Below are 70,023 nucleotides of genomic sequence, written 5' to 3' on the forward strand. Positions count from 1 at the left end.
TAAAGGGAATCATGCGAGTCCATCACTAGAATTATATTGAGGAGGTCAACAGGCATGTGGACAAGGGGACAAGTGGATATTAGAGTACTTAGATTTCGAGAGCCTTTGACAGGCCTCAGCAAGACTCTTGAAGCAAGTACTGTCACTGGGATAAGAGGGAAGGCTCTCAATGGAACAGTAACTAGTTAAAGATAGAAAGAAAGGGTAGGAATAAATGTCAGATGGAGAGAAGTATAGTGGTCACATCCCAGGGATTCTCTGAGGCCAGTTCATTCACATATTCATAAATGGAAGCTCTGATGAAAAAGGGGAACAGTCACGTGGCAAAATGAATTAATAACAAAACTACAAAATGAAATTGAGTCCAAAACGCTGTGAAGAGTTACAAAGGGGATCTCACAAAACTGGGACTGGGGAACAATATAAGCAGAATGAAATTAATGTGATAAAGGCAAAGTAATGGACATTGGAAAACAGAATCCCAACTATACATGTACAACGATGGGATCTAAATTAGCTTTTACCACTCAAGAAAGAGATCTTGGAGTCATTGTAGATAGTTCTCTGAAAACATCCACTCAATATGCAGTGGCAGTCAAAAACTAATAGAATGTTGGGAATCATTAAGAAAGAGAGAGATAATAATGAGAAAGAAAATATTATATTGCCTCTATATAAGTCGATAGTATGACCACATCTTGAATACTGTGTGCAGATGTGGTCGCCCCATCTCTAAAAGGATATATTGGACTTGGAAAAGGTACAGAAAAGGACAACAAAAATGATTAGGGATATGGAACAGCTTCCATATGAGAAGAAATTAATAAGACTAGGCCTTTTCAGCTTGGAAAAGAGACAACTAAGGAGGGATATGATAGAGGTCTATAACAGTGGGTCTCACACTATTTTTACTGGAGACCCCTTTCACATAACAAGCATCTGAGTGCGACCCCCCCTAATAAATTAAACACCCTTTTTAATATATTTAACACCATTATAAATGCTGGAGGCAAGCATGGTTTGGGGTGGAGGTTGACAGCTCCCGACCTCCCATGTAATGACCTTGCGACTCCCTGAGGGGTCCCGACCTCCAGTTTGAGAACCCCTGGTCCATAAAATCATGACTGATGTGGAGAAAATAAAAAACAAAGTATTATTTACTCCTTCTCATAACATTAGAACTAAAGGTCTCCAAATGAAATGAATAGGCAGCAGGTTGAAAACAAACAAAAGGAAGTATTTCTTCACACAACGCACAGTCAACCTGTGGAACTCCTTGCCACAGGACGTGGTGAAAGCCAAGACTATAATAGGGTTCAAAAAAGAACTAGATAATTTCATGGAGGATAGGTCCATCAGTGGCTGTTAGCCAGGATGGACAGGGATGGTGTCCCTAGCATCTCTTTGCCAGAAGCTGGGAATGGGCGACAGGGAAAGGATCACTTGACGACTGCCTGTTCTGGTCATTCCCTCTGGGGCACCTGGCATTGGCCACTGTCAGAAGACAGGATATTGGGCTAGATGGACCTTTGCTCTGACCAGTATGGCTGCTTTTATGTTCTTATGTAATAAATAACATACATTGCCCTGCACCATGGGGCCCTGGGTGCTGCCAGAATGCCCCTAATTACTAACGTACAGCACCTACCACCATGGGGCACTGGGTGCTACCATAATACACCTACGTGACTCTCTGTGCCTCGGGGGAATATCCTGCACCCCGCATGTTCATCCTTATAGAATGATTGTGCGGTATCCAGTGCGGTTTGTCATGTCACGTGTTTTTGGAAGGCTCATGATGCACTGAGGATTGTTATTATAGCAATGTTATAGGTTGTAATTTCATGTATATAGTTTTGAGGCTGAAAATGTGTTCTCATGGCTTAAAACAAGCCCAGGCAAAACCTCTCCAGGAGCAGAGGGGCAGTTCACACCTCATCAGGGCATGTATGGGACAAACCCAGCCCAGCCTCACAGGGACAAAGGACACTGGCCTAGGCAGCGACAAAGGATCTGTTGGACTCTCCAGTGAGTCACCCTCCTTCCTTTGGTCAGTTAGGGACTGTGATGAGGTAATGCTCATCTGACTCTGAAAGGAGGGGGCAAGACCAAGAGGGAAGGAATAACATGATAAACGGGAGTGATGTTTGCCTGCTCTTCCTCTCTCTTCCAGCTCCATCTACACACATCACCACCAAGCGACTGATCAAAGGGGAGAGCCTGGCTGAAAGGGCAACCAGCCAGACTGTGGTGAGACGCATCTAAGTTTGTAAGGGCACTGGAAGTGCTAAGATCAGCTTAGAATGCGTTTTGCTTTTATTTCATTTGACCAAATCTGACTTGTTCTGCTTTGACTTATAATCACTTAAAATCTATGTTTATACTTAATAAATGTGTTTGTTTATTCTACCTGAAGCAGTGTGTTTGGTTTGAAGTGTAGCAGAGGCTCCCCTTGGGATAACAAGCCTGGTACATAACGATTTCTTTGTTAACTTGATGAGCTCATATAAGCTTGCAGTGTCCAGCAGCCATAACTGGACACTGCAAGACAGAGGTTCCTAGGGTTGTGCCTGGGACCGGAGATACTGGCTAGTGTCATTTGGTTGCACGGTCCAAGGAGCAGCTCATATGCCAGAGGCTGTGCGTGAGCAGCCCAGGAGTGGAGGTTCTCACAGCAGAGCAGGGTAAGGCTGGCTGCCAGAGTCAAGGATTGGAGTGATCTAGCAGATCACTGGTCCAGATAACACCAGAGGAACATCACAACCTAATAACTAATATACAGCACCTAGCACAACGGGGCCCTGGGCACTACTGTAATACAGCTAATAAATAACATGCAAGGCCTAGCACTATGGGGTTTTGGGCCAGGGTTGAGGTTCCTAGACACTGTTTGTGGAAAAATGCCTCTGTGGGCATTGAAACTCAGCCTTCTGAGATCCCATTACTGAGGCAACCACAGAGCGCCCTCTAGTGCCACACTTGGGCATTGGCATCTGGGTTAACTAGACAAAACCTCACCCCCCATTAAGTCATCTGTTTTGCCCCTCCCCTCTCCCCCAGCACCCCGCCTGTTCTTGGGAGATTGTAGATCTTTAGACCCAGCCTTGTGGGATCTGATGAGCTCTCAGTCCAAGGTAGGGTGGCCACGGGCCTTTTACCAGTTCGCTTTCCCCTCACCCCCACCCCAATCCTGCTGAGAATATCCCAGTGCCCACACCTCAGGCCTGGCTTCTAATGAGCTGCGCTTGTTTTTGTAAAACAGGTGTTTACACAAACCAGGGTCTCCCCTCCACTGGAGCGTGGTGGCTACGGCTGGTGGGTTTCTATTCTGGTCCCTGTGAGTATGTTTGCCACCTGCCGGGGCTCTCAGAGGGAGGAACCTTTAAAGCTCAAAGCCAGTGAGGATGTGGTAATATCTGAAGCCTATAAACTTTGTAATATAGTTTGGGGGAAATAATTTTACCCAGAGGACTGGAAGAAAGGTGTGAGCTGGAAATTACCAAAGAAAGGCAACTACTTGGTGTTGATAAGTGGCCAGAAATAACATTATTTTCAGTACCTGGAAAAGTGTTTTATAGTCTACTGTTGGACGGAATAAAATTGGTCATATACGAAAAACAGTAATGAACGTGCAGGTTTTAGACTGAAAAAATAGTGTGTGGAGCCCAAAGATTTGCCCTGAGACGAGCGAGAAAGGGCTTGCCTGGCAGAGAAAATTAGTCTTGCGTTTCATAGAGTGCATCAACATTTTTGATTGCATTCAGACAGAGTTGCAATGGAAGATCTTGCAACAATATGGCTTCCTAGAAAGATAATATCAGTAGTTACAATGCTGTACAAAGGGTAAAATGCTAGGTAAGGACAGAAAGTGGGGAGATCGATTGAGCTGATTATCTTTGCTGGAGCGCAGCACAGTTGCATCTCTTCACCCCTTCTTTTTGGCACGATGCTAGATTACGCGATGCAAAAGCGAAACGCAGCATCAAAGGGAGATACAGGAGTTATGTCAAGCAGAGGAAAACTTCAAGATCTTGATTTTGTTCCATGGGACACAAGTGTTGACACCATAGAATAGATCTTCCCCAAAGTCAAACATGAGGCCACCAAAGCAGGATTAAGAATTAGCCAAAAGAAAACAAAAGTTGTGCTAGTTGAAAGAGGAACAAGCAATGATGGGGCATCTGTGATTGACAGTGAAGAATATGACATGGCTAACAAGTTTGTATATCTTGGAAGCACAATTCATGTTGATGGGCAAGGAGGCAGAAGTAACATCTAGAAAGGGTAGCGGAACTGTTCTGAGACTGGCAAATATATAGGAAAACAAGGAGCTTGACCCAAGACCCAAGATGAAGATGCACCATACGGCTGTGATATCCACAGTGGGATATGCCTCTGGCATTTGGGAAAGATGAGCTGCCCCTAGTAGGAAACAACATATTCCATCAGAGACGCTTGCAGAGAATAGTTGGGGTCCACAAGCGGGAAATCACAACAAACGTTGCTGTGTCACAAAGGCCTGGCCAACAGCCATAAAGCCAATGATTTGAGAAAGAAGGCTGACGTGGTTTGGGCCTATTGCATGGATGCCAAGGAAATGTATTCTTAGACGAGCCCTTGACCGCATCCCACTTGGTAGAAGATGAAAAAGACAACAGCTGCCATATAAGAAATCCCGGCAGCCCAAGCATCACAGAGCAGGACTCACCTTCAGTCACTCTGTTTTCTGGCACCTAAAGGGCAAGGCTGTGGGCTGGGTTCCTCTTCTGCTCACAGAGCCCACAGCTGGGAGGCGGGCGTGGTACATATGGTAATGTGGGCAGTGACCCACGGCGGGGCTGGGGGAGGAAGGAAGTCACAGGCATATGAAAATCACAGAGCTTCTGACAGAGCCAGGCTGTTGCTGGTCCCCACAGACGTCCTTCAAGTCCATCCACGGGGGATCAGCATGGCTCACCTGAGTGACTACGGGAACTGGATGGGTCATTTGCAGTCAAGAGGCAAGAAGCCAGTGGAGCGCAGAGGTAAATGGCCAGTGATCTGAGTGGGGGCCTGGCTACTGGGCCTTCTGGGGGCTGTCGGCTTGGCAGATCTTACGTATTAGCTACTCGGATGGGATAGGAGGCCTCAGAGGAAAACCCAGGCTGCTGCCGGGATCATGGTAGGGAAATAAGTAGGAGCTCTCTCCCCTGCTAGTCTGTGCTACCCTGATGTCCCGGCATGGTGCTAGGAGATGCTGTGTTGCAGGGTGGGCGCTTGCCCACCTTGTCAGGGTTGGCCCCAATGCCCCAGCATGGTGCTAGAGGGTGCAGGGCTGCCTTTCCCACAAGTTGTATACCCAAAGTCTTGACCACATGTGGTTGTTAAAGATCCTCTGGCCTCTTCCGTAAGAGTCAGGGTGTTACCCATTATGTCCTGGCCAAATTCCAGCCTAGGCAATTCCCACTGTCCCCCCAAAGCCCCATTGTGGTTCAACTGAGAACTGGATTTGTCCTTCCCACCCTGCCTAGCTGTTAAATAGCCCCCAGTGCCCCCACCCCAGAGATGGCTGCATCTTAGTGCTGGGTGAAGAATCTGTGTGTAAACAGCCCCTGAGTCCCACCCCAGAGGTGGCTGCATCTCAGTGATGGATGAAGGATCCCTGTGTAAACAGCCTCTATGCCACTTCGTAGAGGCAGTATCATCTCAGTGCTGGGTGAGAGAGCCTTGTATAGACAGCCCTGTGTCCCACTCCAGAGGTGGCTGCATCTCAGGGTACGTCTACACTACCTGCTGGATCAGCTACTATTCTCGTAGCTGAAGTTGCGTATCTTAGATCGATTTCCCCACACACACATCCCAGTGTAGACTAGGCCTTAGTGCTGGATGATGGATCTCCATGTGTAAATAGCCCTACACCCCACCCCAGAGGTGGCTGCAGGATCCCTGTATAAACAGCCTCTATGCCACACCCCAGAGGCAGCATCATCTCAGCACTCCGTGAGAGAGCCTTATATAAACAGCCCTGTGTCCTACCCCAGAGGTGGCAGCATCTCAGGCATAAGTGAGGTGATAGATCAATAGAAATACACCCAGAGCCCATGAAGTGCCTTGGGATGAAATGGAGAGGCAAGAGACTGTATCAGTGTGTGTAAGCACACTCCCGCCCTGGGTGAAGTAGCCCCCTCCTCCAGCTCGTCTACTGCCCAAAAAGAGCCCCCACCCTCCCTCTTCCTTCCCACCCAAGGGAGGGTTTTGGCCAGCCAGCCTCTCTTCCCATGGCTAGCTCCCTCCTGTGGAGATCTCCCATTGCCCCCATGCTGGTCCAGCCTGTCCCAATGAGACTGAGTGGCTCTGTAATCTCCAGGCATGGCTGCTGAGTCCGACAATGAGGACGACTACGAGAACGTGTCCCTGGAGAACTCTCCCAAGCCCCCGCCCCTGCCGCGGGGGAAGAAGGTGAAGGTGGCCGCACCAAACCGGAAGGACAAAGGAGCAGCAGGTACCAGGGAGCCCCAGCTGCCCCGCCCTGCGCAGATTGCTCTTGCCCCACTGCTCAGGGGCTGGGGAGGCGGTGTCAGCGCAGAACTTGGCATCCAGCCCCGAGCCACCTTTGGGTCCGTGGGAGCCGGTGAATCTGGGCAAGCCCACAGTGGGTGGTGGTAGCACAGAACAAGCAGGCTGGTTACATGGAGGGGAAGGCCAGGCCTGGGGCTCACTTGTGGGCAGGTGGATTCAGTTCCTGACCCCTGGGTACTGCCTGGGTCCCTGCCCCAGATGCACAGACTCAGGTGCCCACCTCTGTTAGGCGCCACCAGCCAGACTCACCCTTCTCTCTCCTCTCCAGGTCTGGCAGCGACACCAGGCAGACCCCCCAAAACCGGTGAGAAACATTCCAGCTTTTTGCTGGGGAGCAAGTGAGGCCTGGGTACAGAGCAGCGCCCCCGTCCAGCTGCTGTTCCACGCAGCTGAGAGCGTGTCATGTACGGGCAGCATCGGGGGACAGAACTCGTGACCTTCTGTTCCCACGCTGCTGGCCTAACGCAGCTATGACATGTCCTGGCCAGCAGGGGGCAGCGCCACATTCCTGAGCTGCTTTGACACGTCCCAGCTGTGCAGCCCCTCCCTGCCCCCCATTTTCAGGACACCACAGGCTTTACCTTCCCGGCCCCCCGTTTCTCACTACGGCACTGGAAGGAACATCCCCCGCCCCAGAGTTCAGGGCTGCCCCTCCCCCACACAAACCCCCATCCCTGCGCTGGGAGCTCGCACGGTATAATCCCTCCTGTTTCCTTTCAGACCTGGCCATTTCAGTGATCTCGGGGGACCCGGTCCTTAGGCCTTCCAAGCTCGGTGAGGACTCGGAGCTTTGCTCGGCTTGCGGCCGAATGCCCCCTGCTCCCCCCACCCTGGCCCAGGGGCAGGCAGGAGCTGTCCCCGCAGTCTGTTCCCTGGGGCTATCAATCCCTACTAGTCAATCCCTTGGGGCCCGGTTGCTTCCTGGGTGGCGGGGGTCGCTGAGCTCTGGGGAGATGGGGGGTCCCAGAAGGAGCACCCCAGTAGGGGCACAGACTGGCCCAGAGCAGCAAGCCAGAGTGGGTGGGGAGGGTGAAGCCCAGCAAGGTCGGGGCTGTGTGTGCCCTCTGCAGCCCAGGATGGAGAGTAGGATTTTGTGGCCTTTGCAGCAGAGCTGGCAGATTTAATGCTCTTTGTCCTCCACGCCCAGGGCTGGACCTGTCGTCTGCAGCTGTGGCAGCTGCCTTTCAGTCCCCGGGAGGAGGTGAGTAGAGTCTGCCAGGGCAGGGGGGCACCCTCATGCACCCCTGGCTCGGGGCACAGGGTGTGTGTGACAGGAGCCTGAAGCTGAACAGAGCCAGGCCGGGTGTGGACTTGCAGGGGAGAGTGAAGGAAAATTCAGGCTGGTCCTGGACTGGGGGCTCAGTTAGGGGCTCTCTTCTCTTCTGGTCAGAGCTGACCTCAATGCAGCACTAGGGGGCGCTATGCTGCAGGGAGTGGGACGGGGGCTCAGTAGGGGGCGCTCTCCCCTCACTGTCAATACTGACCCCCAATACTACAGTGCAGTGCTAGGGGGCTGTCTCCCCGCAGTCAGTGCTGGCTCCAGTGCCATAGGGGCACTGTGCTCTCTTTTAGGCAAGGCATACAATCAGCCAATTAGCAAAGCCCCTGGGGCAGTTACAGGTAGAGTCGGGATGCTACCCCCGTGTCCTGCCCAGGGCTGGCACTTGCATTTAGGTGGCTTAGGCAATCGCCTAGGGCGCCAGCATTATTAGGGGGCGGCATTTTGCCAGAGGGGGCGGCAGGCGGCTCCGGTGGAGCTGCCGCAGTGGTGCCTGCGGAGGGTCCGGTGTCCGTGGCTCTGGTGGAGCTGCTGCAGTCCTGCCTGCGGACGGTTGGCTGCTCGCACGGCTGCGGTGGACCTCCCGCAGGCACCACTGCGGCAGCTCCACCGGAGCCGCGGGAGCAGCCGACCGTCCGCAGGCAGGACTGTGGAGCCAGGGACGAGCGCGCAGGGCGGCGAAATGGCTGTGCGCCTAGGGCGCTCAAACCCCTAGCGCCGGTCCTGGTCCTGTCCATTGCAGGGGAATTCCATTCCCTCTCCCTGGATTCCCCCTGCCCTGTCAACCACTCCGGGAACTGTCCTTCCAGCCGGGCCCTATGTTACACAACTCTCCAATGGCCGCAGCACTCCACCCCAGAGGTGGCTGCGTTGAAGTGCTGGGAGAAGCGATCCCTGCATGGATACAACTGGGCAGAGGGAACTGGGGGTCCGGCTTCTTGCTCTCGCCAAATGGAGGTGCTCTCTGTGGAGTTACCCAGCTATCTGGTGGGATGCCCCGTAAACCTCTCCTCCTTTTCATAAACCCATTTGTACAAGCAGGTACCTCCTGCCAACATTTCAGAGTCACCCATTGGAGGGAGAGTCCTTTGCTATATCCTGCCCTACCCAGCCCTTCCTGCTTAGCTTCCCCAGTCCTGATCCCCTCTCCCTGCAGAGAGCTAACTGCTGCTATTCCCCATAGATCTTCCCCTCCCTAAACCTGCCTCACGGAGAGGTTTCCCTGAAAGGTCTCTGCTGATCACCTACATCCTGCTGGGGGTTTGCTTTCTCATGTGCAGCGTGTTCCTCGTCCTGGCCCTCATGAACCGTGAGTATGGTGCGGTCCCGGGTGTGTCAGGACAGCTGCAAGTGGGGTCATGCAGGCTGGGCTCTCCGGGCCAGGAATGATTCCTCATGGGGGCGGGGCTGCTCAGGAATTTCCCATTGAGACTCTGGGCCACAAAATTGAGGTTTTGATTCCACTAAATTTCACAAAAATGGGTCGGTTTCCACAGCCATTTTTTGCCTCTTTCAGAGAAAAACCCAACACTGGAAAGAAGAAATATTGTGATTCAGAATTGCTGCCGTGGTGCCTCAAAGGAGCTGAGTTCAGTTAGCACGTGTCCCCATTCTCCTCTCTGGGCTGAGCTCCTTAGCTGAACTACACCTCCCAGGATGCACCCCTGCCTGGGATTCCCATGATGCCTCCACTTTCCAAGAGGGGAGACTGCAGTGCATCATGGGAGAGAGATACCTCATGATCCTAGTCACTGCTCTAGGGAAGGCTCCCTGATTGGACCATTAAAATCTCATGTGCGACAGTCTCCCCTCTTGGAGAGGACAGCTAGTGCATCATGGGGTCTGGTGGTGGTGCATCATGGGAGATGAAGTCTGGGTGGGGAGATGAGTCCCTACTGGGGAAGAGGGCATGAGGCATCCAAACAACAACTCTCATAAGATGCCAGGGCAGAATTTCCAAATCAAAGTTGTTCAGTATTTGGATTTCCACCATAGGAAGAAAAAAACTTAAAAATCAATTTTCCATTAATTTTAGTAAAAAATTAAGGGATTTTTTTGTGTGTATGTCTGTAAAAAAGTCTGTGGGACAAGTCTGGCATTTTCCAGCAAGCTCTGTCCACAGACAAGGCTATCAGGACTTGGGCATCACCAGATTTGAAGGGGGTGGGGAACGAATTTCCAGCAACTCTGCATCTCAGGAGCGGAGGCTTTGCCCCAGAGCGAGAATTTGTATCCCAAAAGTGTTAGGCTGCGATTCTGCTCTCTCTGGCCCTGACGAAAATCAGATGTCACTCCACTGAAATCAGTGGAATAGCTGTACCAGGAGTGTGATTGGAATCCGGCCCAGAGGGCAGGATGGGTCCTTGCTCCAAAGTAAAGAGCCGAAACCTGCAAGGGAAGCACTCAGCAGAGCCAGACCCTAATGGATCAGCCCCCGGGGTAAGCAGCAGTGGAGCAAAGTGCAGCAGAAGGAGCTGTAACAGCAAGGGAGTAACTCTGGATTTATTCCACTCAGCACTTGATCTATAAATGTGAGGAATCATCACCTAAGAGTAAAGGGATGGTGTTAATAGTGCTGCCAACCCTCACTATATTTGGTGTTTTTCCTTAAAGCCCCAGCTCCCAGAGTCCTGGGATGATGGGACACTCTTAGCTCATTTCAAAACAAACCAATAAATGCTTAGCCCTCATGGCTGGGAAGGGAATAGCTGGAAAACACAATCACTAAGGGGTCTTGTGCATTAGACCCTTTCCCCCTACTCTGCATCTCTCTTGGCTATGTAGATTGTAAGCTCTTCAGAGCAGGGACTGTCTACTCTGTGTTTGTGCAGTGCCCAGTCCAACAGGGCGGCGATCGTGGCTGGTCCCTGTGCACTGCCTTTGTACACACGATTACTAATAGCTCAAGAGACCAGAGGGCAAACAAGAAGAATCCCCAAAATTATTTTTTAAAAGATTAATGGGGTTTGTTTTTTTTTTGGGAGGGGGGACATGATTCATAACTTTTTGAACACCTGGCATTGGAAAAATCTGTCACTGACAGTACTAAGCGACTGCTCTTCCTCCCCATCAAACCGATTCCCCTAGCATGGGAAGAAACCAAGCCATTGGGGGCTGGAGCAGTTTCTAGTGTAAAGGATGCCCCGGCTGATCACAGCTCTGCTGTTTGCTCTTTGTTCATTTCTCAGGCCCAGAGCTGCAGCAGGAGTCAGAGGAGCTGAATTTCCACCTTCCCCAGGGGGCAGCTAATGGTAAGTAAATGCTCCCAAGCTAGCCCAGCATGCTTGTCTCTGGCTCAGCATAGATGCTGGCTGGGTGGGGTCGCCATAGCTGATCATTTTATTACAGTGAATTGTTTAGCAGCCTGCAACACCAGGCCAGATTCTGATATGTTACAGCCGTGTAAATCTGGAATAACCATTGGCTGGCATGATGGGGATCAGAATCCAATGCAGGGTCAGGAGGCCCCAGTCTAAAGGCTATAGCTGTAATTAACACTGGGTGAGGTTTGGGCTTTGTCATAGGTTTCACCTCCACTCTGGACTTTAGAGTACAGATATGAGGACCTGCATGTGAACCCCTAAGCTGAATTACCAGCTTAGATCTGGTTTTGCTGCCACCACTCTCAAGTACTAATTCCCTTCCCTGGGTAATCTTGAGAGACTTCTTCACCAAGACCCTGGTGAACATCAATCCAACCCCTTGGATCTTAACACAAGGAGAATTTAACCATCCCCCCTCCTTTTCCCCACCAATTCCTGGTGAGTCCAGATCCAATCCCCTTGGATCTTAACACAAGGAAAAAATCAATCAGGTTCTTAAAAATTAGACTTTTAATTAAAGAAAAGAAAGGTAAAAGAAAAAACCTCTGGGAGAGATTAGTATACCAGCTACTCTCACAGACAACAGATTCAAAACACAGAGGATGTTCCCCTGGGCAAAAACTTAGTACACAAAAGAATTCCTAATTTGATTATTCCTCTAATTGCACAAAGACAAAGTCACAAAAGAAAACAAACCTATTTATTCGTTTCTAAAACTTACGACTCTGATAAGAGGTCAGTTCCTTGATCTTTTCCACTCCGGCCGAAACTGAAACCGACCAAGAGAAAGGGAACTTCCCTCCTTCCTTTTGAAACATCCTGTCCCCCCACTGGTTCCTCTAGTCAGGTGTCAGCTAGGCTAGGTGAACTTCTTAACCCTTTACAGGTGAAAGAGGCATTAACCCTTAACTATCTGTTTATGACAGGCTTTTAATGCAAGTTACAAAAAATGTAAAGTTTGAGTTTTGAAATTCTCACTGGGTTTCAAAAAGACACAAACTGGTGGGGTTTTTGTTTCCACGTTAGTAGTTTTCCCATCAAGGTGTTTGTCTCTCAGAGGTTTCTTAGAAACGAAAAACACCCTCACTTTCAAAAGCCAAAAAGTTTGATTTTCAAGAAATGCTACTGAGGAGCTAACGTGGCCAGTCTGGTGAGGGTGGGTGAGTAAGAGACACCAGAGGGTGGAGGGGGGCACATGGGCATGTTCACACCAGACCTCAAGTAGCCAAACACTGAAAACATATTTTCAGTTAAGAAATTAGAAAACTTCATGAACATTTCAGTATTTCCCCAAGTTTTCTACTTTTTAAGGCTAATTTTCATTAACAGAATCAAATGAAAACCTGTAACTAGCTCTAACTGCTATTAGTGTCATCAGCTGTAGTAAATAGTTCTGTATTCCAGTTCTCACCGTCATAGACCCAAATGGGTGACTATCTTACGCACCACCCATAAGCCAGCAATAAGCTTCCCTCCAAAGGCACCATTTGATCACAAACTTCTCCGTAACTCCTGCTACTTTGAGAGGTCAGGCTCAGTTTGTATCCCTGTGACCGGGGGCCTAGTGGGGAGCCAGCTGTGGTCACTCAATTAGGGCGAACTGCAAAGAATGGGGCAGCCAAACCCCAAAAAGCTGGTGGATATTCCAATACTTAGATTGACCAGGTCAGCAAAAAACAGCTTCTTTATTACCTCACTCGTTACTCCGAAGTCCAAACAACACAGTTCCCCTAAAGTGATCCAGCCTCAGGTCTCCATTCAGGTACCCACGTCCAATATGATGATTTCTGAAAATCGTATTTCATTACATAAAATAAAAGGTTTTACCAATCCCAGAGGATTGGACACATCACCTCCCAGGTTCATGAATGTTTCAGATCTTACCCCAAGTACATGCTACAGCCAATTTTTATTAACTAAACTAAAATGTATAAAAAACAAGAGAGAGAGAGAGTATGGTTAGAAGATCAATATACGTACAAACATGAGTTCAATCCATTGAGGTGCAGATTCACAGCAGAGATGGTGAGCTTTGTAGTGGCAAAGAGTTCTTTCAGAAATAGTTCATAGGTTATAGTCCAATGTCCAAATCTCATATTCAGGGCATACCAGAATAACTGGGACTTCAGTCTTATGACTCAAACTTCCCCTGATGAAGCCTAAGCAGATCTGAGATGACAGAATCAGGACCCAAGGCTCTTTTATACAATTTCATGTCTTTTGACAAGCTGGAATTCCTCTGGGAACAAAAGGTAATTAGGAGGACTTTGAAGGAGTTCCATCACCTGTACTTAGCTATAGAGATTAACGTAAGGCCATTTGCTTGTTCCTCCACCATTCACAGTCCATTTCAAAGAGAGATGACTACTGAGATAGCCTGTATTTACAATTCATTTACGTGATTGGATCTTCTTTTGACCTCTGAATTATCAGAATACAGCATAGACAGAGACTGTTAATTACATTGTCCACCCTACTCATACATCTGTAAATGCACAAAAACACAAACATTATCTCCCCACATGCCTTTTGAGGGTTATTTATTTTGCAGCATGTTTAACCATTTCTAGCCTCGTGTCAGACCTGCAACATGAGACTGGTGAGGAAGGCAGGAGGGATAACTCAGTGGTTTGAGCATTGGCCTGCTAAACCCAGGGTTGTGAAGTCAATCCTTGAGGGGGCCACTTAGGAATCTAGGGCAAAATCAGTACTTGGTCCTAGTATTGAAGGCAGGAGGTTGGACCCAATGACATCTCAGTTCTATGAGATATGGGTCTCTCCATATATTTTTATTTTAAAAGGTTAAAATTAGAGCTCCTGGATATACCTTAAGGATCTCCCCACATGATACGAGCTGTGTTTACCCTGAATTCTTTGTAAGGCCAAATTAACATAGCCATTAGTGTTCTTCAGAGAGCACTTACTTTGGCATTCAGCCATGAAGGCTGTTAGCTGTTGTACTTCAGTTTCCCTTTGTGCAGTTCAAGCTTGTAGCGGTTTTTCTGCTGTGGAAAGTTTTAGAAACATGGCTATGCATTAGCTGTGAAGCCTCAACGTTATTAGGCTTTTTAACACAAAGTGTGTTCTTGTTGAGCCAAACAGCATAATCAGAAGGGTTTCTCTTACGTACCGCTCTTAACACGTTCCAGGGCTTTTCCAAAAGACCCTGCACATTGTACATTTTTACAGTTCTTGGTATCAGCAACAAGTTAGTTACAATCATTAGCAATAACATTGTCAGGGTTCCTTCCCCACTGTGAACTCTAGTGTACAGACGTGGGGACCCGCATGAAAGCCCCCAAAGCTTATTTACCAGCTTAGGTTTACAGTAAGCTGCCACCACCAAGTGTGTTCCAAATCTTAGGGAAGAGCCACTTGGAACTCTGCCTTTCCCCAAATATTTCCCAGGTCTCTAACCCTTCCTTTCCTGGGCAGATCTGAGACTAATTCCCCCCCTCCCGAAATCCTTACACCCCTTTTCCTGGGTGAAAAGGAAAGACTTGAGAGTATACCCTCACCAGTTAGTCCTGGTGAACACAGATCCAAAACCCTTGGATCTTAAAACAATGACAAAATCAATCAGGTTCTTAAAAGAAGAATTTTAATTAAAGAAAAGGTAAAAATCATCTCTGTAAAATCAGGATGGAAAATAACTTTACAGGGTAATCAGATTCATAAAGCCCAGAGGAACCCCCTCTAGCCTTAGGTTCAAAGTTACAGCAAATAGAGGTAAACCCTCTAGCAAAAGGAACATTTACAAGTTGAGGAAACAAAGATAAAACTAACACGCCTTGCCTGGCTGTTACTTACAAGTTTCAAATATGAGAGACTGGTTGAGAAAGATTTGGAGAGCCTGAATTGATGTCCGGTCCCTCTTCGTCCCAAGAGAGAGGACAAAACCCAAAACAAAGAGCACACAAACAAAAGCCTCCCCCCACCAAGATTTGAAAGTATCTCGTCCCCATATTAGTCCTTTGGGTCAGGTGCCAGCCAGGTTACCTGAGCTTCTTAACCCTTTACAGGTAAAATGATTTTGGTGTCTCTGGCCAGGAGGGATTTTATAGTATTGTACACAGGAGGGTTGTTATCCTTCCCTTTATAGTTATGACAAACATTAACATCAGTTCTGTCACAAAGGTACGTTTACAAACATTTTTGTCGTGCTGAGTCTTTGGTTTAGACAAATCATTCTTTAGGTCAGCTTGTTCAATATCCCTTTTAATCTTTGCAGCTTTTTCTTGACCTTCCTTAACATAGGCTTTCAGTTTAGCCACTTCCTTGGGGTTTGGTATTTTAGGGTTAACCTGTGGCTTTATTTGCATGATAAACTTGTCCCCTTTCTCCTTGTTCCAGAGGGTCAAAATCTGAGCTCTTTTGCTTCTGAAGTCTTTTTCCATAGCTCACCACTAGATGTCAGGGGAGAGCTCATTCAGACTCTGCTTACATCTGTAAATGCATAAAACCACAAACATTATCTCCCCACATGTCTTTGGAGGGTTATTTATTTTGCAGGATGTTTAACCCTTTCTTGCCGTGCATCACAATCCCCACGGCACTTTACCCAGCATGCCTTGTCAGCCTCTAACTCCCATGAATCTCTCTAGACTAGAACTCCCAGAATCCCTCTACTCTGGGCAGCAAGCAGGAATGGGTCAGTGCTGGACCTGAAGCCTCTCTTAAAAGGCGACCCACCATACCATGAGCTGCTCCCATTTGCAGTAGATTTGCTGGTCATTTGTAGCTGGGAGCTGCGAATCAATCCTTATGCTGAATCCCATGGCATCTAGGGTTACCACTTGTCTGGTTTTTACCTGGCCAGTCTGGTTTTTGGCTTCTGTGCCGGGCCTATTAAAGGTTGTCAGGTGACTGCTTTTCAGGACCTGGCAACCCTAAATGGCACCCAAACCAAAAGCTTGGTTGTCACAGGGGGAGGGACAGCTCAGTGGTTTGAGCTTTGGCCTGCCAAACCCAGGGTTGTGAGTTCAATCTTTGAAGAGGCCGATTGGGGGGAGTTGGGAATTGGTCTTGCTTTGAGCAGAAGGTTGGACTAGACAACCTTCCAACACTAAGATTCTACAATTAACCTGCCCCAGCTCCTCCTCAGCTGGGGCAGCCTCCTATTTGCAGGTGGGAGGATCCAGCAAGTGACAGGGAGGGAGAGGAGCAAGTGATAGGGATGGGGCCTTGGGGGTTCAGTTACCAGCACTTAAAAAGGTGGCAACCCTAATAGCATCCCTCAGGCTTTTGACTGACTGATGTGGGGTCCCAGCATGAAAATGGCTACACTGGGAACTCACACACCAGCTGGCAGTCAGCAACAAACCCCTCCATTACCAAATTATTCCTCTCTGTGAGGACAGACAGTTGCTGCCATCCCCTAGCGTTACAGGCGGGCTCCGCACATGGCCACTCAGGACACCCAGCCTGGTTGTGGCGACCTTTCCCCTCTCCTGATCCCAAGAGCATTTCTTTTTGCAGTGTCCCAGAACCAAGCAGATTTGGAGAAGATCAGAGCAGAGGTTGCAGCACTGCAGGAAACAATAGGTGAGAGAATTACAGAAACGCTTCTGCCTCTCATCAGTAGTGAGAGTGAGGGGCTGCGAGGTCGGGGTTGTGGGCTCTGTATCTACCTGGGGCTCTGGACTTGGGTGAGTTCTTTATTTGGTGTATTATGGTAGCTCCTTGGAGCCCAGTCATGGCCCAGGACCCCCGTATAGTAGGCGCTGTACATCATTAGGTGTTTTACGGTAGCTCTGAGAAGCCCCAGCTTGTACAAACACAGACCAAAATGCTTTCAGCCTAAGCAAGTCACCTCTCAGGACCCAGGTGTCCATGGCAGGGAGAGTCTGTAGCCACTGAGGGCTCTGTGGCTGTCCCCGGCCTGCCCAGCTGGGGCTCTCAGAACACTGCAAGGACGATGCAGAAAAGGTCTGCAGGGAGCCAGCCCAGATGCTCAGAACGGTCCCTTCTGGCCTTAACATCTGTGGGTGAAATCCTGGCCCCCCAGAAGCCAGGAGGCATTTTCCCCATGCTCTGCCCCTCTGTGAATCTCCTTTCTGCTCTGAAAGCCCAGTCCCTACCACTCCAGCTGAGCCTGGGCTACACACAAAGGTTGTGCTACTCGAGTTATATTGGTCCATTTAAAACAGTACAACCCTCCTAGTGGAGATCCAGTTATCCTGGTATAAATGTCCTTACACCAACACAGCCATTCCTATACAGGGAGGGAAAACACTCAGCACCTTCAACTCAGTATAACTGGATCTGCTCTAGGAGTCGTACTGGTAAACCTGGACTAGTTTAAAAAAGAATTATATCCCTGTGGCAAAGTACCTGCCTCTCCTCTGCTAGCTCAGTCCTTCTTAGCCTTGGAGACACAGGCTTGGGCAAAGCAAAAGCCCTTCCCAGTCACACAGGGTCTGGCTGATCCCTTCTCAGTCAGCCCCTTGCTCTGTTTTCCTCTCCTCTTGGGGAGAGTGCAATCTGCCTCGCAAGCAGTTTCAGAGTTCAGCTGCCCCTACTTGCTGGCAGCTACTCTACTTCTCTCCTCCCCCCACCTTTCCTGCCAGGGAGGGTTTAAAAAGGTCTCCAGCAATTGGGGCCAGCTGAAACTAATTAGTTCCCTGGTAACCCCTGTTCCAGTTGAACCTTCTTCCTCCATGGCTATTCCCCCTCAATGGATAGGGAGAGGCCTTTTAAGCCTTCTGGGACTAATTACTACCCCTCTCCTGGTAGCTAATTGTCCTGAGTTTGCCACATATTTCCCCCCCTCCCCCCCCCGCTCAACACTATGGGGTTGGGCTACTTGGGTCGGAAAGCAGTGCACCCTCGCCAGGCCATCCGCATTGCCATGTTGGGTTCCCGACCTGTGTCGTACTGTGAAGTGGAAGGGTTGAAGTGATAGGAACCATCTCGTGACTCTCGCATTTTTGTCCTTGTTTTGGTGCATCCACTGCAACGGGACATGGTCCGTGACCAGGGTAAACTTCCGTCCCAGCAGATAGTAGCGGAGGCTTTCCACGTCCCATTTTACGGCCAGGCATTCCTTTGCCACGATGGCGTACTTCCGTTCCCTAGGCAGGAGCTTTCTACTGAGGAAGAGGACGGGGTGTTCGTCATCTCCAACCATTTGTGAAAGCACCGCCCCCAGCCCTGCTTCAGAGGCATCTGTTTGTAGGATAAACTCCTCCCCCCAGTCCGGGGCTACCAGTACAGGGTCCGTGCAGAGGGCCGTTCGCAGATCTGCAAAAGCAGCTTCGGCCTCAGCAGACCATTTTACTATGTCTGGGCCCCGAGCCCTGGTCAGGTCCATTAATGGGCATGCCCTGGTGGCGAAGTGGGGAATGAACCGTCTATAGTACCCCACGAGGGGCCCAGGTTCCAACCATCACAGAGGAACCTTCGAGCAGGGCCCGTGGCATCTGTAAGTGGCCCAGTGTGGAGGCTGTGCAAGAAGCTCTGAGATGACAGTGCTGCACTTTGGCTGCTAACCTCTTTTCCTCCACCAATCCAGATGCTGTCCACCTTTCGGTATCTGTGGAGCTGGCCGCTGTGAAGGAGCTTCACAGTAAAATGCAACAGGAGATCATGGCATTAGAGAAAAGAGTAGGTGAGGAGCACAGTGCCAGCTGCCGTGCCCATGTGAGGGCTGCAATCAGAGGGAGGTGGCAGCAGACATGGGCTCGCAGGGCCAGATGCTCAAGGGAACTCTCGGCACACAGCAGCTCCCCTTGCGTGATTCTCTGTTGTTCTCAGTGGGAGCAGGGCCAGTGCAAGGATGTTTCGAGCCCTAGGCAAAACTTCCACCTTGGGCCCTCCCCTGTCCCTGAGCCCTGCGGCAGCTCCCTGCCCCCCCCAGGTGCCCCTCCCACAGAAGCTGCTCCCCTCTGCCCTGAGGAGCCCCCCTGCAGCAGCTCCCCACCCCCCCTCCACCCTGAGGCACTCCCCTGCGGCAGCTTCCCCCCCAGGGAGCCATGCAGCAGCTCCTCACCCCAGCTCACCTCTGCTCCACTCGCCCCCCAACTCTGCAGCAGCTCCCCACCCCCCCCGCCCTGAGGCGCCCTCCCCCTGCCATGGCAAGCCCCCCCCCCAGCCCAGCGAGCTATGCCGCAGCTCCCCGCCCCAGCTCACCCCTGCTTTGCCTCCTCCCTGAGCACGCCATTGCTGCTTCACTTCTCCCACCTCCCAGGCTTGCGGTGCCTAACCTGATTGGTGGAGTAGCACAGGCAGCCCTCCCCGCACCTCCCTGCCCCAGCTCCCTCCGCCTAAAGGGAGGGAGCAGGGCGGACGAAGATCCGGCTGCTGCAGTCGCTGCCGAAGAAAATGCCACCCCTGAAATCCTAGTGCCCTAGGCGACTGCCTAGGTTGCCTAATAGGTTGCACTGGCCCTGAGTGGGAGCTGCGGGGTGGGGGATTCTTTGAGCTAATCCCAGGCCCACCGAGGCTGCTGGCTACAGCCATCCCTTGTGGCTCGCTCTCCGTGTGTCTACAGTGGACCGGGGCGGGAGCCTCACACCTGGGTCGGCAGAGTGGTGCTAGCAGGGCTCGCTCTGGCATGCTAAAAAGAGCCGTGTGGCTATTGCTTTGGCGCTGGGGCTGCACTCGGGCCCCTGGGCCCTGGAAAAGAAGGGCTTAGAACAGGGGGCTGGGAGTCAGGACTCCTGGGTCCTTTTCTTGGCTCTGCCAGATTCCCTGCTTGGCCCTGAATTGGATTATTCTGGGTTTTGCTTTCTAGATTCTGTCTGCGGCCATTGCTCGTGGGGCTGGGCCTGGTTCCAGAGAACCTGTTACCACTTTTCAGAGTCTACCAAAACCTGGCATGAGGCCAAGCAGTTCTGTTCGGATTACGGGGCACACCTGGTGATCATTAACACCAAGGAGGAGCAGGTAAAGCCGCCTGCCACCCTCCTGGTGTACCCCAACCAGGCCAGGGAATTGCACAGCTACCCAGCAATAACAGCAGGTTTACCCCGGGAATTCCTAGTGGGTGGGACCCAGGTGATCAGGGAGCAGGTGAGACCGACTGGGCCTGGCTCTTAAAACACGACTCTTTTAAGGGTCACCAGGTTTTTCAAAAACCACCAGCAGGCCTGGGGCTCAAAGGGAGCCCGGCACTCTGCAAATGTTCTGTGTGTTAACCAACCCACCGTGAGCTCTGAGGCCACCCTGGGCTAATATTCCCAGCACAGGAATAGTGACACCTGAGCACACCAGAAAACAAAAAAAAGCCTAGTGTGGCAAAAACCTGTGAGAACCGGAAAATATAAGCAGGGGGCAGGATTTGAAAGAACAGGCTGGACAAACACTCAGCAGGGACAGGCTCGGTTTCCTTGGTACTGGGGGAGGGGCTCAGTGACCTCCCAGGGTCCCTTCCAGCCCCACAGTTTTAAGAATCTTCCTGGAGTTTTTGCCAGTTCTGTGGGGAAGGGAATTGGAGGGATGTTTTCAAGCAATCACCCAGACAAACCTGAATTGGCTCCACCCTGAACCTTCCCCCCCCCACCAAGTTATGTTTCTTCCATGCAGCCATCCCCCCCACAAGCTCAGGCTGAGACCACACCCACCAGCCAGGAACAGCCCTCAGTTCCTGCTGGATTTGAGGTGCTGACATATCTATGGCATTTAATCCCCCCCAGCATATCACACTCTTCAATCTTACTATCCCACTAGCACCCTCAGGGGCAGGGCTATTGTTCAGTTGGGGGAAACTGAGGCATAGAGAGATGCAGGGACTTGACCAGGGCCACACAGGGAGTCAGTAGCAGAGCTGGGACTTGAACCTGGGTTTCCTGAGTCCCAGGCCAGCACCCTGCTCACCAGGCCATCCTTCCTGGCACTGGCAGAGTGTGTGGCCTGTCCCCCACCCATTCACCCCCTTAGTCTGTTCTTGTCTATTGTAGGCATTCTTGGTGAAGAACCGCACAAAGTCCCGGGTGTACTGGCTGGGGCTGAGTGACAAGAAAGTGGAAAATCAATGGCTCTGGGTGGATGGCTCCCCTTTGAACCTTAGGTACGTGGAGTGAAAGGTTCCATGCCCCCCTGCCCCACCCCTTGCTCCCCGCTGTGGTCTCCATGGGGCTTTACTCTTCTTCACAGCTTCTGGAGCACCGGGGAGCCCAATGACTCCAGCGACGAGGACTGTGGCACCATGGCGATTGACGGGCGCTGGAACGACATAAACTGCTACTGGACCGACTACTGGATCTGCGAAAAGCCCTGGCTCTGCTAGAGCCTGGCTTGGTCGCCAGCCCACGTCCTTCCTGAGCCACGGGCTGACCGATGGGAACAGTCTCTGTCTCCTCCAGATTGATAGTCTCCCCAAGCTGTGTTCTCTTGGTGATGTGCCCCATTGCATAACTCTTGCTGGGAGCTAGGGGTTCTTCTGAATCCCTAGGGGGATGGTATTTCTGCAGTGTGTGTCCTAGTGGACAGGGCAGCAGGCTGGAACACAGCACACATGGTTTCTCTTCCCTGCTTCATCCTGGGACCTTGGACAACTCCCTTCCCCATGCCTCAGTTTCCCCTTGTAAGGGCTCAGGCTGTATCACTTCTGAATTTTGGATGATTGTATGACACTGTATCGTGAAATGACTGGGTCATAGAATGCCTATGTGTGTGTGGGTGCCCCAGGAGGTAGCAGGGTTGGCATGTCTCTGCCAGGCCAGACACAGTGGGGACGGACCAGCATGCAACATTATGTTAAACACCGTGGACAATGAGTTTTGTCTGCCTGGGAGACGCTGCTTTCTGCTCTTGTCCAAGGTGAGGGAGGCTTGGAAGTAATGGAAAGTTACCCCAAGGCAGAACAAAAGAAGCAGCAGTTTAGAAAGGGACACCCGGGGGGAGCTTTCTCGGGGACAGAGCCACCTTGCGCCAGATTAAGGGCTGTGCTACACTAGAAAATCAGACTGACCCACCTACGTGGATGAATAATCCACCGCCCTGGGCAATGTAGTTAAGCTGACCTAACACTCAGTGTGGGGGGCTCAGTCGGTGGAATAATTCTTCCACTGATTTAGCGCTACCCGTCTCGAGGAGGTGGATTTCCTCTAGTGATGGGATAACCCCACCCGGTGCTGTATCATATGCTGCCCAGAAACTGGTAATACTGTTCAACCTTTCTTCCTGTAGTATATGATTACTGAAAAAGAAAAGGAGTCCTTGTGGCCCCTTAGAGACTAACAAATGTATCTGAGCATAAGCTTTCGTGGGCTACAGCCCACTTCATGGGAGGCACAGAATGGAACTTCTAGTGAGGAGATAGATACACAGAGAGCATGAAGAGGTGGGAGTTGTCTTACCAACTCTCAGAGGTCAATTGACTCCCACCTTTTCATGCTGTCTGTATGTGTGTATATATCTCCTCACCAGATGTTCCATTCTATGCATCCCATGAAGTGAGCTGTAGCCCACGAAAGCTTATGCTCAAATAAACGTGTTAATCTCTAAGGTGCCACAAGGACTCCTGTTCTTTTTGCAGATACAGACTAACACGGCTGCTACTCTGAAACCCGTCTATATGATTACTGGCTTTTAGCAATAAACTTGACTGGTAATGATTGTTTGGTCGCTTGAATATATTTCATAACGAGCCAAAGTGCAGGCAAGCAATTGACTATACTATTTAGCATCTGCTTTTAGGCTGTTTTATATGTGGATTGTTCGTTTTCGCCAATGAACTCACACAAATGATCAAAGGCAAAACCACCGTATCACCCGTGTGGGAATGCTCTTCTCACAGCGATCGCTGCAGAGCTGACCTTTCCATACTTGTCCTCATAGGCAAACGGCACAACGCTTTCAAAAGGCGAGTCTGCTAGACACCAAAAGCCATGCACTTACCAGGGACACTGGTTTTATGGTTCATTACAACAGTTTGTATCACACTGTGCTGCCCACCTTAAACCCTTTATGCATAACACTGTATCCCCCAATTGCCCACTTCATTTCCAGTGACCACCCCCACCGCATATGACCCCTTCTGCTTAACGATCTGTGCCAGCTTGTATTTTGCTCGCTCTGCTTCCTTCCCCAGAGCTGAAGAAGGGCTCAGAGTTGCACGAAAGCTTGTACCAGAAGTTGGTCCAGTCAAAGATATTAACCTCGCCCCTCCCCTGTTTCTCGTTGCTTTGTGTGAGTTGTGCTCTCCTGGGCTTTACGTGATTAAATATAATGAACATAAAGCTGATAGACTGAAGAAGGAGCATGTGTGTGTGTATCTGAGAGCATGTGTGTGCGTGTGTAACTGCTTCTCAACAGAGGCGTGTCCCTGAGAGGGTTAAACTGTAGGTCAGAAGCATGGCACCTTTTGGGCGGAGTTCTGGGGGAGGCTGGATTTAAGTACAGGGGATTCTGAAGGGTCAGCGCTGTGGCCAGAGGGGGGCAGACAGCTGGACAGCAGGGTCCAACGCTCGGAAGCGGGAGCTACAGGGAACATCTGTGCCCTGAGAGTGAGCGTAGGCACCCCAGGCTTGGGGCAGTGGCTGGTGTCTGTTCAGATTTTCAGAGCTTGAAACCCTTCGGAAATCCAAGTGTAGAGACTTGGATTCCCCTCAGAGCAGTCCCAGTGGATGGCCCTTTCCTCGAGCGGCAGCGCTCACCATCTGCACGTGGGTGACTTCCTCTCGCCCAGCCCTTGGGCAAGGGTGGACCCGGTTCCAAATGGATTCACCCACGTAAAGACTTTGCTTCCTTCCACCCCTGCACTGTACACCTGGCAACCATCGTTCAAGGTGTGCTCCAGGGGTGTAGGGTGAATGGGGTAGGATGGAGGAGGGGGAGACGCACTCCAGGGCTGTGGGGTGAATGGGGCAGGATGGGGGAGGGGGAGCTGCACTCCATGGGTAGGGAGTGAGTGGGGGAGAGGGAGCCATGCTCTGGGGGCTGGGGTGTGTGTGAATGAGGCAGTACAGGGGAGGGGCAACCATGCTCCAGAGGTGGGGGGTGAGTGGGGCAGTACAGGGGAGGGGGACCTGCACTCTGGGAGTGGGCGGTACGTGGGGGGGGAGCCATGCTCTGGGGTTGGGGGGAGTGTGAGGGGCAGGGATGAGGGAGGGGAATGAATGCTCCAGGGTGTCCGAGGGTTGTAGTGGGGCAAGGACATGGAGAGAAGCCATTCGCTCCAGGGCCGCGGAGTGGTGGGTGTCAGTGGGCAGGGGCATGGGGAACAAGAGAGCGCTGCTCAAGGGTTGGGGGTGATTGGGACAGATGGCGGGAGAAGCCACGCTCCAGGGGTCAAGAGGTAGAGGGCAGATGGGAGGGGGGAGTTTTGGCCCTTGGCTGGGAGTGAGAGGGAGACGGAGGCGGAAGTGGCTGGCTCTGGGGGTTTGGGGGGTGCAGTGGAAGGACAGGAGCAGGGATCCATGCTTTGGAGAATTGGGGGTGAGTGGCGGCAGATGGGGTGGGCCATGCTCTGGTAGGTCAGGGGCTGAGTTGGGGTAGGGCTGGGAGAGAGTTGCACTTTGGAGTTGGGGTGAGTGGGTTGGGCAGATGAGGGAGGGGAGCCAGCACTCTGGGGATTGCGGGGCTGAGTGGGGGAAGGGAACTGCACTCTGGGGTTAGGGGGTCGAGTGGGGCAGATGTGGGGAAAGACGAGGGAGGGGAACCTGCGCTCCAATGGTCGGTGTGATGTGGGCGCTGGGGGAAGGGGAGCCACGCTCTGGGGCGGCCTCAATGGGTAAGGCGGGGGAGGGGGAGCTGCATTCTGGGGTTGGGGGTGAGTGGGGCAGAATGGGGGCAGGGAAGTTGCGGTCAGGGAGTGAATGGGGCAGGACAGGGGAGCTGCCAGTACCCCGCTCCCCAGTTCCCATGTGCTCCTTCAGGTTCCAGCAGCTTCTGCTCGTCCTGCCCCCGGTGGCGGAGGCTGCTTATTGCGATTAACTGGAGTGAGTCAGCACAGCTGGCCGGACACTGCCAGGTTCCCTTTTCGACTGGACTTCCTGGTTGAAAACCAGACACTTGGCAACCTTTACTCAGAAAAACACAGTGTGATTGAACTGTGCCCTTCTGCCAGCTGGAGTCGACAGCCACCAGGGCCGGGTTTAATATCCACAGCCTCCGCCCAGTAATCTGGGAAAACCAAACTCTACAGGGCACCTGTAAGAGGCAACACTTCCCCTTTCACAAGCACTGAGTCTGTGCATGGCAGAGAACATCTAATAAAAAGGGGGAAGGAACCTGGCATTAATTGGGGGAAACACCACAACCATGATTCAAACACATCTGACCATGAGCAAAACTCCCACCCCAGAGGACACTGGGCCATGTCCTTTGCCTCTGTTTTTCACCATGGTGTGAAAATCCAACAAACGAATGTCCCTTTAACAAGCACTCCCCCCTCCCTCTGCCACACCCCACTGACAGCTGCTGTCCTTGGTCTGTGGAGACCCAGAGCGCAGCGATGCCTGCACGTGAGTTCACACAGGGGCAGGGGGGAATTGAGCAACGCCTTCACTGCCTGCTGCTGCTGTGTCGTTCACTCTGCTGCTGTTGTTCGTGTCACCGTTCACCACACTGTGCCATCCTCTGCTCCGTCGCCGCTGGCCCTGCGCAGTTCCCTCTGCTGCCTCCTGCCTCTCTCCTGTGACCTCAGCGGGGGAACCTCACCTCTAGTGCAGGCCAAGCCACCTATTCTGCAGAAATGCTGTCCCACAACAGATCTAAGCAGCCCTTGGACCTGATGGAGACTAGGTATCTCTATCTTTGAACTGGCCTGGCCCAGCCCTGACCCTTCTCCCTCACCACTGGGCTCTGAGCTCCGTTTGGTGGAGGGGGACCCCGTCCGTCAGGGCCGACTAAGCACAGTTCTGCTGCCCGTTCCTCCAGCAATCAGGATGAAAACATTTCAGTCCCCTGCTTTCTAAAGTGCTTTGTAACCCAGCACCAGCCAAAACAGATCATGTGGGCAAAGCAGCTCTGTCTGCTGGATACCCAGGCCGAGCAGGTGTGTCTATGTAAAGACCATCTGGCCCTGAAACCTCCTCCCCACCCACTGCAGCTCATCACTAGCTGCTTCAGACCTTGCTTCCATACTTATTAACCAATCTAAGTTATTAACTTACCAGGATGCTTTTGCTATGTAATTAACTAATTGCAGTTGATAAAATAGTGATACTTGGTCAGTCATTGTGCGCTGAGAATACATATATGTATAAAACTGACATACTGTTTAAATATGATTATAGAGTCCTATAGCAAATGAAACAATGAATTCACCCTCCTGTGGCTCTCTTGGGTAACGCTGAGTGCTAATTTGGCTCCTGAACCCCTGAGGTCTGAGTATCGCTGCTACAGGTCCAGGGTTTGATCCCAACAACCCACCCGGTTATGTTATCTTTAAAACTAGCCTGGGGAGAACAGTCCTGCTCTGGTACAATGGACCAGATGGGACCTAGCTAGGCTCTTCCCTCTTTGAGGGCGTGACTCACTCAGGGTCACCACCGCCCCGCGCAGGAGGCAGGGTGATGGGCGGTGCTCTGACATTGTCCCTGCAGGCCGCACCACGGGAGTACTTGAGTCATGCATGTATAAGACACTCCCTTATGGGGCAGGGAGGCCAGTGGGAGATAACAGCAGAGCACACAGGGCACCCACCCAGCCCACTACCCTTGGCCCCAGAGGGGAAGACACCTGCACGACTGAGAGATCCGGGAGGACCCAGAGCAGATGCTGAACCCTTCTGGAGAACCTCAGCAGGACCAGGAGGACCCAGGAACATGGGCTGAGATCTGTCCCCTCCCCGCGGTGAGACGAGCAAGCTCCTTTGCTGGCTGGCTGATCAAGGTCCCTTCCAGTTCTAGGAGATTAGGAACCTGCTGCTCTGTGTGTTGCTCGTTTCCTGGGGGTGACAGTTGGGTTCCTTCCCTTTTTGCTCCTTTGTGGTGCTGGAAGAAAATTCAAAAAGCAGTTTGGTTTTTTTTCCTCTTTTCAAAACCAGATCAGAAATGGGGGTCTCACCTACCCTGACATCCCTGGAAGCCCTGAGGGTTACTGGGGAGCTGGCAGGACTGACAGGTTCACACCTGGGGAAACTTCACTGCCTGGCAAGTGACGTGATTATTTTCCTCCAAAGCTTTGGAAACTATTTAACCCAACGTCTGCTCCCATTTACACTAGTGTAAATCCTGAGTCACACTGTTGCTTCAGGCTAGATTTACACTGGTGTAATTGAGAGCAGAGTTTGTCCCTTTGGCTTCATCCTTTTCATTTTTGTGGGTGCACATTTAACTTAAGTGCCTGAGACACAGTGAGAAGAAAAGCTCTTTTAGCTAAATATGCTACACACCAATCCCTGCCCCTTTAATTATTGTCAGGCTTGATTAAAAGTGTGTCCCATTCAGTGCTGTGGTGGCGTAAAATCTAGGGTGTGGCCAGGACAGGATTATCAGAGCCATTTCCCTGCTTTCCCGATCCCCCCTCTCACGAATCGGCAGCTGGTGATCCCTACCCTGATCATCATGGCCATCAAACTGCTCCTGATGACCCTGGTTCTCCTCTACCTCCTCTACCGTGAGTAGCCACCATGACCTGAGCCCCCTATTCCCACCACAGCTGGTCTGGTGAGAGCTAGGCACCTTCTGAGAAAGCATAGACTAGTAGAGACAGAACAGAACTAAGCCCTAGAAAACCAGAATTCTATTCCAGCTGTGTGACTTTAGGCAAGTCACATAAATTCCCTGTGCCTCAGTTTCCCCATCTATAAAATGGTGCTCAAGAACCTGACCCCCTTCACAAAGTGCTTTGTATGCTCTACTGATGAGAAGGGGGAGGCATTATTATTAGGGTTTGAGATTCTCCCCTCCCCAAATCCTGCTCATCCCTGCCCCAAGGAGGTGAGAGCCCCAGTGGGCTGGGGGAGCCCCTTGCTGGGATTCCCGCCCCACCCAACTACAGAGTTGACAGACTGGACTGAGAAGCTGCCAACCCACCTACTGGTGTCCCTGAGGCTCACACTGGGGTTCTGCTCAGTTTCTTAGATGGTCCCATCTTCAGACATGGCTGGGGACCCCAGGCCCACAACCAAGAGGGGCCTGGCAGGTAAGATCAGGGCTGGAGGATGGTGTAAACAGGAGGTGTTCTTAGTTTTCCTTTCCTTAATGTCCCAGCCTGTGCACTGAGAACAGGGATGGCACCACATGGGGTGTAGGGAGGGGGATGAGCACCCAGCAGGGACAGGGGTTGGAGGTGCTGCAGTGTCTCCTTCCAATTTAGGAAAGTAGGGATCAGGGGTGGTTCAGCCTGACGATGAGGTCGGGGAGAAAGATGCTGGAAAGTCTTCATCTGGTTTAGGGGTGCAGGGAGGTGGGGGATCAGGCACTAGGCAGAGTTGGGGTGCTGCAGCTTCACTCTCTGGGGTGCAGGGAGGTGGGGTGATCAGCACCCCACGGGGATGGGGGGGGGTTGGGTCCTATCAGTGGCCCTGAGACAATCACAGGCCATGCTCAGTTGCACAGGCCGTCCCTTCTCCCACCAAGTCAGGATACCCTGCCCCACAACCCGGGGAGCAGAGCAGGTGAGAGCAGAGTGGGGAGAATCCAAATGCAGTGTCACGTTCTAGTTTGGGTGGAGGGCTCCCCTTGGATGGGGTGTGGGGCTGAAGAATCTCCCATTAGTGCCAGGGGTTGGGACTGGGACCTGGGAATGGGACCCTGCCACTCGCCCTGTGAGAGCAGAATCCAAAAGGATGGATGGAGGGGCTATCTGTGCCCCATGTCTCCACCTGTAGCTTCTGCTTTCACTTGCGGCTTAGGTGTCCTGTGGAGTACCCACACCTGCTGTGGTTTGGCCTGTGCTCTGTGTCTGCAGGGGGAAGGATTGGCCCCTCAGCAGTGCGTGTGGGGGGAGGGATTGGTTGCTGGTCGGCACGTACAGAAGGTGGGATCGGGCCCTCGTCGGCACATGGTGGGGGGTTAGTCCCTCATTGGCACATTGGGTGGGGGGGATTGGCCCGTCATCGCCATGTGGTGGGGAGGGATGAGCCCCTCGTCGGCACCTGGTGTGGGAGGAATTGGCCCCCGCATCGGCATGTGAGGGGGAGGGATCTGCTCTTCATCAGTACATGGGGTTGGGGGATTGGCCCCTTGTTGGCACGTGAGATGAGGTGGATAGGGTCCTGATCGGCACGTGTAAGAGAGGGGATTGGCCCCTCATTGGCGAGTAACCGGAGAGGGGCTCACAGCTATGTTGTCTGTGGCAGGTGTTCCCTGGTGCCCGGCAGGCTGGGACCAGGACCAAGGGAGGTGCTACCTTTTCTCCCAGGCGAAGTAGTTCTGGGAGGCAGCGAGAAACTCCTGCTTAGCCCAGAATGCTGATCTGGTGGTGATCAACGACCAAACGGAGCAGGTACGAGCCCTCGGCCCCACCCCTCCCTGGGGTGTAATGACCCCTGGGCAGAGGGCCGGCATGAGGTTTCGGCGCTGTTTGGGCCTGACGGGAAGGGTGGGAGTTCCTGGTGCAGGGCTGGAGCAGGACTCCAGGTCTCCAGCAGTGACAAGGGCTAGCCCTGCCCCACCCCCGGGGAGAATTTTGCCTCGGCGGGGGCAGGAGGGGCTTGGGGCAGCAGCACAGAGAAGAGATGATGTGGAGCAAATGGTGGGGAGGTTTGAGGAGGGCTCGGAAAGCAGAGCTGCTCAGCAGATCAGAGAGGTGGTTACCCAGCAGGGTAGTCAGACTCCCTGGGGGCCTGGGAACACAAAACTATCTTGCCAAAGGTAGATTCCCACCAGACTGCAGAGCCCAGGGGTGTCTGCTGGGAGAGAAGAGCCAGGACTCGACTGTAGTGCCACAGGTGATGATTTTAATTTTTCCAGGTGGTTGCCCCACCCCACCTCAGCCCTGCCTCAACTCCACCCCTTCCCCCAAGGCCCTGCCTTTCCCCCTGCCTATTTTCTCCCCTGCCCCACCCCTTTCCCCAAGACCCTGCCCTTGTCTCACCTCATCCCACCCCTGCTCCCTTCCCTCCCCTAACCACCTCCCACCGGCTGCCAAACAGCTGATCAGCAGCAGTGGCCAAACAACTGATGGATGGGTGGCTGGTGGGTGCTTAGCACCCACTGATTTTTCCCTATGGATGCTCCAGCCCCAGAGCACCCACAGAGTCGGCACCTGTAGTAGTGAATGTATTTCTTTGGTCAGTGATTTCTAGTGCCAGGAATGGGCCAGCACCTTGGCTGGTGCACAGCAGCTGTCATCCATGTGATCCCGGTTGACATCAGCTGGGGATCCAGCCCAAAGATCCTGCAACAGGACCTTGGGTGACAATTGTGCTGAGGCCTGAACCAGACCAGGCCCTGGCTGGCTCTGCTGGGTGTATGGGAGGGAAAAGCAGGAACAGCTTAGGTTAGTCCCTGCAGCCAGCAGCCCTGGCTCTGATCCCCAAAGGATGAGGGAGCCCATCTGGGGGCAGATTTTTTACAATCACTTTCAAAGTGGAAGAGCCCTTTGGAAAGAGGAACTCGGACGGTGCATTCGTAACACTCACCCTTATCTCCTGCTGCATCCGGTCGTAATAACTGGCCTGACAAATTTACCCTCACTGTGAACACAGCTGTAAAAGTTTGAGCGTTCCTGAGATGGTACAATGACCGAGAATAACCAGGACTGACGGGAGACAGATGGAGTTAGTCCAAACGAAAGAGCCTCCTGCTGTAACTCAATGACTGGGTTCAGATCACGCCTGGCAAACAAGAAACTTGTGGAACCAGAAAGGAGTGGATCCAGTGCTGGAGATTAAACCTACTTGGTGGCCAAAGGAATGAGGGGATGGACTGTTCCACCCATTGCTCCATTTTGGGGCCCTGAAAGAGACTTTGGGGAGAAAATTAGGCCACTAGAACGAGCTTCACCATCATGGTTCTCCCTTCCTCCACATCTTCTGGGACCCGAGACCTTTGTCATCCTGAGCCTGAAACGTCCTGACCAGACGGGACCAGAGAGAAGGACCCAGATGGCGTCACTTCTACCTGCTCCAGCTAATCCCAGCCACCAGCTGGGATGAAATGGGTCGGACTGTAACAACAACTGCTGCTCCAGCCTGTCTCAGCAGCAGGATGGTTGTTACCAGCTCTGATATCATCTAAGAGACAGTGCCGGGTTTACAATGGCGCTGGGCCCACACTTAGAAGGAGCCATGGCACCCGGACTGTGGCCTTGCTGTCACGGACTCACAGGTTGTGCCCTCTCTTGACCCTGTGCAGTCTCTGGGGGGAACCCCCTTCAGTGTGACAGCCCTTCTCGGGATCCAGTCTCTCTCAGGGATTAAGCCTCTCCACCTCCTGGAGCTGCACCTCTCTGAGCCTTAGTACACCTATTTCTCACCGTGGGCCCCCTTAGGGAGTCCACTCGCTCTGGACCCCCAGGGCCTCCACTCCCAGAGGGAGTAATGCAACCCTGTTCTCTAGACCAGAGTGACTCTCAGCCAGCGTAAAACAGGAGGGTTTATTGAGCGTCTGAACACAGCCTAGGAAACTCTCATGGCCCTCAGGCCTGGCCTCCCTCAGCACAGCACATCCAAGTCTCCCCTGCATTCAGGTGGGCTCTGCCTGCTCTCTCTCTCCAGCCCAGAGGACCCTGCTTCCCAGCTGGGCATCCGATATCCCGGGCCCCAAGCCTCGCCTCTGTCCATTATCTTCTCTCCAGGTAAACAGGGTCGCCTGGGCCTCCTCTCCTCTCCTGTCCTCTGGCTGGAACCACCTGGTCAGGTCACCGGGGTCCTCTCTTCACAGCCCATTGTCCTCCCACTGGCCAGAACTAGCTGTGACTTCTGAGCTGAGCCTTCTAGTGACCACAACCCCAGGTCCCCAGTCGCTGGGGTATCCATTCTCCAGGCTATTGGTTGGGGTCCCAAGTTCAGTCACTGGTCCTCTATGACAACAAACTCCCTCTCCCATCACCTCGTTAAACCAGTAACACCCAGGGAAACTGAGTCCCACTCCCTCTGCAGGCAAACCATTGGAAAAAACAAGAAACCTCCCACTTCATCACACCTGTTCCCTGTTTTCCGCCCAAGCTTTGTGCCAACGCTCCATCCCCACCTGGCCTCTCACCGAGGCCCTGCCTGCCGCTGACTCTGCTCTCTCCCAACTATGCGAGTGGTGGGTGGGCCTTGGAGGGGACGAGACTGATCAGGGCGGGGCCTTTCAGCAAAGCGTGGGCAGAGCAGGGGGCGGGGCCACAGTCCTGGTGCCAGGACTCACAAATGATTAATTTGGCCCTGCTAAGAGTCTGTCACACAAGGGAGGCGAGTTCCTTCTAAAAAATCTGCATCTCAAAGGGATGGGCCCAAGGGAGACTGGCAGACTGAAAGCCTGGCTCAGTGCTTTACTGTTCAAAGGCTTTCCCTGGTTTTTTCCATCTTCCTTTTGTCTTTGATCAAAGGTTAAAAGGGTTTTTAAGGAACCTGGGAAGGCTGGGTTAGCGCTGTTTAATGTTGGCCAGCGGCTGGGTTCTGGTAACATCTTAGGCTCGTATGTTCCAGCTAAATTAATACAACAAGCCCTCCTGGACTCCCTGTGCATTACCCTTCCCTGCTGGGTTGTGCCCAAGTTTGACTGCAGGGTTGGGATCTGTTTGGTGCAGTGTGTGGGTGATCTATGCCACAGCCCCCTCTGTCCCACTGCAGGACCCAATACCCTCCTCCCTGGTTCCAACACCATCCATCGCCCGGGCTCATGGCCTCCTTTAACCACCCCAGACCGAGACCATCGCCAACCCCTGTTCCTCGACTGACGTCTCTCCATCCCTCCCACCCTTCCCTGGAGGAAGAGGAGAATCAGGCTCCTTGCCTCCTTCTCTGGTGTATGCAGCATCGAGTGCCCAGGCCATCCTTGGGGTTAGTTCCTGCCACGAGAGATGCCTCAGGATCTGGCTCCAGTTCTAACCACCCAATTCTCTGTGTCATTCTCTCTAGAATTACTTGGCTATTAAAGCTCGTTCTATTCGGTACTGGATACTGCCAGCCTGCCCTGGAGGAGAATTCCTTCCCAACTCCAACTATGGCGATTAGTTAAACCCTGAGCATGTGGCAAGACTCACCAGCCAGACACCCAGGAAAGAATTCTCTGTAGTAACTCAGATCCCACCCCATCTAACATCCCATCACAGGCCATTGGGCATATTTACTGCTAGTAGTCAAAGACCATCCCAGGATCTGAACCACATGCCACAAAGATGCAGACTTAACTGAAAACAGTTTAAAAAGAGCCCCTGTCTCCAGCACCCAGACATCCAGCTCCCAATGGGATCCAAACCCCAGATGAATCTGTTTCACTCTGTATAAAGCTTATACAGGATAAATTCATAAATTGTCCACCTTTATAACTCTGATAGAGAGATATGCACAGCTGTTTGCTCCCCCAGGTATGAATTAATAAGCAAAAGTGATTTTCTTAAGTATAAAAAGTAGGATTTAAGTGGTTCCAAGTAATCGACGGAACAAAGTAAGTTACCAAGCAAAATAAAACAAAACACACAATTCTACGCCTAAGACAATAAGAAACTGGGTACAGATAAAATCTCACCCTCAGAGATGTTCCAATAAGCTTCTTTCACAGACTGGACTCCTTCCTTGTCTGGACTAATCCTTTCCTCTGGTACAGTTCTTGTTAGCTTCAGCTCACGTGGTAACTAGGTGATTTCTCATGACTGGAAACTCCTTTGTTCTGTTCCACTCCCTTATACAGCTTTGGTACAAGGCAGGAATCTTTTGTCTCTCTGGGGCCCTAGCTGTCCTTCCAAAAGGAAAAGCCCCAGGGTTAAGATGGATGCCAGTACCAGGTGACATGATCACATATCCTGTGAAACCCCCTCCCAGCCTTCATTCTGCCTGGCCTGACTCACAGGAAGGCTTGCAAGTAAACAGAGCCATTTACAACCAATTGTCCTAATTGATGGGAGCCATCAAGATTCCAAACCACCATTAATGGCCCACACTTTGCATAATTACAATAGGACCTCAGAGTTATATTTCATATTTCTAGTTTCAGGTACAAGAATGATACATTTATACAAATAGGATGGTTACACTCGGTAGGTTATAAGCTTCGTCATGATACCTTACAAGAGATATTTTGCATGAAGCATATTCCAGTTACATTATATTCACGCTCATTAGCATATTTTCATTAAATCATATGGGTGCAATGTCACAATGGGCCCAATATTCCGCTGCTTTTGGCCCATTTACACTGCTCTGGTAGCATCAAGGGATTTTGAAGGAGCCTTAATCTCCTCCCCGACCCTCGCTCAGGATATAACCAGCATAAAGGGGCTGGAGAAGAGCTGGCACAACAGTCCCTGGTGCAGGGGCGGGGCCCTGCTGGGCTCTGGCTGTTCTAAGCTTCCCAGAACCCCACCAGGAACTGAGCATAAGTTAAATGAACCCCAGGGCTGCCCTAGGTTACACTGAAGGTGGTGCCCAGCTTACTGGGGGTATATCTCCTCTGGGACGCGGAGTCAGCGGGTTAAGAGCTCATCTCTCTCTTCTCGTTCAGGAAGTGGAATGAGGGGGAGCCCAATAACCTGTTCACGAGCAAAAATGGTGATGAGAACTGCGCCCACCTGTTGAACAACGGCCTGTGAAATGATGGACCCTGTAGTTTTGCTTACAGGTGGATCTGTGAAAGGGCCGCCACTGTGTAAACAGCCCCTTCTGCCCCCGGCTCTGAACACAGGCTGAAATTCATCCCTCCGCGAGGAGGCCCGGGCACAGTTCATGGCCTGTGCATCAGCCCGTTGTGCTCTTGTGCTGACCTGTTGCCCAGGGCTGAATCTCACACACATCCTAGCTCTGCCTGAGGTATTCTGTCTCCTCTCCCCATTTGTTGCTCCCAGTGAAAACACCTTCCCTCCGCATTTCCCGGTGCCTGGGTTGGGCCCCCTGTGACATTTCCCTGGTGTTATCTGGACCGGTGATCTGCTAGGTCACTCCAATCCTTGACTCTGGGAGCCAGCCTGATCCTGCTCTGCTGTGAGAACCCCCACTCCTGGGCTGTTCACGCACAGCCTCCAGCATGTAAGCTGCTTGGATTTCTCAACCAAATGACACTAGCCAATATCTCCTGTCCCAGACGCAGCCCTAGGAACCTCCCTCTTGCAGTGTCCAGTTATGCTTGCTGAATGCTGCAAGCTTATATGAGTGTGTCAATTTAATAAAGAAATTGTTATGTACCAGGCTTGTTATCCCAAGGGGAGTCTCTGACATGCTTCAGAGCAAACACACTACTTCAGGTAGAATAAACGAACAAATTTATGATAGATTTTAAGTGATTTATAAGTCAAAGCAGAACAAGTTAGATTTGGTCAAATGAAACAAAAGCAAAACATATTCTAAGCTGATCTTAACACTTCTAGTGCCCTTACAAACTTAGATGCTTCTCACCATAGGCTGGCTGGTTGCCCTTCAGCCAGGCTCTCCCCTTTGATCAGCACTTCAGTCACTTGGTGGCAAAGTCTATGGATGGAGGTGGAAGAGAGAGGAAGAGCATGACAAAGTATCTCCCTTGTATCATATTCTTTCTTTCCTCTTGGCTTTGCCTCCCTCCCACCCACCCCCCAAATCAGGTGAGCATTACCTCATCACAGTCCCAAACTGACCAAAGGAAGGGGGGTGATTCACTCAAGAGTCCAACAGATTCTTTGAGATTTCCTAGGCCAGTGTCCTTTGTTCCTGTGGGGCTGGGCTGATCTGGGTTGAGCTGAATAAATTTGACCCTGGTGAAAGGTTGGGGTCCTGCTGGAGTGTTCAGCCAGGATCCAGTCCCTAATGACTGTATCGGACTGACTGTAACAAGTTCGGTGCCTCCCGCTGCTGAGAAAGGGGCCCCGTTTCAATGTCACAGGCAGGCCCCAAATCCTGGTGTTTACAATCTGTACACAGACACGCCAAGCGGAGCTGCACACATCTGCAGCTCTGGCTAGCTTCTGGCAGCTTCGGACACACAGAACATGGTGAGTGCCACTCGAGGCTCCCAAACTAAAGCAGGGGTAGGCAAACGTTTTGGCCCAAGGGCCACATCAGGGAACAGAAATTGTATGGCGGGCCATGAGTGCTCACAAAATTGGGGTTGGGGTGTGGGAGGGGGCGAGGGCTCTGGTTGGGGCTGCAGGCTCTTGGGTGGGGCTGGTGATGAAGAGTTTGGGGTGTAGGAGGATGCTCTGGGCTGGGGCAGAGGGGTTCAGAGGATCAGGACTGGGGCAAGGATGCAGGAAGGGGTGCAGGTTCTGGCTGAGAATGCGGGCTCTGGGGTAGGGCTGGGGATGAGAGGTTTGGGTTTCAGGAGGGTGCTCCAGGCTGGGACTGAGGAGTTTGGCGAGCGGGATGTGGATCAGGGCTGGGGCAGGGGCTTGTGGCATGGGGAGAGGCTGAGGGGTGCAGGCACCGAGCAGCCTTATCTCAAGTGACTCCTGGAAACAGTAGCATATCCCTTCTCCGGCTCTTACGCAGAGGTGCAGCCAGGTGGTTCTGTGTGCTGCCCCATCCGCAGGTACCACCACTGAAGCTCCCATTGGAGTACTGGTGGGGGCCATTGGAGCACTGGTGGGGGCCATTGGAGCACATAGGAGCTAGAGTGGGGCCATGCTGTGGCTTCCGGGAGCCATGTAGTGTGGCCCATGACCCAGCACCCCGGCCGGAGCGGGGCTGAGCTGTGTGGTGCAGACTCCAACCCCGCTCCCCAGCAAGAGCTCGTGGGCCAGCTTAAAACAGGCTGGCTTTAAACGGGCAGTAGTTTGCCCAACCCTGATTTAAAGGGATGTGACCCCATTCCCAATCATGACGGAGAGTTTTATTTCCAGTGTCCAGGGATCTGGCCAAAGTGAAGTATGACAGAGATGACATCAGGGCCGAGACTTACAAGATCCTGGATGCAGATCCTGGATGCCACACAGAAGGGGAATGGTGAGATACATGCCAGCCTTGGCTCGCTCTTCGCGGCAGGGGGACCATTTTCTGTTCTGCGTCTGTACAGTGCCTGGCACAACAGGGCCTGATCAGGGGGGCTACAGTAATACAGATAGTAACCGAATAACTCTTCTCCCTTCACAAACATTGAGGGCCTCCATATTCATTAAAGCCATAGGGAGTGGGGGGGCCTGTAGGGGGCACTCTTCCCTCACAGTCAGTGCTGACTGCAATCCCCCAGCGTGATCCTAGGGGACGCTATTCCCTTGGAGTTATATGAAGGATTGTGCCATAAGAGTCTGTTTAATGTTTCCAGCAGCTGTGACAAAGCTCCAAGCCTGTATTGGTGGGTCCCGCGCTTCCAGGTGGATTCAGTGGCCTCAGAAGCTTGCTAAGGCCCTCAACATGACCTCCCTTTCCCAGTTTAGCGGCAAAGATCATGGCTCATTGAGCTATTTTCATCACAAGCCAGTACGGGAGGTGGGAAGGTGGAATACCCACTGTCTCTGTTGCTCCTCAGAGCTCAGTAGATGCAGTGTGACCTCCTGCCTGGACCAGGGTCTACTTCCCCTCTCAAAGGGTTCTCTGTAGAGCATGGGGGGAAGGGAGGAACGCAGGCCTGCCCTATACTCTGGGTTCCAGCCCAGAGACCCTAATGGTAGCAGCTGTTGGTGGCTTTCCCTTCACCACTGACACTGCTTATTCCCTGAGCCACTGCCCCATAGTTCCCTTTTCCAAGCTTCATCCTTACCTCAGGATTCAGCAATGCTTCCTCTCCTCTGGCTCCTTTCACCTGGGCTTCTCTCAAAGGAACTGAAAAGGAGAGCTTTGAAGCACACTGGCCCATGGAGGGAGCTACCTCAGTCTCCAAGCAGTTGTCTGTGAACAGCCCTGTGTGCTGGGACAGGGAAAATGAGATCCCAAGCTGTGTGTCTGGTAGAGGGGAAGGTTTCTCCAGCTCTTCTTTGCCTGTGGAGCAGACAGAAGGTGCCTTTCAGGCTGTGATGGTTGAGGGTAGTGCAGTTGGGTCTGAATTCAACTTAAGTTCAGAAAGGGAATGGTCCTAAGTTTGTGTCTGCTAGGGAGAATGGCACTGTAACTAGGCATCCTATTAGTGTCCTAGCAAAATCCCAGAGACCAGACAATTCTGGTGCTTGTATTTTGCCTGTTGCTAAATGTGTTGCTGGAAATGGGTGTAGCAACGCTGTGCAATCAGGGTGATGTCCTAGCCAGGGCACAAGGAAAGCATGAAGGTAATTTCACTGTGTTATTTAACTGACAATTTGGAAACTTGTAGGAAGAAGGAAAAGATTCCTGAGCTTATGTGGGGCAAAGGGAAGGAGAATGCTTCTAATCTTTTAACTATGAAATCTAGCAGTTTGCCTGAAAGGGGGTTGTGTAGGAATCTGCCTGATAAGCCAAAGGTGATTTTGGATGTAAGTGAAACTCAGGAGTCGGTAGTGGCTCAGGAGAGCAATGCTTCTGTGGAGCAAGGTAAAATGAACTGGGGCTTTGAAAGATTCCAGAAGAGAAATATTTTCAGGCTAGTCTTTGCAAGCAGTTTGCTGCAACTGAAGGGTGTGGAAGTGGTTTAATCGAGGAAATTTCAGCTCCTAACCAGGGCCAGCTCTAGCCATTTTGCTGCCCCAAACAGGGCGGCATGCCACGGGGAGCGCTCTGCCGCTCGCCAGTCCCGTGGCTCTGGTGGACCTCCCACAGGTGTGCCTGCGGATGCTCCACTGGAGCTGCGGTGGACCTCCCGCAGGGATGCCTGCGGATGCTCCACTGGAGCCGCAGGACCAGAGGACCATCCGCAGGCACGCCTGGGGAGGTCCACTGGAACAGCGTGCCACCCTCCCGGCAACCGGCAGAGCGCCCCCCGCGGCATACCGCCCCCAAGCTCATGCTTAGCGTGCTGGGGCCTGGAGCCAGCCCTGCTCCTAACAGCCAGAAATTTTCTGTTGTGAATGGATCCACTGACTTTACTCTGGAAAGATCCAGAGTGGATTGCTTAGGGCTTGGCTACACTTGCAGGTGGTGAGCGCTGGGCATTAAACCAGCCTTTGGAGATCACAGCAGGGAAAAACGCTACCATGTTACACTGTCAGATTCAAGCGCACTGGTGTGACTGCATTAGCAGCTCTTGCAAAGCCACAGAGAGCAGTGCATTGTGGTAGCTATCCCAGCATTCAAGAGGCCGCAATGTGCTTTTCAAATAGGGGGTGGTGGAGTCTGACAGGGAGTGTGTTGTGTGTATGTGGGAGGAGAGAGAGTGGGTTTTTGGGGTGCCAAGAGCGTGTCAGAATGCTGTCTTGTAAGTTCAGACCCCCCTCCCCCCTGCCTCTCTCTCACACACACAGAGCAAGCAGCATTCCACAGATAAGCAGCTGGCTGTCAGAAAGGAGCTTTGAAAGGGGATATCCACATTCCTACAGTCAAGTTCAAAACAATGACAAGAGTGGACACTTGACTTCAGGGGATTATGGGATGTTTCTGGAGGCCAATCACAGCGCAGTAATGCAACAACTCTTTCACACTGATGCCTGGGCGTTCCAGCTGAGGTGCAGCAAGCTTTATGCTTCTTGTGGAGATGGATTACCAGGAGCACTCCAGCTGTAGAGTCCGGCCGCTCTAAGTGCCTTGCCAGTGTGGATGGGTTGGGAGTTAGGGTGCCTGGGGCTGCTTTAATGCTCTTTAACTTGCAAGAGTAGCCAAACCCTTAGAGAAGATCTCAGATGAAATGAAAATTGTCAGGGAATTTGAACAACCCTATGACCAAGTGGCTGTGTTTGGCCACCTTGTTGGGAAGACAATGGTGTTGGGACAGGAATGTCTCCATGATGATTCTTTAAGTGAGCAGTCTGCACTTCGGGGTGTGAGGACAGATTTGGTTACTGATGTTTCAGAGCAGAACAGTTTTATGGATGAATGCTTGAGGATGAGAGCAAGCATTCACCCTCACACTCTTTGGATTTGTGTGGTATCTCTTTAAGACAGAGTCCAGCCTTGAAATTGGTAGCAGTTAAGGATCTGAATACTGGTTGTCATAAGGTATAATACCCAAATCTGAACCTTAGCGTCCAAAATTTGGGTACCTGCATGAAACTTCTAAGCTTAATTACCAGCTTAGATCCTGTAGTGCTGCCACCAACCAGGAATTCCGGTGCCTGGTACACTCTGGTCTCCCCAAAACCTTCCCTGGGGACCCCAAGACTCAGATGCCTTGAGTCTCACAACAAAGGGAAATAACCACTGCCCTTCCCCCCTCTTTACCTCCTCCCAGGCTCCCCTCCCCTGCGGTACCTGGAAGATTACTGTACTGAAATCCTTGATTTACAAAACAGAGCGGGACAATTCACTTCCCTCCGTCTTCTTTCCCCCTCTCAGTCTTTTCCCCTGAGAGAGACAGTATCCTGGACAGAGATTCCTATCCCCTGAGCCTCAACTAGAAAGAATAAATCAAAAACAGGTCTAAAAAAAGAAAGCTTTTAATAAAAGAAAGAAAAGACATTAAATCCGTCTCTTCGTAATCATAGATGAAATTATTTACAGGGTCTGTTTAACTCTATAAAAATTGGAATAAACAGCCTATTCAGAAAAAATTACAATTTAAACATTTCCAGCAAACTACACACTTGCAAATACAGAAAACAAAGTAAAAACCTATATTGTTTTTCTATCTGTACTTACAACTTGGAAACAGAAGATTAGAGAGCCTGGAGACAGTGTGATCACCCTCAGAGCCTAGAGAGCACACAGACACAGAACAAAGGACCCACACCCAAAAACTTCCCTCCCTTGAGATTTGAAAGTATCTTGTTTCCTGATTGGTCCTTTGGTCAGGTGTTGTTTGTTACCCCTTTCCAGGTGAAAGAGACATTAACCCTTAGCTATCTGTTTATGACACTGGTGAAAAGGGTCCTGTCTGTGTTAATGCAAATTACCTGGCTGACAGGAAGAAAGATTAGCCGTTAGCAAAGAGAGCCCACCCCATCAGGCAGTGGATTCTGTTCAGAAAGAGAAATCAGGGTTTGATTCTTCAGGACAAGGAGGAGAGAACTTAATTTTGCAAAGGAAGCCACAGGTTAACCCTAAAATGCCAAAACCCCAATATTATTGGGCCAAAGGTCTGGCATAATAAAAATAATTGTAGCTGGACACTTGCAATGGATTGTTGTTATTGCTAATTGTGATTTTTGTAACTAATGTGTTGTTGTTGCCAAGAACTGTAAAAATGTACAATGTGCCTAATCTTTTGGAAAACCCCTTGAACATGTTAAGAGTGATACATGAGAACACATTTTGTGTTAAAAGGCCTTGTAATGCTGATGTGGCACAGTTAGTGCCTGTAAACAGTCTTGGAACTTTTCACAGGAGAAAAGACATTCCAGACCTGATGTGCTGTATGAAAAGAGAAACTGAGGCACACTTCTATATTGCTTTCACAGCTAAATGCCACGATTCCTATACTATGGACAACATTAATATTTACATTGACTTGATATTAATTGGGTTCCAAACATTTGCTAGAGCTTGTTCGGATAAAGTAGCGATGTTCTTTAGCTCTTGGCAAGATCACATAAGACATACAGGAACCGTGCTGCTAGAGCAGATCCAGTCCACTATTGTTCTAACCAGGTTCTACCTTGAGTTTGTAAAGAGATAAAATCATGTTATTGAACATGACTTTGAGTAACCATTTCTGTTATACTCTAACACAGCTTCTAACCCAACACTAGCTGTAGTAAAACAGAACCAAGGATGGGGAGCTCTTGGGATGCAGTCAGCAATGTTTGTGTCATCCCTTCCTGCATCAATTTTGTGTTGGGGGTGTGACATTATTGACATGAACTGTGACCGTATAGATCATTGTTGCAACCAAGGTCCTATAGTGGCTTCAAATCTTGTACAAAGGAGGTCTAGTAAGGTGTCTATTAAAAAGTTGTAATTTGCTGGTTATGATTATGCTGTCTGTATGGGTATCATTTTTGTATTTGAAGTTGTGAATATTAGCTATGTACTTGTATCTCAATAGGTTTGATTCTAAATAGCATCAGTGAAGCATTTGGCCAATTTATTGAAAAGAGGCTCTTCAGATTAAGTGGCAAATCAAGAAACACTTAACTGACAATGGACCTTGGCAGTGGTGGATTTAGAGTTAGTGGGGCCCTGTGCTCAGCTTCATTTTTGGGGCCCCTCCTTGGGACGCAACCAAGAAAAAGAACATTCTCTCTTATCTCCCCCTCATCCCCATTTTTCATTCTTTTTTTCTTCATCCTCCTCCTTTAAGTAATAGGAAGTAAATGAAAATAAAGTGAGGTACATTGATTGTTTTTGTAGTCTAACTTATTTTTCCACAGACCACTTGAAGATCGCAGAGGGGCTCGGCAGACCACTTAATGATCTTTGGATAAGAGCACTTTATTAAAAAAAATGTAAAGCGTTGGGGCGTGGGGTCTCGCCAGGACTCATGGTGCAGGAGGGGGCTCAGGGCTGGGGGTGCAGGGTCTGAGAGAAGTTAAGGTGCAGGAGCAGGCTGGGGGTTGGGGTGCAGGGTCTGGTCAGGAGTTAGGGTGCGGGAGGGGGCTCAGAGCTGGGGCAAGGGGTTGGGGTATGGAGTGCTTACGCAGGGCAGCTCCTGTTTGGTGCGACGGGTGCAGGTGGGGATGTGGTGGGGGTGCAGGATTCAGGGAGGGCAGGGGGCTGTGTGTGTGACGGGGTGAAGGAGACAGGGCAGAGGGCTGGAAGTGTGGGCTGGGGTCATGGGAGTGCTCCCAGCCCCCTGCCTTACCCCAGCCCCATGCCCTGAGGGGCTCACAGCAGGGGGCTGGGAGGAGTTGTGTAGAGAGAGTATGGGGGCCCTGCCTTTGGTCTGCCCTGCCCTGATTCCATCCCCTTCCTCAAGGCCCCACCTCAACTCTTCTCTGACCCTTCCCCTGCACACTCCTGCCCCGCTCCTCCCCCTCCCTCCCGGAGCAACCTAAGCACCAGCAACAGCTGTTCCATGGTAGGGAGGGGCTGAGAGGGGCGGGAACGCAGCACGCTCAGGGGAGGAGGCTGAGAAGAGGCGGGGAAGGGAGGAGCTTGGCTTCCAGTGGATGCGGAGCCTGTAGCAGGAGCCCCAGGAACCCCTTTCGTTTCCGGGTCCCGTGCCAGGGCACCCTGGGTTTTACTGTAAACCCACTTCTACCTCAGGGTCTTCCTTAACATAGGCTTTCAGTTTAACCACTTCCTTGGGGTTTTGGTATTTTAGGGTTAATCTGTGGCTTTTATCTGCATGATAAACATGTCCCCTTTCTCCATGTTCCAGAGGGTCAAAATCTGAGCTCTTTTGCTTAACAGACTCCATTGGCCGGCAGGGTGTGTCCTTTTTGCTAACAGCTACAGGCAAGTCTTTCTCCCCCCAGTCAGTCAGGAAATTTGCATCAACACAGACACTCACCTGTGTACCAGTTTTCAGATCCTCAAGCGTTACCAGTTCCAAGGCTGGACTCTGTCTTAAAGAGATTCCGACCATTTTCATTAGCATGTTAGACTCAAGGTTCTTTTGTTCTTCCCTGACTGACCTGTGCTTCCACATGGAATCAGATGTCAAGCCCACTAAGAGACTACAGGTCATATCCAAAATATCTAGAGATGAGAGTTTGCCTGCTCTCCCCTGCATCCTTGTAACCCGGTAACCAGTATCCCGATCTTTCCTCAGTACCTGAGTCACAGACTGTTTACTTAAAGTATCAACACAGAGACATTCATGTTCCAACAACATTGTCTCCCCAACAAGCTGGTTAAGCTTATAGGGCTGTTTAAATTCCCTAACAATTTTTATTTCATTTGAAACCTTTTCAAAGCTATCCACAGTGGGTCTTTCTAAAGCAAAGTCAGTGGCTCTATACACCTCAGAAAGACTCTGGCAGTTAGGAACTGGAACAAGTCTCCCAAACAAACTGTTGCTTTCTCTATACAGTGATTCACCCTGAGTTAACTCAATCAATCCCTTCCACATCCATCAGTTGCAGCAAACTGTTTGCCAAAACTACCCTGAAGATTTTTCTCTTCAGGAATCTTTCTAAGCAACAACCCATTTTTCACAGAATTTCTGCCTTTACCCTTTTCACCTAGGGCTTGCTCTAAAGGAACATTTTCCTGAGCAACAACAGACTCTTTCTGGGTTTCATTTAAATCCAGAATCACCTCTGTCCCATCAGGAGGATTTTCAGAAACCCCCCCTTTCAGGTAAACTGCTAGACTTCATAGTCACAAGATTAGAAGCATTCTTTTCCTTGTTACAAGTTTTCACACTGTCAGTAGGTAACATAGTTAAATAACCTTCATGCTTTCCTTGTGCCCTGATCAGAAAGGTTGTCATATCTTTACCCAGCAACACACAAGCAACAGGCAAAATAGAAGCACCAGAATTGCTTGGTCTCTGGGAGTTATTTATGACATTAACTGGATACAATGTAGTTACAATATCATCATCCCTAGCAGACACAAATTCAGGACCACTTCCTTCTTGGGCTTTAGTTGTATCCAGAATCTGGGTCAACGGATACATTTTTAACCATCATAGGTTGACAGGCTTCTTCTGTCTGCTTTACAGACAGAAAAGTGTCGGAGAAACATTCCCCTTTACCAGACACACAGCTTGGGATATCATTTCTCTTGTCCCAGCACACATGGCTGTTCATGGACGATTGCTTGGAGATTGGGGTAGCTCCCTTCATAGGCAAACCATTACCCTTAACAGACACAGGAACATTTCCTTCACTCTTACAATTTTCCACTCTGGTAACAGGTAAGGTGCACTAACCTTACCTTCCCAAACTGCTGATTAGACAAAGGCTGCCTATGCTCATTTAAACTCTCTTTGCCTTTCCCTCCCTTAACAGATAAACTGCTGCTTTCCACAAATAGTGTCTTATTATACACTGAGTTATTTAAGCACATCACTTTTACCTGGGTCAGACTCACTTCCCCAAGCTTTACTAGCCAACAATTTATCACTCACCAAGAATGTCCGCATTCTTCCTCAGTTAGGGCTTTAACCTGACCACCAATTTGAATTTGCTCCAGAGAAACATCTTCCTGAGCCTTATCTAATGCCAGATTTACATCTGAGATACCAGACAGGCACTCAGAATTTTTTTCCATATAGGCACTGCTTCTTTGCACAGACAAGCAGCCATCTTCCTCAGACAAACATTTGGAGAAACTCTCCACAGGCAAATCCTTGCCCCCAGTAGACACAGGTTCAGGATTATGTCTTTCCTGTGTCTGGTTTATGTCATCAACTTGACTGAATAACATTTTAATATCATCCCCAATCAAAAGATCCTTAGGCAATAGCTTCCTTACATCAGCTATAACTTCATGTTTAACACCATTCCATTCAAGAGGGATTCTGGCTAAAGGCACACGTACAGTAAACGCATAAAGGATCACAATATTCACACTTTTATTTTGTAAGTGATCTTCCTTTTTGACCTGCTTTAACAAGAGTGATGTTAGAAGCTGTAATTTACTCTAAACATCTTTTACTATTGACTTTTACATTCTCTGCACATTCTCTGTTATGGGGTTACCTTCACCTGAGCTCACAGTAAAAGCATTTACATAAAAGGCAGAAATGTTGGGGTAAATTTGGATACGCACAGAGAACTGCTTAGAGTCAAACAAAATACCAACATTGTTACAAACTAGATAGATTTTATCCCCATCTTTGCTGTTGAGAGGTGCTAACTTTCCAGGATGATACAGTTCCTGTTGTTCCTTTATTCTCATGAGTTGGAGCTTCAGTCTGTCCACTTTTATCTTAGCTTCTGGTTCCTGCAATCGAATATCTGCCATTCTTTGTTCACGTTCAAAACACAGGCGTTGTCTTTCAGCAGCTTCTCCTTCCATATCAGCTGTTTTTTGCTTTTGTTCAAGTTCTAGCTGCTGGTTTCTCACTGCAAGTAGTTTTGCCAGGTGAAGCAAGCAGCCTTCTGCCAGGTGGAGCCAGCAGCAACAAGGGCCGGGTTCGGTATCTAGGAGTTCCTTTTCAACAATACAACACAAAACCGGTTTGAGCCCCCACCCAGTGACCTGGGGCAATTACACACCACCCCCTCTCGCAAGCACAGAGTCTGAGGGTAACAAAAAGCTTTTAATAAAAGAAGGGAATTAACTCAGCATTAATTTCGGAAAACACCACAACTAGGGTTCATAAACACAAGCCATGAGCAAAAGACTCATCCTCAAGTAAGTTGGGCAGTGTCCTTTTCCCCTCAGGGTCTTAAGTCCAGCAACCCAAAAGTCCCTTTAATGTGCCCATCCCTTCTCCATACCCTATTCACAGTTGCTGTCCTAGGCCAGTGTAGCCTCAGAGTTCAGAGGTTCCTCTGCAGAGTTAACCTCTCATCCTGTGTGGAACGCAGGGGTGGGTAAGGAGGCACCTGAAATGCCACAGTGCTCAGGCTCTTGCTCATCACCCCAGTGGTCAATTGCCATGCATCTGTGGGGCTCTGCTCTGACAATCTCCACTAGCATTCATGCTGGCTTCTTGACACACCTCTCCACCAGATGCCCACTCACCAAGATATCTTCAAGACCCTCTCCCACAGCTCAGTGATTTCAGCTGTTAGTATGAGATTCTCACTGCTGGTGCACACTAGGCAATCTTCTGCAATAGAGACACTGTCCTAAAGTAAGTCTAATGCTTAGACCAAAGTATCAGTGATTTCTGCTCTGTAGCATGTAAGAAAACCTTCAGCTAGGTCTAAATAAACATTTGTTATACTAAAAAGAACAGATGAGTTAAATGACATCTAAAGCATTAAATAGCACAACCCCCTACTCCCATTGGGCGTTTGAACCCATGTCCCCTGCCTAGTGAGTGTCATTCAGTTGAGGGTGAGTCTCTCCATTGGGGTATATCAGGTACAGTTCTGCTGCCCTTGGTTCACACAACAAGGATAACAACCCTTTATTATGCCTGCCCCAATAACAAGGAGACTGAGGATCCAACACCAGCTAGAGTTGATCATTTGGGCAAGCAATCCCATCACACCAAGCACCTAGGCAGGGTGGGTAGTCCATACAAACAAGATCAGCTTCTGAAGTCTTTTTCCATAGCTCACCATTAGATGTCAGGGGAGAGCTCACTCACACTCTGCTTACATCTGTAAATACATAAAAACATGAACATTATCTCCCCACATGTCTTTGGAGGGTTATTTATTTTGCAGAATGTTTAACCCTTTCTTGCCATGTGTCACAATCCCCATGGCACTTTACCCAGAATGCCTTGTCAGCCTCTAACTCCCATGAATCTCTCTAGACTAGAACTCCCAGAATCCCTCTACTCTGGGCAGCAAGCAGGAATGGGTCAGTGCTGGACCTGAAGCCTCTCTTAAAGGGCGACCCACCATACCATGAGCTGCTCCCATTTGCGTAGATTTGCTGGTCATTTGTAGCTGGGAGCTGCGAATCAATCCTTATGCTGAATCCCATGGCATCTAGGGTTACCACCTGTCTGGTTTTTACCTGGCCAGTCTGGTTTTTGGCTTCTCTGTCAGGGGGCTATTAAAGGTTGTCAGGTGACTGGTTTTTGTGACCTCGCAACCCTAAATGGCACCCAAACCAAATGACTGGTTACCGCAGGGCGGGGAGAGGCACCGGGTCATTAACTGTGACCAGCTCCTGCTCAGCCAGAACCAGCTCCTGCTCAGCTGGGCAGCCTCCTATCTGCAGGAGGGCTCCTTGAGAGGATCCAGCGCACGATGGGGGGCGGGGGAAGGGAGGGAGAGGAGCAAATGATAGAGATGGGACCTTGGGGAAGAGGCAGGGCAGGGGGTGGTGCTATAGGGGTTCTGTTATCAACAATTAGAAAGGTGGCAACCCTAACAGCATCCATCAGGCTGGAGTGCAACGTCACAACAACACAAAGCTAAACAGTAGAGGGCAAGGAAGATATAAGAATCCCTAGCGCTTCTATAGTGCTGTTCATCCATGGATCTCAAAACACTTTGCAAGGAGGGCAGTATCATTATCCCCATTTGACAGATGGGGAAACTGAGACACGGGGTGAGGAAATGACTTGCCCCAGGTCCCCCAGCAGGTTAGTAACAGAGCTGGGGATCAAACCCAGATGTCCTGAGCCTCAGGCCAGTACTTGATCCACTGGCCGACCCTGCCTTCTTCACATATTGCTCAGTTCTGTAGGTTTGGTGCCCACTCACCTCTGGTGGGGTTCTGCTGAGCAGTGGCTGCCCTGAAGCATTTTAGATGAACTCTTAGGGGAGAGATTCGATGATTTAATTAGCACTGAAGCAATTAAAAACCCTTCAGAGAGATCCATTTTTAAAGAAACACGAACAGAAAATCGTTTTGTTACCAATTCACGAGTAGCTGGTTTGTCTGCCCAGGCTGTCAGAGCCCTATTTGGCATCTTTAAGTAGGACTTAAGTGGTCTGGTACTGTCTCTGTGCAGTCGCCTAAAGGAACCGATCCTGTGTCACACTGGGCCACACTGGCGTTGTGAAGGGGATGGAAATTGCCCATGCCCTGGGCAGGGGGGAAATCACAGGTTAGTGTGGAATTGGCATCAGAGCCCTGCACCCACCTGGCTCCCAGCCCCTGGTGTAAGGGATGGATCAGGGGCTTGGCTGGAATGCACTGAACCATGGGTATTCCCTGCTTCCCAGACTTGGCAGAGAGGGAGTTAGAGCAGCCCGAAGGCTGCTCTGACTGTTGCCAGGAGCCCAGGTTCCAGGCATTGCAGAGGAGACTTCGAGCAGGGCCCGTGGCACCTGTAAGTGGCCCAATGTTGGGAGCCGTGCAAGAAGCTCTGAGATGACTATGTTGCACTTTGGCTGATAACCTCCTTTCCTCCACAGTCCAGATGCTGTCCATCTTTCGGTGTCTGGGGAGCGGGCCACTGTGAAGGAGTCTCACAGTAAAATGCAAGAGCAGATCATGGTGTTACAGAAAAGAGTAGGTGAGGAGCACAGTGCCAGCTGCGGCAGCAGACATGGGCTTGCAGGGCCAGATGCTCAAGGGAACTCTCAGCAGCTCCCCTTGCAGGATTCTCTGTTGTTCTCAGTGGGAGCTGCAGGGCAGGGGATTCTATAAGCCAACCTCAGGCCCACTGAGGCTGCTGGCTACAGTCATCCCCTGTGGATTGCTCTCCATAGGACCTGGGAGGGTCTGTAAGAACAGGTTGGACAAGCACCCAGCAGGAATGGGCTCAGTGACCTCTCAGGGGTCCCTTCCAGCCCCACATTTCTAGGGCTCCCCCTGGAGTTTTTGTCATTTCTGTTGGGAAGGGAATTACTGGGATGTTTTCTAAGCAATCAGCTAGACAAACCTTGCATAGCTCCACCCTCAGCAACTGTATCTTCCCCCACCACCAGGTCATGTTTCCTCCAGGTAACCATCCCCCTACTCCTCCCCAGGAGCTCTAGCCCCCTCCCTTCAGGTGTCTTAGTGCTCAGGGATGAGAGCTGGATTGCGACCACACCCACTCATTTCACCCACCAGCCAGGAACAGCCCTCAGTTACTACTGGATTTCAGGTGGTGACACATCTAGGGCATTTAAGCTCTTTTCCCCACTCCCCAAGCATGTCACACTCTTCAATCTTGTTATCCTGCTAGCACCCTTGAGGGCAGGGCTATTGTTCAGTTGGGGGAACTGAGGCATAGAGTGATGCAAGGACTTGGCCAGGGCCACACAGGGAGTCAGTAGCAGAGCTGGGACTTGAACCTGGGTCTCCTGAGTCCCAGGCCAGCACTCTGCTTACCAGGCCATCCTTACTGGCATTAGCAGAGTGCATGGCCTGTCCCCCACCCATTCACCCCCTTAGTCTGGTCTTGTCTATTGCAGGCGTTCTTGGTGAAGAACCGCACAAAGTCCCAGGTGTACTGGCTGGGGCTGAGTGACCAGAAAGTGGAAAGTCAATGACTGTGGGTGGATGGCTCCCCTCTGAACCTCAGGTACGTGGGGTGAAAGGCTCTATGTCCCCCTGCCCCACCCCTTGCTCTTTGCTGTGGTCTTCATAGGGCTTTGCTCTTCTTCACAGCTTCTGGAGCACCGGGGAGCCCAGTGACTCCAGCGATGAGGACTGTGGCACCATGGCGATCAACGGGCGCTGGAATGACATAAACTGCTACATGACTGACTACTGGATCTGCAAAAAGCCCTGGTTCTACTAGAGCCTGGCTCGGCCGCCAGCCCACGTCCTTCCTGAGCCACGGGCTGACCAGTGGGACCAGGCCCTGCCTCCTCCAGATTAACAGTCTCCCCATGCTGTGTTCTCTTGGTGATGCTCCCCATCACACAGCTCTTTCTGGGAGCTAGGCGTTGTTCCGAATCCCTAGGGGGGGATGATATTTCTGAAGTGTGTCCTAGTGGGTAGGGCATCAGGCTGGAGCACAGCAGACTGGGGTTACATTAATAATACATGGAGATATACCAATCTCGTAGAGCTGGAAGGTCATCGAGTCCAGCCCCCTGCCTTCACTAGCAGGACCGAATACTGATTTTGCCCCAGATCCCTGGGTGACCCCCTCAAAGACTGAACTCACAACCCTGGATTTAGCAAGCCCATGCTCAAACCACTGAGCTATCCCAAGATTTACATTAATTGTAAAATTAATTACATTAAACGTCTTTTTAATTCAAATTAAATATAGTTTTATCTTTTAAATAAATCTACTTAAATTTACATTTCAAATTGACAACCTATGTTGAGGAGGCCTAACCTTATCATAACAACTTCAATAAGCTATTAAATGATTTATATTAAATACAAAAAATAATATTAAGCTATACATGTTTGTTGCCAAGTTTTAAAGAAAGACAAACCATTAACTGGTGGACTTCACTGCTAAGCACCTAGAACCAGAGTCTGCCGAAGTACTAGACAAGCTTTTGACAGCAGTTGCCTCCCTTTTGCAGATGCAGGAAAAAAACTGTCATTTCAGTTTACTCAACTAACACAATTAAATTACTCTTCAAAGTTATTAAACTAATTGGGAGTTTAAAAAGGAGATCTTATTTTCCTCTTCCAATCTATGAATAAAAACTGAATGTGAGAGGCTGAGATCTACTAGTTCTAAAGCCTTGATGGACATGGTGATGCAGAAACAATCAGCTTAATTAACTAACTACAGACAATACTTCCTTTCTTTAATAAATCAGTTAGCTTTGAAAGCAAAATGTGTTTTGATATATTTGATCATTTTTTCTTATGTTTCCAGCACTTACGGTAGTTTTATTTGATAAAAAAGGTGCTGTTGTGCATTTTTAATTGAATTTGAATTACCATCCAAACAGAACTTGACACAAATCACAAATAAAAAAGTAATCCTTATCTAGTAAATAAGAAATGCATTATTCACAATTTTCTAATGTCTAAAAATCAAGAATCTGAATAAATGTAAATTAAGTTATATAAACTGCTTAAGTAAATGTGTAGAGATATAGTGTATCCTCCTGGTTAGCGAAAAAAAGAGAGTATCAAACTTAGCATAAAGACTGTACGGAGTTTTTAAGTCAACATGCTTTAATGGTTACCAACAAATGAGAATCAATCTTTCTTTAGGAAAAGAACGTAAGTACAAATGGAAAACACAATTAAAACACATGATTTAAATCAAGGATTCCTGCTTGCTTTAAATCATGATTACAATCTGTGATTTAAATCAATTCACCTTAGTTCTTTTTTTTTTTAATGGGAAACGAAAAACTTGCTTTAGAAAGAGCGCACGCGCACACACACTGGGAGTGTACTAGATTATCCAGTGCCCCACAGCACACACACATACCAAGAAAATACTGAACTACTCAACAACTTGCCTTCCATTGCCATCTGCAACAAGTTCCCCATGCCTCAGTTTTCCCTTGTAAGGGATCAGGTTGTATTACTTCTGAAATTTAGATGATTGTATGATACTGTACCATGGAATGCCTATGTGTGTGTGGATGCCCCAGGAGGTAGCAGGGTTGGCATGTCTCTGCCAGGCCAGACACAATGGGCATGGACCAGCATGCAACATTACGTTAAACACCGTGGGACAATGAATTTCCTCTGTGTGGGAGATGCTGCTTTCTGCTCTTGTCCAAGGTGAGGGAGGCTTGGAAGTAATGGAAAGTTACCACAAGGCAGAACAAAAGAAGCAGCAGTTTAGAAAGGGACACCCGGGGGGAGCTTTCTCGGGGACAGAGCTACCTTGCACCAGATTAAGGGCTGGTCTACACTAGAAAATAAGACTGATCCACCTATGTGGGTGAATAATCCACCGCCCTGAGAAATGTAGTTAAACTGACCTAACACTTTGACACCATGGCCCTTCTCCCTCAACGCTGGGCTTTGGTATCCGAATCCCCTGCTTTGTGAGCTCAGTTCAGCTGAGGGAGACCCTGTCATTCAGGTCCGGCTAAGCACAGTTCTGTTGCCCGTTCCTCCTACAATCAGGATAAAAACATTTCAGTCCCCTGCATTCTAAAGTGATTGGTAACCCAGCACCAGCCAAAACTAATCATGTGGGCAAAGCAGCTCTGTCTGTTGGATACCCAGGCCGAGCAGGTGTGTCTATGTAAAGACCGTCTGGCCCTGAAACCTCCCCCGACCCACTGCAGCTCATCACTAGCTGCTTCAGACCTTGCTTCCATAATTATTAACCAGTCTAAGTTATTAACTAACCAGAATGCTTTTACTATGTAATTAACCAATTGTAGTTAATAAAATAGTGATACTTGGTCAGTCATTGTGCGCTGAGAATACATATATTTATAAAACTGACATACTGTTTAAATATGATTATAGAGTCCTATAGCAAATGAAACAATGAATTCACCCTCCTGTGACTCTCTTGGGTAATGCTGAGTGCTAATTTGGCACCTGAGGTTTGAGTATCACTGCCTCAGGTCCAGGGTTTGATCCCATTTACCCACCTGGTTATGTTATCTTTAAAACTAGCCTGGGGAGAACAGAGCTGCTCTGGGACGATGGACCAGATGGGACCTAGCAAGGCTGTTCCCTTTTTGAAGCTGTGACTCACTCAGGGTCACCACCACCCCGCGCAGGAGGCAGGGTGATGGGTGGTGCTCTGACATTGCCCACGCAGGCTGTACCACGGGAGTGTCTGTGTCACTGCACGTATAAGAAGCCCAGAAGGAGATAACAGCAGAGCACACGGGAAACCCACCCAGCCCTCTACCCTTGGCCCCAAAGGGGAAGATGCCTGCACAACTGACAGATCCGAGGGGACGCAGAGCAGATGCCCAACCCGCCTGGAGAACCTCAGTGGGACTGGAAGGACCCAGGAACATGGGCTGGGGTCTGTCCCCTCCCCGCGGTAAGACAAGCAAGCTCCTTTGCTGGCTGATGAGGAACCTGCTGCTCAGTATATTGCTTGTTTCCTGGGGGTGGCAGTTATGTTCCTTCCCTTTTTGCTCCTTTGTGGAGCTGGAAGAAAGCTCAAAAAGAAGTTTGGCTTTTCCTCTTTTCAAAAACAGATCAGAAATGAGGGTCTCACTTACTCTGCCATCCCTGGAAGCCTTGGGGGTGACTGGGGAGCTGGCAGGACTGACAGGGTCACACTGTGCACAGGGGTACAGAGTTTGGCCCTTTGGTTTCATGCTTTTCATTTTTGCGGGTGCCCATTTAACTCAAATGCCTGAGACGCAGTGGAGAGAAATGCTCTTTCAGCTAAAGATGCTACACACAGACCCCTGTCCCTTTAGTTACTGTCAGGTTTCATCCAAAGTGCGTCCCACTCAGGGCTTGCGGTGGTGGTGAGAATAAGAGCCAGCGTGTGGCCAGGGCAGGGTTATCAGAGCCATTTCCCCCCTTTCCAGATCCCTCCTTCACAAACCGGCAGCTGGTGATCACCACCATGATCATTATCGCCGTCAAACTGCTCCTGATGACCCTGGTCCTCTACTACCTCCTCTACTGTGAGTATCTGCTATGATCTGGGCCCCCTACCCCCACCAGAGCTGGTCTGGTGAGGGCTCGGCACCTTCTGAGACAACATGGACTAGTAGAGACAGAATGGGACTAAGCCTTAGGCGACCACGGTGCTATTCCAGCTGCGTGACCTGGGGTAAGTCACATCAGTGCCCCATGCCTCAGTTTCCCCCATCTATAAAATGGTGCTCATGAGCCTGACCCCCTTCTCAAAGTGCTTCGTGTGCTTTACTGATGAGAAGGGGGGGCATTATGATTATTATTAGGGTTTGAGATTCCCCCCTCCCCAAATCCTGTTCATCCATACTTGGAGGAGGTTAGAGCCCCAACTGGCCAGGGGGCCCGTCACTGGGATTCCTGCCCTGCCCCCTGCCATGCGGCTGGTAAGATCAGGGCTGGAGGACAGGGGTAAATGGGAGGTGCTCTCTGGGCTACTCTTGAATGTTGCTAGCCTTCCTTTCCTTAATGTCCCAGCCTGTGCACTGAGAACAGGAATGGCACCACATGGGGCATAGGGAGGGGGATGAGCACCCAGCAGGGACAGGGGTCAGGGGTGTTGCAGTGTCTCCTTCCAGTTTAGGGGTTCTGGGATCAGGGGTGGTTCAGCCTGCAGATGAGGTGGGGGAGAAAGATGCTGGAAAGTCTTGATCTGGTTTAGGGGTGAAGGGAGATGGGGATTAGCCATTAGGCAGGGTTGGGGTGCTGCAGCATCACCCTCTGGAGTGTAGGAAGGTGGGGTGATCAGCATCCTGTGGGGGTGGTGGGTGTATCCTATCAATGGCCCTGAAACTAACACAGGCTGTGCTCAGTCTCATAAGCTACTCCTTCTCCCACGAAGCCAGGAGACCCTGGCCCCACAACCCAGAGGAGCACAGCAGGTGAGAGCAGAGTGGGGAGAATCCAAATGCAGTGTTATGTTCTAGCTGCGGTGGAGGGTCCCCCCTAGTTGAGGTGTGTGGCTGCAGAATCCCCCATTAGTTCCAGCGGTGGGGGCTGGAACCTGGGAATGGGGCCCTGCCACTCGCCCTGTGAAAGCAGAGTCCATAGGCATAGATGGAGGGGCTGCCTGTGCCCCATGTCTCTGCCTGTAGCTTCTGCTTTCACTTGTGGCTTAAGTTTCCTGTGGAGTACCCACACTTGCTGTGGTTTGGCCTATGTTCTGTGTCTGTGGGGGGAGGTATCAGCCCCTCAGCAGCACATGAAGGGAGGGATTGGAGCTCCATCAGCGCATGGGGTGGTGATGACGGGACGGATTGGCCTTCTGTCAGCATGTGTGGCGGTGGGGGGGATTGGGCCCTCAGTGGAGCATGTGGGGGAGGGCTCGCTTCCGTGTCAGCATGTGAGGAAGGTCGAATCAGCCCCTTGTCAGCATGCTGGGGGGAGGGATCTGCCTCCCATTGGCATGTGGGGTGGGGGGATTGGCCCCTGGTAGGTACGTGGGGAGGAGCGTTGGCAAGTGGGGGGGCAGGGATCGGTCCGCCATTGGCATGTGGAGAGGGAGGGAGCAACCCATAGGTGGTGTGTGGAGGGGGCATTGGCCCGTCGTCGGCATGTGGGAGGGGATCAGCCCCATGTCGGCACGTGAGAGGGAGGGATTGGCCCCTCTTTGGCACATGAGGTTGGGGGAACTGCTCCTTGTCAGTGCATGGGGGGAAGGATTGGCCCCTAAATCAACATGAGAGGGGTTAGGGATCAGCTTCTCATCGGCACATAGGAAGGGAGAGATCGGGTCCTCATCGGCGTAGGGGGTGGAGATCGAACCCTCATTGGTGGGTGGGGGGGATTCGTGCCTCGTTGGCACATGGGGGGGGATCTGCCCCTCATTGGTGCTTGTGGGGGAGGGGCTGACAGCTGCATTTTCTCCTGCAGTCATTCCCTGGTGCCAGCCAGGCTGGTACCAGGACCAAGGGAGGTGCTACCTTTTCTCCTGGACTAACCAGACCTGGGAGGCAGCGAGAAACTCCTGCTTAGCCCAGAATGCTGATCTAGTGGTGATCAACAACCAAACGGAGCAGGTACGACCCCTCAGCCCCACCCCTCCCTGGGGTGTAATGACCCCTGGGCAGAGGGCTGGCATGAGGCTTCGGTGCTGTTTGGGCCTGATGGGAAGAAAGCATCAGTGGGAGTTTGCGGTGCAGCACTGCAGCAGGACTCCAGCAGTGACAAGAGCTAGACCTGTCCGCCCTCCCCCCACCCCCGGGGTGAATTTTGCCTCGGTGGGGGCAGGAGGGGCTTGGAGCAGCAGCACAGGGGATGATGTGGAGCAAACGATGGGGAGATTTGAGGAGTGCTCAGAAAGCAGAGCTGCTCGGCAGATAAGAGAGGAGGTTTCCAGGCAGGGTAGCCAGACTCCCTAGGGGGCTGGGAACACGAAACTATCTTGCCAGAGGAAGATTCCCACCAGACTGCAGAGCCCAGGGGTGTCTGCTGGGAGAGAAGAGCCAGGACTTGACTGTAGTGCCACAGGCACTGACTTTAATTTTTCCGGGTGGGTGCTCCACCCCCCTTCAGCCCCACCTACACTACATCCCTTCCCCCAAGGCCCTGCCCTTGCCCCACCTCATCTTGCCCCCACTCCCCTTCCCCCAAGACCCTGCCCTTGCCCAGCCTCGTCCCACATCTGCTCCCTCCCCTCCACTAAGCACCTCCCACTGGCTGCTGAACAGCTGATCAGCGGCTGGGTGGCCAAACAACTGAAGGGTGGGTGGCTGGTGGGTGCTGAGAGCCCCAGGGCATCCACAGCGTCGGCGCCTATGGTAGTGAATGTATTTCCTTTGGTCAGTGCTTTCCAGTGCCAGGAATGGGCCAGCACCCTGGCTGGCGCACAGCAGCTGTCATCGGCATGATCCTGATTGACATCAGCTGGGGATTCGGCCCAAACTTCCTGCAACAGGAACTTGGGTGACAATTCTAATAAGGGTTGAACCAGATCAGGCCCTGGCTGGCTCTGCTGGGCGTATGGGAGGGAAAAGCAGGAACAACTTAGGTTAGTTCCTGTGGCCAGCAGCTCTGGCTCATACACACAGGGATGAGGGAGCCCATCTGGGGGCAGGCTTTTTACAGTCATTTTCAAAGTGGAAGAGCCCTTCGGAAAGAGGAACTCAGACAGTGCATTCATAACGCTCACCCTTATCTCTGCTGCACCCGGTCGTAATAACTGGTCTGACAAATTTACCCTCACTGGGAACGCAGCTGTAAAAGTTTGTGAGCGTTCCTGAGATGGTACGATGACCGAGAGTAACCAGGACTGATGGGAAAAAGTCCCAAACGGGAAACAGACGGAGTTAGTCCAAACGAAAGAGCCTCCTGCTGTAACTCAACGACTGGGTTCAGATCACGCCTGGCAAACAAGAAATGCGTGGGACCAGAAAGGAGTGAATCCAGGGTTGGAGATTAAACCTACTTGGTGGCCATAGGAACGATGGGCTGTTCCACCCATTGCTCCCTTTTGGGGCCCTGAAAGAGAAAAATAGGCTACCGGAATGAACTTCACCATCATATCTCCCCCATCCCCCGCATCCTCTGGGGCCCGAGACCTTTGTCATCCTGAGCCTGAAACGTCCTGACCAGACGGGCCAGAGAGAGGGACCCAGATGACGTCGCCTCTATCGGCTCCAGCTAATCCGAACCACCAGCTGGGATGAAACGGGTTGGACTGTAACAACAACAGCCGCTCCAGCCTGTCTCAGCAGCAGGATGGTTGTTACCAGCTCTGATATCATCTAGTCCAGTCCCCTGCACTCAAGGCAGGACTAAGCATTATCTAGACCATCCCTGACAGGTGTTTGTCCAGCCTGCTCTTAAAAATCCCCAATGAAGGAGATTCCACAACCTCCCTGGGCAATTTATTCCAGTGCTTAACCACCCTGACAGTTAGGAAGTTTTTCCTAATGCCCAACCTAAACTGCCTTTGCTGCAGTTTAAGCCATTGATTCTTGTCCTGTCCTCAGAGGTTAAGAACAATTTTGCTCCCTCCTCCTTTTAACAATTTTTTTGGTACTTGAAAACTGTTATGGCCCCTCTCAGTCTTCTCTTCTCCAGATTAAACAAACCCAAATTTTTCAGGTTTCAGAGTAGCAGCCGTGTTAGTCTGTATCAGCAAAAACAACGAGGAGTCCTTGTGGCACCCCAGAGACTAACAAATTCATTTACAATGGTGCCAGTGGTGCCGGGCCCACACTGAGAAGGGGCCCTGGTGCCCAGACTATAGCCCTGCCCCCTGCGTTCTGCCCACGCTTTGCGCCAATGACCCACCCCACTTGGCCTCTCCCCACCGAGGCCCGGCCTGCTGCTGATTCCTCTCTGCTCCCTCCCAACCGTGCGAGTGGTGAGTAGAGCCTTGGAGGGGAAGAGGCTGAGCAGGGGCGGGGCCTTGCAGCAAAGCGTGGGCGAAGCAGGGGGCAGGGCCACAGTCCAGGTGCCAGGGCCCACAAGTGATTAATCTGGCCCATGGAAAAACCTGTCACAGAAGGGGGGGCGGGTTCCTTGTAAAAACTCTGCAGCTCAACGGGACGGGCCCAAGGGAGGCTGGTGGACTGAAAGCCTGGCTCAGTGCTTTACCGTTCAAAGGGTTTCCCTGGTTTTTCCCTTTCCGCTTTGTCTTTGATCAAAAGTTAAAAGGGTTTTTAAGGGAACTAAGCAGGCTGGGTTAGCGCTGTTTAATGTCGGCCAACGGCTGGGTTCTGGTAACACCTTAGGCCTGTATATTCCAGCTAAATTAATACAACAGGCCCTCCTGGACTCCCTGTGCATCATTGTCCCCTGCTGGGTTGTGCCCAATTTGACTGCAGGGTTGGGATCTGTTTGGTGCGGTGTGTGGGTGATCTATGCCACAGCCCCCTCTGTCCCACTGCAGGACCCAATGCCCTTCTACCTCCTTCCAACACCATCCATCCCCCAGGCTCGTGGCCTCCTCTAACCACCCCAGGCCGAGACCATCGCCAACCCCTGCTCCTCCACTGATGTCTCTCCATCCCCCCCACCCTTACTGGAGTGAGAGGAGTATCAGGCTCCTTGCTTCCTCCTCTGGCGTATGCAGCACTAAGTGTCCAGGTCATCCCTTGGGGTAAGTTCCTGCCATGGGAGACACCTCAGGATCTGGCTCCAGTTCTAACCACCCAATTCTCTGTGTCATTCTCTCTAGAATTACTTGGCTATTAAAGCTCGTTCCATTCGGCACTGGATCGGCTTCACCGACCAAGAGTCTGAAGGCATCTGGTGCTGGGTGGACAACACTTCTGCGGTATTTACGTAAGCATGGGGCGATCCTCTGCTCTCCCGTTCCTGCCCTGGCCTTCCCCAGCTGCCCCTGCAGGAGCTTTCTATCTCAGGAGCTGCAAGGCTGAGGCCAGGGATGGAGCCACTCAGGTTTGATTTCATGCCCTGAGGACTGAACGACTCGAGGCTTTATCGGTCCCCGCAGGTCATTGTTTGCAGTCTGGCCTAGGTCTCTAGTGACCAAATCGCATTGCTGCTGGGTGCCCTCTGAATGAAACGAGCTTGACCAGTCTCAGCCCAGTTCCCAGTGGGTAAAGCATCCACAGATCGCACTGGGTGCTCATTGGGCATCACAGCCAATGGAATGAGGACAGAATGGGTCACAGGGACAGAGCGCCCCTCTCAGCCTACAGAGGGGTCTCTCCAAGGCTGGTCTGGCCTGAGACATTGTGGTGAGGGGAAGCTTGTGCTGCCATGGCCTGTGTGGGTAGCAGCCTCCACCCCTGCACCAGGGCCTTCAACAGCACTGCCCTCCCCCACTTATGCCATTAGCTGGTAGTAGGTTGTTATCCTCTAGTGGTCCAATCATGACGCCTGCCCTGTGAGCAGGTAATGCTGTCTCTGGCCCCACGTTCATTTGGATACTTCAGAATAAAAGATCTGTCTCCTCTAGGGGGAATGTCACAAACCCTTGAGACTGGGGTGCAAATTGTTCAACCCCCCCTCCCCTCCATGCAGAGAGTATTCAGCCTGGCATCATGGGCAGCCATATTGTTCCCTCTACTTGGTTTAATTCCCCCTAGCTCTGGCCATAGTCAATGGAATGAGCCCAATACTCCATTGCTCCAGGGCTCTTTATGCTGCTCTGGCAGCATCAAGGGATTCTGAGGGAGATTTAATCTCCTCCCTCACCCTCGCTCAGGATATAACCAGCATAAAGGGGCTGGAGAAGAGCTGGCTCAACAGCCCTGGTGCAGGGGCAGGGCTCGAGCCCTACTGGGATCTGGCTGTTCTAAGCTTCCCAGAACCTCACTGGGCCTGAGCATAAGTTAAATGAACCCCAGGGCTGCTCTAGGTTAATCTGAGGGTGGGTCCCAGCTTACAGGGGGGTATATCTCCTCTTGGACAGGGAGTCAGTGTGCCAAGGGCTCTGAGGGCTCGTCTCTCTCTTCTCATTCAGGAACTGGAACAAAGGGGAGCCCAATAACTTGCTCAGGAATGGAATCGCTGACGAGGACTGCGCCCACCTGCTGGAGACTGGCCTGTGGAACGATGAACCCTGTAGTAACTCTTACAGGTGGATCTGTGAAAGGGCTGCCACTGTGTAAACAGCTCCCTCTTCCCCTGGCTGTGAACACAGGCTGAAATTCATCCTCCTGCTGCGAGGCCTGGGCACCATTCATGGCCTGCGCATAATCCTGTCAGGCCTGTGACGTTGCACTCCATATGCTTTATAAAAATATGTTTATAAGTGTGAATATATTGTAATTATGCAAAGTGTGGGCCATTAATGGTGGTTTAGAATCTTGATGGCTCCCATTGACTAGAACAATTGGTTGTAAATGGCTCTGTTTACTTGCAAACCTTCCGGGGTATATGCGGGCCAGCCCTGGAAGAGTGAAGACTGGAAGTCTCACAGGACATATGAACATGTCACCTGATACTGGAATCTGTCTTAAAACTGGTGCTTTTCCATTTAGAAAGAGGAGTGGGGACCCAGAGAGACAAAAGATTCCCACTTTGTGCCAAAGCTATAAAAGGAGGTGGAACAGAACAAAGTGGGTCCCAGTCTTGAGAAAGCCCCTGACTTTTCACGTAAGATGCCTGCTGGAACTAACAAGGACAGTACCAAGGAAAAGGATTGGCCCAGACTAGGAAGGAGTCTAGTCTGTGAAAGAAGCTTATTGGAACATCTCTGAGGGTGAGATTTACCTGTAACCAGTTTCTTAATGTATTAGGCTTAGACTTGCATGTTTTGTTTTATTTTACTTGGTAACTTACTTTGTTCTGTCTATTACTTGGAACCACTTAAATCCTACTTTTTATACCAGGGGTCGGCAATCTTTCGGAAGTGCTGTGCCGAATCTTCATTCATTCACTCTAATTTAAGGTTTGCGTGCCAGTCATACATTTTAACGTTTTTAGAAGGTCTCTTTCTATAAGTCTATAATATATAACTAAACTATTGCTGTATGTAAAGTAAATAAGGGTTTTAAAATGAAGAAGCTTCATTTAAAATTAAATTGAAATGCAGAGTCCCCCAGACCGGTGGCCAGGACCTGGACAGTGTGAGTGCCACTGAAAATGAGATCACATGCCGCCTTCAGCACACGTGCATAGGTTGCCTACCCCTGTTTTATACTTAATAAAATCACTTTTGTTTATTGATAAACTCAGAGTAAGTGCTGGAGATAGGTGATCTGCAGAGCAGTTTTTGGTTAAAGTCTGCAGCTATGAGGGTGTGGCCCAGACCCTGGGTCTGTGTTGCAGCACGCTAGCATGTCTGGCTCAACAAGACAGGGTTCTGGAGTCCCAAGCTGGCAGGGAAAATGGGCTCAGAGATAATCTCAGCACATCAGGTGACAGTCCCAAGGGGATTTCTGTGACTGAACCTGTCACAGGGCTCTTGTGCTGGCCCTTTGCCAGGGCTGAATCTCACTCACATCCTAGCTCTGCTGAGGTATCCTGGCACCTCTTCCCATTTGCTTCTTCCAGGGAAAGTGCCTTCCCCCGTCATTCCCTGGTGCCTGGGTCGGCCCCCCACCATCTCCCAGCCTCACTGAACCCTCATCGCTTTTAAAATCCAACACTACAACTCATTTCTCCCCTCCTTCATGGAGATAACGAGGCTACACGAGTGTAGGTGTCCTAGGGGTGGAGAGTGCTGGGAGTTGGTCCCTTGCTCTGAAGGGGCTAGTGGCGTACACAAAGAGCTAGGAGCCAGGACTCCTGGGGTCTATCCCAGCTCTGGGAGGGGAGTGAAAGCTAGTGATTAGAGCAAAGATGGGCTTGGAGCCAGGACTCTTGGATTCTATCCCTGGCTCTGGCAGGGGAGTGATATCTAGTGGTTAGTGTGGAGTGAGTCTTGAGTACCTGGTCCTCCACAGTCACCTGGGGGGACCAGGATTCAGGGCCAGTGCAAGGATATTTTGCATCCTAGGCAAAACTTCCACCTTGCGCCCCCACCCCCCGGTAATATCGGTTCATTGAGAGGCAAATCTCAATGAGCCTTTATAGACGGCAGGGGCCAAGACCAGATTCGCCCCTGAACTCCCCCGGGAGGAGGTGCAAGGCTGCAGCTCGGGCAGGAGGGGTTGGGGTGTGACTGCTCCCCACTAGTGGCACCACCACCTTTGCAGGGCTGCTGCCTGCCTGTGCCATGCCGGCTCCTGCATGGCTGGGGCTCGCTGCCCCCACAAGCTGATGCTCTGGCTTTCCGGTGCTTTTGGAAGGTGGCTCCTCCCTGTCGAGCCAGGGAAGCTCTTTTTGGCGCCCCCAGGGCCATCTTTAGGATTTATGGAGCCTTATGCAGTATTATTAAACTGGTGTCTCTATGCCTGATGGCAGCCTGAGCTTGCAGCCCGGCGGGAGTGGGAGTGGGGACAGAGGGACAAGGCAGAAAGAATAACAAGACGCGTAGCCTGCCTCACAATGGCGGAGAGTGACAGATCCCTGCAGAGGCCCCTGTATCCTCTACCTCACGCAGAATGGACATGCAGAAGGTACCTAATTAAAAGCACTAAATTTGGAATAAAAAATGTCAGTCACAGCTTTTTTATATGCTCTGAAGTTTGTCAGACATTTATTTGCAAAATCTTTGTAGTAAGGGTGAGTCAGTTGCCTTGCTGAATACAACATTAAATATTATGGAATACATGATTCAGCTCTTCTCTGTTTTACATTTTCTTAATCAGTATTTCTAAACTGATTTTATATTTTAAATGTACTCTTAAACCTTCATGAAGTAATCATTCCAGATTACTATATATTTAACTCACTGAAACAAAGACATTATTTTAAATTAATCAGTCACAGAGGTTTCGTGTGTTCATAACAATGTTCATTGCTTTTAGAAAAAGGGAACAATAATTTACTTTGTGTGATCTCCATAACAATAGATATGTTTATGAAATTTCTCCAACTTCAAAAAAATATGTTTCCAAAGATTTTAGGTATAACAAGGATTTTATGTCTTACTAAGGTACTGATTTTGCTAGAGGGTTCTTGTCATAACTAGAAGGGAAGGGTAACAACCCTCCTGCGTACAACGCTATAAAATCCTTCCTGGCCAGAGGCACCAAAATCCTTTTACCCGTAAAGGATTAAGAAGCTCAGGTAACCTGGCTGACACCTGACCCAAAGGACCAATAAGGGAACAAGAGACTTTCAAATCTTGGTTGGGGAGGCTTTTGTTTGTGCTCTTCCTTTTGGTGGTGTTCACTCTGGGGACTAAGAGGGACCTGACATCAATCCATGTTCTCCAAATCTTCCTGAACAAGTCTCTCATATTTCAAATTTGTAAGTAACAGCCAGGCAAGGCGTGTTAGTTTATCTTTTTTTTCTCAACTTGTCAATTTTCCCTTTGCTAGAGGGAGGTTTATCCCTGTTTTGTTGTAACTTTGTAACTAAGGCTAGAGGGGGTTCCTCTGGGCTCTTTGAATCTGATTACTCTGTAAAGTTATTTTCCATCCTGATCTTACAGAGATGATTTTAACCTTTCTTTTAAAAAAAAATAAAATCCTTCTTTTAAGAATCTGACTGATTTTTCCATTGCCCAAAGACCCAGGAGTTTGGGTCTTTGGTCACTTTTTGTAACCAATTGGTTACGATATTATTCTCAAGCCTCCCCAGGAAAGGGAGTGTAAGGGCTTGAGGGGATATTTTGGGGGAAGAGGAACTCCAAGTGGTCCTTTCCCTGTTTCTTGTTAAATCACTTGGTGATGGCAGCGTACCAGGTTTTAACCTAAGCTGGTAGAAATAAGCTTAGGGGGCTTTTATGTGGTTCTCCACATCTGTACCCTAGAGTTCAGCGTGGGGAAAGAACTCAGACAGTTCTCTTAAAACTAGTTCATGAAATAGTTAGAAGTAAAGAAAGGGAAACTCATTTGTCCAGCTATCTGGCAGGAAAGGAGTGTTGTCCCTTTAAGGCTGTCTTCAAGAGTGGGGTGAAGGGAGAAAAGGATGGACAGAAAGGACAGGAAGACTTTGGAAGCAAGTTTTTTGTACTATAGTCATTAAAATTAAAATGTGTATTTTAGAAAAGAGTGGTCCTTTGAAGGATTTATTTGAAAAAAAAACGTCTGAAGATCCAAGCTTTTAAGGCTATAGATGAATACTCAGATTGTGCATCTAAAAATCTATGCAAGGATTTTTTAGAGATGTGATTTTATCATCTTCAGCAAGACACTTATGAAATATTTTTAAAACAAATTTTAAACGAAGGTCCTCTAGACTAACACGTTCTGAGTAAATATTACAGTGATGTACAACTGTTTTTGTTAGTAAATTCAGAAACTGACAGTATATACCTGGGGCTTGGCAAATGCCTGTTAAATGGCTTCATTACCCCTTGAATGGCTCTTTAACAGTTTCAATGTCGTGCTAGTAGGTCTGGCAGACTGGATGGTTATTCACTTTTAAGTTACTAGATCCCTTCCAGAGGAAGACTCATCAGGCTGTGGTGGGAGCCTGCAGAAGGCTCAGAACAGGGATAAGAAAAACTGGGAGGGTGGACACTAAGACCCAAGGGTGCCCCAAATTTTCAGGTGCCCTACGCAGAAGAATAGCTCTCTGCTCTTACGGGCTGTGCTCCCCTTGGCTGTGGGGCCAGGGTCTCCTGGCTTGGTGGGAGAAGGGGCGGCCTGTGAGTCTCAGAGCCATCGATAGGATGCATGTCCCCTCTATGCACATTGTGTCAGTGGAGCACATCCTCACTAGCAGGGCTTGAATTGACCCACAGAGCGATGCACTGTGGGTAGCTATCCCACAGTGCATGGAGCCGACTGGAATGTTGGGTTGGGCTTGCAGTGCCTCATGGGATGAAAACATTTGTGCAGGTGGTTATGGGAACATGGCATCAGCCTCCCATGATGTACTTACCTCCCTCCCTCCCTGAAATCAATGGCAAACAAACCAAGCCTTTTTCATGCCCTTTTTCCTAAGCCAGGGTTACTCATGCAGATGCAATAGCATGGCAAGCATGGACCCCACACAGCCGCTCACTGTTGTTGTGAGCATTGAAAGCAGGAGCTGCCGTGTGGAACAATGTGACACACATCACCTTGACACTGTGGAGCACCGCTTCTGGGCCCAGGAAACAAGCACAGACTGGTGGGACCACATCGTTATGCAGCTATGGGATGACAAGCAGAGATGACATTTTCAAATGTGTAAGGCCACTTTCATGGAACTGTGCGAAGAGCTTTCCCCAGCCCTGAAGCGCAGCAATACCAAAATGAGACCTGCTCTGACAGGTGAGCAGTGAGTGGCGATAGCTCTGCTGAAGCTTGCAATGCAAGACTGCTATTGGTCAGTGGGGAATCAATTTGGAGTGGGTAAATCTACTGTGGAGTCTGCCGTGATCCAAGTTGCCAGGGCAATCAATAGACTTCTGCTAAGAAGGGTAGCGACTCTGGGAAACGTGCAGGATATAGTGGATGGTTTTGCCGCGATGAGGTTCCCTAACTGCGGTGGGGTGATAGATGGAATGCATATCCCTATCTTGGCATCAGACCACTTTGCCAAAGAGAACATAAACCAAAAGGGATACTTCTCAAAGGTGTTGCAAGTGCTGGTGGATCACAAGGGTTGTTTCACCGACATCAATGTGGAATGGCTGGGAAAGGTAAATGACACCCACATCTTCAGAAAGCTGCAAGCAGGAACTTTCTTCCCAGAGTGCAAAATAACTGTTGTTGATGTTGAAATGCCAATTGTTATCCTTGAAGACTCAGCCTACCTCTTGCTCCCATGGCTCATGAAGCTGTACACAGGCAGCCTGGACAGCAGTAAGGAGCAGTTCAACCATAGGCTGAGCAAGTGCAGAATGGTGGTGGAATGTGCCTTTGGACGTTGAAAAGCCTGCTGACGTAGTTTGCTTACTAGGTTAGACCTCAGTGAAAGCAATATTCCCATTGTTGTTGCTGCTTGTGGTATGCTCCATAATATCTGTGATACAAAGAGAGAAAAGTTTCCGGTGGCTTTGGGGGTGGAGGCATATTGCCTGGCAGCCAGTTTTGAGCAGCCAGATACCAGGGCAATAAGACGAGCACATCGAGATGCACTGTGTCTATGTGAAGCTTTAAAAACTAGTTTCGTCCATGACCCACAGGGATGTGAACCTTATGATGCATCTGAAGAAGTGAGGTTTTCTACCCACAAAAGCTTCTGCCCAAATAAATCTGTTAGTCTTTAGGTTGCCACCGGACTCCTTGTTGGTTTTATGTGTGTTGTTCCTTACCAAGCTGCCCCCTTCATTGCATGTCCCCGCCTGTAAACTATACCCCTGCTAACCACAGTGTGCTGAGCAAATAAAGAGCCTTTTCGCCTCAATCCATTAATTTTTATTATGCTCACAAGCACTGATGAGAGACAGCAAAGAAAAGTAAAGATAAACTGGGGCTCATAACACTATGAGTGGGGGGAGAAACAAGGACAGGTTGCTTACAATTTGTATTGCAATAACAATCAAAGCTGTGGGAATGGGGGCCTTCTGTTTCTTGTACCCTCCCCTGGAGTTGAGTACAAGGGATACTGGAGCTTCCCCTCTCACCTTCCCCCTCCCCCGCATCGTAGGATGTCTGGGGAAGGAGGCTGTGGAACTTGGCAACTGGGGCAGCAGGTTCAGCATAGGGTGCAGTGGGACTCTAGCGTCCAGCTGCCTTTCTTGAACCTCAACCAGATGCCGCAATATGTCTGTTTGCTCTTTCATAATTTGCACCATCTCATCCTACATATCACGCTTGTGTTCCCTGCATGCTCGCCTGTCCTCGCAGCCATTGTGCATGTTCTCCAACAGTGCAATCCTCCTTGCACTGAGCTCGGTCTTGTCACCCTCCGAGGCACGCATTAACTCATTGAACATGTCCTCCCGGGTCTTCTTTTTCCACCTTCTAGTCTGGGAATGTCACTGTCCTGGTGTGGAGGATGCGCCCACGGACAAGGTTTCAGCTGCAAGGAATGCAAAGCACAAGGGTAGCATTGACAGTGCAGACATTGTTTGAGGTGCAGGGTTAAATCTTTTAATAAAAGAAACAGCCCTCAATGCACTTCCTCACAAGCCACAACGTAAGCAGAACCGCTGGCTACTGCAAGAGTCGAATGCAGCTGCTAATAGAAGCGACTTGTCTGTGGCTGAGAACCAGAGCAATTGATCACCTCCCTTGTCTTCTGGTACTGCTCAGTGTAACTAAAATAAGTGCTCAAGAGAGTCTGCTGGGAACTCGCTGCTTCACTTAACTGCATCCTCACAGAATGAGTGTGTGCATAAGCGCCAACTCCATGGGTGCTCAGCACCCACTCGAAGCCCCATGGATCAGCACCTCCCCCTCTCTCCCAATGCTTCCTGCTCACTGCCATCAGCTGTTCAGCAGCATGCAGGAGGTACTGGGAAAGGGCAGAGAGGGGTGCGAAGGGGCAGAGAGGGAGCGGGAAGAGGTGCAGTGAGTGTTTGGGGGAAGAGGTGCAATGGGGGCGGGTCCTGGGGCAAAGCCGGGGCGGGAAGAGATGGGGGTGGGGGTGGGTGTTTGGGGGAAGGGGAAGAGTGGAGGTCGAGCATCCTCCCAAGAACTGAGGAAGTTGGTGCCTGTGTGTAAGTGAGTGTGCGTGACTTCCCATGGGGGGGGGGGCAGTGTTGCAGGAGGAAGGGAACCCCACTGACTAAAACGGAAAGTAAGTAGCACAGGATAGCACAGGCTGAGCTAGCAATTCAAGGCAGAGTAGGGAAAGATTCCATCCCATAATATTCTGGAAAACTCTGTGGAAACTCTAAAGACCACTTTACTACACCCCCCTCCTCCTGCCCCAGAGAGATGGGGCAGAGTCGTGGGCCCCCCTTTCCTACCCCCAGGAGCAGCAGCAGCAGCAGTGTCCCTTTTCTCCCACAGAGCTGGCAGTGGGACTCTCCCCGTATTTACCTCGGCAGCCTGGGTGTCTCTGGGGAGGGGAGGGGCAGACATGCTGAGTTCTTACCCTCCTGCCCCCACCCTACAAAGCCTCTGCCAGGGGCGGGGGCTGTGGCTGGCAGAGCCCCCTCTGCAAGGCTCAGAGTTAATGCCCCAGTGGGAAGCACAGTGCAGCGCCCCCTTCTCTGAGCAACTGTCTCACAGCCTGGACGAAGGGTGGCTGCCACATGCACTGATGGCAATAATGTCTGGCGCAGGCCAGAGCACCCTCATTCCTGGGCAGGGCCCACCATGATCCCTCCCGCCCTGATCCTTTACCCCCTAGGCAGGGCCCACCATAACACTCTCCCTCCCCGATCCTCTCCTCTCCGGGCAGGGCCCACCATGAGACCAAGCACCTCCCCCTCCCTTCCTGGGCCTACCACAACGCCAAGCCCTTTCCTTCCCTTCCCTTCCCTTCCTCTGGACAGGGCGGCCAAGCCCAAGGATGCCAACTTGAGCCCTTCCCTGCACCCTCAGCAAGTTTGCAGATGACACTAAGCTGAGGGGAGAGGTAGATATGTTGGCGGGTAGGGATATGGTCCAGAGTGACCTAGACAAATTGGAGGATTGGGCCAAAAGATATCTGATGAGGTTCAACAAGTACAAGCGCAGAATCCTGCACTTAGGACAGAAGAATCCCATGCACTGCTACAGGCTGGGGACCATCATAGAAGGCAATTAGGTTAGTCAGGCATGACTTGCCCTTGGTGAATCCATGCTGACTGTTCCTGATCACTCCTCTCCTCTAAGTGCTTCAGAATTGATTCTGAATTGTGCCTAGGAACTCAGCACAGGGAGCTGCTTTGCCAAAGTGACCCCTTTTGGCAGGTGTTGGATTACAAATCACTTTAGTAGGGAGTGCAGGGGAAGGACATGTTGTCACCCTGACTGTGTGAGGAAAGGGCAGCAGAACTGTGCTTAACCTGCCCTGATTAACCCTCACTCACTAAACAGGGGGGTAGGGGTGCCAAATCCCTGTGAGACTGAGCGAGAAAGAGGGTGGGGACAGGTGTCTATATCTGGGGGTGTGGGTTCTGCCTAAAGAGTCCTAGATGCCATTTGACCATGTCCCTCCCCACTGTGTAAAAGCAGAGCTGATCAGACACACTGGAGAGTCTTTCTTTTGTTAACAGGTTTCAGAGCGGTAGCCATATTAGTCTGTATCAGCAAAGAGAACGAGGAGCACTTGTGGCACCTTAGAGATTAACACGTTTATTTGGGCATAAGCTTTCATGGACTAAAACCCACTTCATCGGATGCATGCGGTGGAAAATACAGTAGGAAGATATATATACACAGAGAACATGAAAAAATTGGTGTTGCCATACCAACTGTAACCAAAGTAATTAATTAAGGTGAGCTATTAGGTGAGCTATTAGCAGGAGAAAAAAACCCTTTTGTAAAGATAATCAGGAGGGCCCATTTCCAACAGTTGACAAGAAGGTGTGAGTAACAGTAGGGGAAAAATGAGCCTGGGGAAACAGTTTTTACTTTGTATAATGACCCATCCACTCCCAGTCCTTATTCAAGCCTAATTTAATGGTGTCTAGTTTGCAAATTAATTCCAATTCTGCAGTTTCTCTGAAGGTTTTTTTGTTGGAGTATTGCGACTTTGAGATCTGTAATTGAGTGACC

At 50.6% G+C, this 70,023-nt stretch overlaps 2 protein-coding genes and 1 long non-coding RNA gene across 5 annotated transcripts; all 3 read left to right on the forward strand.

The window, feature by feature from the left end:
• Positions 1-4,862: 4,862 nt before the first annotated feature.
• Positions 4,863-22,380, forward strand: LOC116825404 (C-type lectin domain family 17, member A-like). 3 transcript variants are annotated; one of them, XM_032781391.2, is made up of 12 exons: positions 4,864-5,024; positions 6,347-6,481; positions 6,827-6,862; positions 7,279-7,332; positions 7,706-7,759; positions 9,021-9,146; positions 11,026-11,088; positions 16,639-16,704; positions 18,674-18,769; positions 19,895-20,046; positions 21,060-21,169; positions 21,256-22,380. In XM_032781391.2, exons 1-12 carry the CDS (start codon positions 4,949-4,951, stop codon positions 21,386-21,388), a joined length of 1,101 nt encoding a protein of 366 aa, XP_032637282.1. In that variant the 5' UTR covers positions 4,864-4,948; the 3' UTR covers positions 21,389-22,380. The 3 variants fall into 3 exon arrangements, with proteins under 3 accessions (XP_032637285.1, XP_032637282.1, XP_032637283.1); XM_032781394.2 differs by lacking the exon at positions 16,639-16,704 and having other exon boundaries at positions 4,863-5,024; XM_032781392.2 differs by lacking the exon at positions 7,279-7,332 and having other exon boundaries at positions 4,865-5,024.
• Positions 22,381-49,020: 26,640 nt separating this feature from the next.
• Positions 49,021-50,348, forward strand: LOC142045996 (uncharacterized). The gene is made up of 3 exons (XR_012654924.1): positions 49,021-49,031; positions 49,918-50,027; positions 50,114-50,348. It is a non-coding gene; the product is annotated as an uncharacterized LOC142045996 (long non-coding RNA).
• Positions 50,349-53,210: 2,862 nt separating this feature from the next.
• Positions 53,211-63,100, forward strand: LOC116825397 (hepatic lectin-like). Its single transcript, XM_075061288.1, has 5 exons — positions 53,211-53,393; positions 53,896-53,994; positions 55,877-56,022; positions 59,151-59,257; positions 60,405-63,100. The coding sequence occupies exons 1-5, from the start codon at positions 53,276-53,278 to the stop codon at positions 60,550-60,552; spliced, it is 618 nt and encodes a 205-aa protein (XP_074917389.1). The 5' UTR covers positions 53,211-53,275; the 3' UTR covers positions 60,553-63,100.
• Positions 63,101-70,023: the final 6,923 nt, after the last annotated feature.

This window comes from Chelonoidis abingdonii, chromosome 26 (genome assembly GCF_003597395.2).
Source record: "Chelonoidis abingdonii isolate Lonesome George chromosome 26, CheloAbing_2.0, whole genome shotgun sequence".
NCBI lineage: Eukaryota > Metazoa > Chordata > Testudines > Testudinidae > Chelonoidis > Chelonoidis abingdonii.

Excerpts from the sequence above, each read along its gene's own strand:
- LOC116825404 (XM_032781391.2), top strand. The coding sequence starts at position 4,949 with ATGGCTCACCTGAGTGACTACGGGAACTGGATGGGTCATTTGCAGTCA. Across the intron at positions 5,025-6,346 it reads GAAGCCAGTGGAGCGCAGAG|GCATGGCTGCTGAGTCCGAC; the intron begins GTAAATGGCCAG and ends TGTAATCTCCAG. Across the intron at positions 21,170-21,255 it reads GGCTCCCCTTTGAACCTTAG|CTTCTGGAGCACCGGGGAGC; the intron begins GTACGTGGAGTG and ends TCTTCTTCACAG.
- LOC116825397 (XM_075061288.1), top strand. The coding sequence starts at position 53,276 with ATGCCTGCACAACTGACAGATCCGAGGGGACGCAGAGCAGATGCCCAA. Across the intron at positions 53,394-53,895 it reads GGGTCTGTCCCCTCCCCGCG|ATCCCTCCTTCACAAACCGG; the intron begins GTAAGACAAGCA and ends CCCCCTTTCCAG. Across the intron at positions 53,995-55,876 it reads CCTCTACTACCTCCTCTACT|TCATTCCCTGGTGCCAGCCA; the intron begins GTGAGTATCTGC and ends TTTCTCCTGCAG.